This window comes from Juglans regia, chromosome 15 (assembly GCF_001411555.2).
Source record: "Juglans regia cultivar Chandler chromosome 15, Walnut 2.0, whole genome shotgun sequence".
NCBI classification, from domain to species: domain Eukaryota; kingdom Viridiplantae; phylum Streptophyta; class Magnoliopsida; order Fagales; family Juglandaceae; genus Juglans; species Juglans regia.
In genome coordinates this window covers 7,415,895-7,487,983 of record NC_049915.1, presented here as the reverse complement: position 1 = coordinate 7,487,983, position 72,089 = coordinate 7,415,895, and the positions used below count along the sequence as shown (strand labels likewise).

The 72,089-nt window shown below is 34.8% G+C and overlaps 5 protein-coding genes across 12 annotated transcripts in view; all 5 read left to right on the top strand.

Moving 5' to 3' along the window:
• Nucleotides 1–3,702, top strand: part of LOC108991727 — an 11,946-nt gene extending 8,244 nt beyond the window's left edge. For 5 of the 6 annotated variants that reach the window (XM_035685951.1, XM_018966102.2, XM_018966101.2 and 2 more), the window contains 4 exons: nt 273–345; nt 2,267–2,440; nt 2,551–2,673; nt 3,032–3,702. In XM_035685951.1, coding sequence (XP_035541844.1) covers nt 273–345; nt 2,267–2,440; nt 2,551–2,673; nt 3,032–3,193 — 532 coding nt within the window. In that variant the 3' untranslated portion in view covers nt 3,194–3,702. Of the gene's footprint in view, nt 1–272; nt 346–2,266; nt 2,441–2,550; nt 2,674–3,031 lie in introns of those variants that run through there. The other variant, XM_018966103.2, reaches the window with a different exon arrangement.
• Nucleotides 3,703–26,649: 22,947 nt separating this feature from the next.
• On the top strand, nt 26,650–37,799 carry LOC108991708 (probable protein phosphatase 2C 55). Of its 3 annotated transcripts, none has more exons than XM_018966071.2 (5): nt 26,650–26,983; nt 27,466–28,245; nt 34,859–35,180; nt 36,589–36,738; nt 37,348–37,799. In XM_018966071.2, exons 2-5 carry the CDS (start codon nt 27,500–27,502, stop codon nt 37,642–37,644), a joined length of 1,515 nt encoding a protein of 504 aa, XP_018821616.1. In that variant the 5' UTR covers nt 26,650–26,983; nt 27,466–27,499; the 3' UTR covers nt 37,645–37,799. The 3 variants fall into 3 exon arrangements, with proteins under 3 accessions (XP_018821616.1, XP_018821615.1, XP_018821617.1); XM_018966070.2 differs by having other exon boundaries at nt 27,462–28,245; XM_018966072.2 differs by having other exon boundaries at nt 27,346–28,245.
• A 6,316-nt stretch (nt 37,800–44,115) lies between these two features.
• Nucleotides 44,116–45,891, top strand: LOC108991628 (protein FAR1-RELATED SEQUENCE 6-like). The gene is made up of 2 exons (XM_018965959.1): nt 44,116–44,624; nt 45,366–45,891. The coding sequence occupies exons 1-2, from the start codon at nt 44,116–44,118 to the stop codon at nt 45,889–45,891; spliced, it is 1,035 nt and encodes a 344-aa protein (XP_018821504.1).
• An 8,822-nt stretch (nt 45,892–54,713) lies between these two features.
• On the top strand, nt 54,714–57,335 carry LOC108991720 (arabinosyltransferase RRA3-like). The gene is made up of 2 exons (XM_018966091.2): nt 54,714–55,160; nt 55,876–57,335. Exons 1-2 carry the CDS (start codon nt 54,984–54,986, stop codon nt 56,986–56,988), a joined length of 1,290 nt encoding a protein of 429 aa, XP_018821636.1. The 5' UTR covers nt 54,714–54,983; the 3' UTR covers nt 56,989–57,335.
• Nucleotides 57,336–58,524: 1,189 nt separating this feature from the next.
• On the top strand, nt 58,525–63,335 carry LOC108991724 (J domain-containing protein required for chloroplast accumulation response 1-like). Its single transcript, XM_018966097.2, has 9 exons — nt 58,525–59,180; nt 59,666–60,453; nt 60,538–60,893; nt 61,061–61,169; nt 61,936–62,003; nt 62,228–62,293; nt 62,386–62,463; nt 62,679–62,855; nt 63,102–63,335. Exons 1-9 carry the CDS (start codon nt 58,798–58,800, stop codon nt 63,138–63,140), a joined length of 2,064 nt encoding a protein of 687 aa, XP_018821642.1. The 5' UTR covers nt 58,525–58,797; the 3' UTR covers nt 63,141–63,335.
• Nucleotides 63,336–72,089: the final 8,754 nt, after the last annotated feature.

Below are 72,089 nucleotides of genomic sequence, written 5' to 3'. Positions count from 1 at the left end.
CAATCTTTCCTCGGAACTCATCAGTCCAAACTAGATCTTAGGTCTGGTTTTGTGTGGTAGAAGATTAGGAGTTGAATACCTACCTGGCTGTGCTATGTATGTGTTCAGGACTGCAACGTTGAACTTCATTTTGTTGATGACATATTTTTATTGGTGGAGCCTTAGTCGCACGAGAGTATGTGAGCTCTTCTTGTGGAAATCAATATGCTTCAGCTGACAGTTAGTCAAATGTTTTCCAGTGCCTGAAAAGATTAGGACTTCATTTATTGCAGTGAGTGGGTGCTTGGCAACCGAGAAGATTTGGCCAAGGATATTATTGCTGAAATACAACCAGAAAATGGTGAGGTAATTAATAATCAATCAGAGTTATTGACCTTGGCATATACTTTACTTCTCTTGTGAACAAATGTGGAATCTAACTTGTTATGCATAGCATGTTTCCTAAATATTTTCATTCAATAAAACATATTCCAGAAATATCTGGTCCATGTGTCTTAAATTATCTCCTAGGCAGGATATTTGGTGAATTGTCTAGCAAACCTGTGTCTTCTGTGGAGCTTTTTATATATTTGTTGTTTTATTCTTTGAGCTCTGCCTGGCTATTTGATTAAGGCTCAAATTGATATCTGCTTTCGTTTTTCAAACTATCTATCGTTCTTCCCCTTTATTTTCTTATTGCTAATTTGTTGCTTTCAACAGTTTATCTTTGCAGCTTTGCCTTTTTATATACTTTTCTGTGCTTAAGGTTTGAGGCAAGCATCTTTCCTGTTAGTGGATGTCCAAAGATTCAGTTGCATTTATGGACTGATAAGACTGATTACTGCTTGCTTTCATGCTTGCCTTACTGTGCACACACTGATTCTGTTGTTTTGTCGCGATAGGAGCAAACTACCATTTAGATTTTTTTTTTCAAGTTTATTTTTCCCATACTTTCTATTTTCTTTTGGTTGTAGTGTATCATAACACAATATTTATTAGAGTAACTATGAGGGTGGTTTGTCAGGCATGACAACAGATATTTCTGGTCCCTTGTTTTCTAATACAAATGTCTAATAAACATGTGTGTGTTTTGTTTTTTTTTTTTGGGGGGGGGGGGGGGGGGGCTATAGTTTGCAAGGATGCCTAAAGCCTAAGTAGCTGCCTAACCCTTTGGTAATTGGTCACTGACTCACTGCTGTCTGTTCAGGCTTGGCTGTGCCTTTTATTTTCGTAGCATATAAGATGGAATGTGTAGACTGGCAAGTGCCCACTGCTTACTTGGTAAAGTCCTTATGGGGTTGAATAACTGATCCGGGTACCGTTAAAGCTAGCAGTTGAATCTAAGATGATTGGGGTTGAATAACCAATGGCTAGCAGTTGATTCTAAGATTTACCAGTTGAGGTGAGGTGTACAGTTAAAGCTTTGAGGTCTTAGCAACAATCTGTTGCTCTGTTAACTTGGGGTAACAGGTCTGGTGCACAAGCATCCAAGGTAGGGGGTGGGGTGGGGTTCACTTGTCTTCCTACATTACATAGGAGAAATATGATTTGGAGTTTTTGGATATGTATTGAACTATTTTGATAAGTAGATAAACAGTGAAATTAAGTTAAAGGGTACCAGTTGAGTTTGTGAAGTTAACCTGCTGACAGAGAGAGTCTCACGTGGGTACTAGTTTTTCAGTTCTAAATTTAGCCTTGGCAGTTTTAGAGCAACATGAATGATACTACTACATGATGCCAGCCATTCAATTTAATGTGACAAATTTGAAAGAGATTTTGCATAGAGCAAATATGAACGTTAGTACAATCATCTATCAGCCTTAGGCATGATTGATGAGATCTATCACTGATCCTTTACATGAAATCTACATTTTATTTCTTGTTGATAACTTACAATGCATTCTCTCTAATTTGACCGTGAACATCACTGTGGAGCCAATCTCTACATATTGGCTGGACCAGTACTTTTGTAAGCTCTGTGCGAGATTGCCATGGTGCCAATGGTGGCTGTTGGGGCTGGAGTTTGTCGTCTAAAGTGCATGTCATAATGAACGATATACCTTACTGGGCGTGAAGTTTAACTGTGGGCTTTCCAATATCAGTAGCATTTAAGAGATTTTCCTTTTTTTAAAAGAAGATTTATTCCTGAAACAAATGATTAATAATCTCATTTGATTACCTTTTGATTTCCAAGCGAAGATGTATGTTTCGACACAGTGCTTGATTCTATTACATTATGTTATTTACTTGCTGAAGGGAGTTAAACTTTTTTATTTTGTGCATGTAGGAGTGGTGGACATATGTTTGCCTGGGACCATCCGATCCCCATCCCAATTGGCACCTTGGGATGCGAGGTACACAACACCGTGCTGTTTTCTGGCGTGTATGGAAAGAAGGTGGTACGGGATTCTTATATTGGGGTGCCAACTGCTATGAGAAGGCATCAGTTCCCAGTGCTGAGGTAACTTCGTTGTGTGGTCCTTTAATCACTTAATAAAGTTGAATGGCACAGTTTAAAGGCTCCGTTTGCGTTTAAGAGTGTTTGCTTAAATATTATGTATGCCTGAGCAGATTAGATTTCGGCGTGGCCTTCCCCCTGGAGATGGAGTTTTGTTCTACCCTGGTGAGGTTTTTTCATCTTCGCATCAACCAGTTGCTTCAGTCAGACTAGAGCGCATTCTCAGTGGCTTGCAGGTGAGTCGAATTTTTAATTTATTTTCAACTCATACCCATTCAGTTTTTATTATTCATTAATGATAAAGTATTCTTAGCCAATTTTTAGATTCACCATGCCTGCTCTTACTTTCCATGATATTCATTATTCTGTCCAGTATTCTTCAGTATCCTTGTGTAATAATAAATGAATGTTCTTCTATTTATAATTTGTATAACATTTTTGCAAACATTTCCATTAGTCCCTGAATTTGAATTTCTTGAACTTGTCCATGGATAGTGCTGATTTCTCATTTTAATCCATGTCTGCATGTTTTTTCGAGCGGACATTTGGCTTTCCTTCTTTTATTAAAATGTTTTGTTTTGGGTGCTTTATTAGGACATCGAGTACCTGAACCTCTATGCTTCTAGATATGGTAGGAATGAAGCCACTGCTCTTTTGGAGAAGACAGGTATGTACCTTGGTCCCGAGCGTTATACACTTGAGCACATGCCAGTCGACATAATGCGGGGTGAGATCTTCACTGCATGCCGATCGTGAGAGATTACTTTTGCACACTTCAGGAAAGACGAATGGTGTTTCACTTTTTGAAGGCAGGCATGAATTTACTCTTGAGGACAAGTTGTGAGATACTCAAAGTAAACATATAACTATATCAGTTCCTCACTGAGTTCACTGTCAAATTTTTATCAGTTTCATTCTATTCATACCGGTTCTTCTTTTACTTGTAGAAAAAATACAGCTCTTCTTTCCTAAAAGATAAATTAGGCTAACAAACTTGAGAACCTTTGTGCAACAAGGAGGATGATTATCACATAGTTAGTACCACGTGCACATAGACATACATAGGGTTTAGTTGCAGCTGATCTTTCTTTCTTTTGAAGTGTTGCTGCAAATCCTCCTCTGTATGAAAGAATGATGGCATATTCTGAGTTTCATTGCATGCTGCACTTGGCTGTCTGGCATGACGCTGTCTCGTTTTCTCAGTTGTAGGTTAAGTGGTGGTCAATGCTATTAGTGCTCGTTCAAATTTGCTCTGATTGTGTTTATACTTGAATTGTAGCCCTGGTTTAATCATATTTGTTGAATTTAAGAGTTTTTTAAAGCGTAGGAGCGGACTTGCCTATCTTATTGGGCAATGGTATATCCAGTTATATTGTGTTTTAAAAAATGTGCATGTGTTTGATGTTAACTGAATCATGCTCATATAAGTTACATAGAAACAACGGCCAGAAAAACCGTGTCACTCCTTGTGTGTGCCTATGCGAGTGTTGGTGCTGCCAAAAACCCCTATAAGGGATGAGTCCATGGCGTTTTCATGTGGCCAACTCTTTAAAAATCTTTAAGCAGAAGTAGTGCTGCAGGGAGAACACTTGACTGGAGATAACACAGATGGTAGAGAGAGAGAGAGATCTGTATTTAGGATTTAGGGTGGAGAGACTTGAATAGTTTGTTTTCAGAAGCAGTGCCCCTTCGATGATAACACAAGAGAGTGAGAGACTTCAATGACTTTTTTTATAAATAACATTAGGAAATACGTGAAGTTGTGTACTAGCACCGTTGGTTAAAGGGAACAATTCTTTGTTTTCCTCAGCAACATGTTTGGATCAATATCATTGAAGAAAATTACAAGTTGGTAAATCAGTCTAAAGAATCAAATGAACCTTGGGATTGTATCATGGGTATGGAGCCGAAGAGGTATGAAGATGCTGCCCATTTGGCTAGATTGTTGTGCAGTTGGGTTGAATTTTACTGATAAAAAAAAAAAAAAAAGGCAGTTGGGTTGAATTTGAAAGTATTTCCGACCTCGAAGGAAAATTGTTGCTCTGATTCTGACTCTGAACGAAGTTCAACTCTGATCAAAGATCGGAGCTCTGATCCTTTTTCGACTGTACATAGTTTGGTGGGAATGTATGTTCGATCGTCAACTTTACTTTTTTTTTTTTTTCTTTTTGTCAGTGCCAGACCTCTTTCTTCCCCGCACTTATGTCTCTGACACTATCAATTCCTGCGTTGCTCTTAGAGAACTGCTGCTACTGCTGCCATTTCTATCTGTCAAAGCATTGGCATTGGATTGGTTATTTTACTTTTTAAATTTTGATTAATATGTAATTTTTTCACTTTTAACTAATCATTCAAAATTTAAAGTCTATATTAGATTAGTCATCACACCCTTTATAATAATAAAATATTATTATTTTTTATTTTTATAATTAATTTTTATTTTTTAATTAATTTTATTTTCATAATCTCTTATAATCACCTATAATTTCTAACAATCATTTTCATTTTCATTTTCACAATCCAATAAACAAAATCGATATCAATATTTGTTGCTTTCATCCCACCATATAAAGAGAAATGTAAAGCAACGAACATGAGATGATATTTGTTGCTTTTATCCCACCATATTATAATGTGAGGCAATACATCACAACTGCAGGAAAAGGGTCCCGGGAAAGAAGAAGGAAAAGAGTCACTGGAGAGAGGAGCCAAAATATAATAAACAATGGGTTTAAACTTGCTACATGACTTTTCATCTTTGGAAAGAAAAATGAAATTACTGTAACTTATAGTTGAGATGAAAAGTCTTTGGCTAATTCAATGTGGGCCATTTATTGTTAAAATTAGTCAAATATAAAGATGAAAAGGCATTTGACTAATCCAATGCCAATGCTCTTACTTTCAACTTCCAGTCAAAATAAAAGGCTCATGTCTATGGTCATAACTGGTCCAATCCAGTCTAATTTTAGATAAAATTAAAAATCGAATTAGTATGTATCAATTTTATATTTTTAAAAGTTAATTATCCTTCTAAATTGATATTTTCGATTTTATTAATTTCTGATCAAGTTCGATCCGATTTTCTAATTTATATATGTAATAACAAAATTAAATATCGTAATAAAAGTATATATAACAATATAATTATTAATAACTAAACCAAATGTGGAGTTTAATGCAGGCAACCTGTCCAATTATTATATTTTGCTTCATTCAGTGTCAAAGACCAAGTACAACTATTCTTTTAACTATTAACATTCATATGCTATAGTGTGTTTTTATATACTAGAATATATATATATATATATATATTAATATTATAAGCTCCAATTAATTTCTTCACTCGATCCATATATGAAAGTCTCCTATCTGCATGCATATGTTAATTTCAAAGTAATTTCTTGTATGTTATTATTCCTTATTTTATTTTTATTTATTTTTGTTAAGCTTCACAGTTTAAAACAATATGAGATATTGTAATATGCAGATGTAGATGATAAAATCATTTTAGAACATACAAAAGAATAATAGAATTTTTGACTTAGCAGATGAATCGATGATAATGATATGTACATGTAGATGATAAAATCAGTTAAAAACAGATGATATGCAATGGAGCAAAGCCACTTGAAATCTTTCATTCAACTCAGAATCTCAGATGCTTAATCAAACAAAACAAACATAATTTTAGGCTAACATGGTCCTTAGATAAAAAAAACTAGGAAGTCGGCAACCCAAACATATTATTGCAGATTAAACAAACATAGCTTCAGTGCAACAAACAGAGCTTCAGTGCTTCACTATTGAGTATTGACGTTAGACAAAAAAAGATCCTAAAAAAAAATTACCGTCGAAGCAGAGAGACGTGAGAGAGGGGCATTGCCGGCTGCATGAGAGATGAGAGGGCTGCGTGAGACGCTGAGAGAGTGATAAAGAGAGGTGAGGCTGGGAACGTTGGATGGTGAGAGGCCACGAGAGGGCAGAGAGGCCGTGAGAGGGCAGAGAGGCCGTGAGTCGCAGAGAGGCAGAGAGTGAGGAAGAGAGGGGCACCGACGGAGGGACTGGAGGATGCGACGGAGGCTGTTAGCCTGTTACGTGCGGCGCAGTTCCTGGAGGGGGTGGATCTGGGGTTTCTAAGGGAGGAGGTGGGAAACTGAAAGAATCCGAGGGGGGGGGGGTTTGGGGGGAAATAAATATGAGGGTTTTGGGGGGGTGGGAAGGGCACCGTTTCTTATAGTAATTTAATACCATATAGTTATATATATTTTGTTATAGTGATTTAACCTATTTAAAAAAATTGTTATAGACTTATAGTGATTTAATATAGATTAGTATAACTATAACTATAGTCTATATTAGACTATTAGTATAGCTATATATTAATATTAGTTATACTTATATATTAGTGTAGCTATATAATATATTAGACTATAATAATAATATTAATATTAGACTATTAGTATTAGTATATATATTAGTATTAGTTATATATTAGTTATAGCTATATAATAATATTAATATTAGACTTAAAGTATATTACTAATAGTAATATAGTATTAGACTCTATTATTATTATTATAAATATTAGTATTAGACTATTAGTTATAGTGATTAGAATAACTTTGGTCCGAATGGAGTATTAGTCCCCCCTCCGCGTTGACGGGGTTGTTGGGGTTTGGTACACCCTACCCTGCTTAGTCGGGGTATGGGGTTTTGTAATCTCTGTCATGGATAGAGGGGGTATTTTCTCTAAAGATTTAAGTCTTTAGAGATTTACTGTCTAGACTAGACCATGTCAATCACGAAAGTGTACTGGGGAGTTATTAACGATTGTAATTGATTTGTTTTTCAAATCAACTTTGTAAGTCCTCTCTTAATGAAGGTTGACACCTATTTACTCAAAAAAAAAAAGAATAACTATTTGTAATACATTTAATAGACTATAGTGATTTAGTATAACTATATATATATTTGTAATACATTTAATATACTATAGTCAAATATATTATATATTAGACTATATAATATATATATTTGTAATACATTTAATATACTATAGTCTAATAGTATTAATATTAGCCTAGTAGTATAGTTATATATTAGTATTAGTTATAGTGATTTACTATAACTATATTTGTATAACTATAACTATAGTCTATATTAAACTATTAGTATTAGTTAAATAGTTGTAGACTTATATATTAGTATAGCTATATAATATATTAGACTATATCATAGATTAATAGTATTAATATTAGTCTATTAGACTATTAGTATAGTTATATTATATATATTAGTATTAGTTATAGTGATTTAGTATAACTATATTAGTATAACTATAACTATATTCTATATTAAACTATTAGTATTAGACTATTAGTTAAATAGTTATAAACTTGGATATTAGTATAGCTATATAATATATTAGACTATATAATAGTATTAATATTAGCCTATTAGTATAGTTATATATTAGTATTAGTTATAAACTTTTAGTGATTTAGTATAGCTATATTAGTATAAGTATAACTATAGTCTATATTAGACTATTAGTTAAATAGTTATAGACTTATATATTAGTATATCTAAATAATATATTAGACTATATAATAATATTAATATTAGACTATTACTATTAGTATAGTTATATATTAGTATTAGTTATAAACTTTTAGTAAAAACTTTTAGTATTAATTATAAGTATAACTATAGTCTATAGTTATATTAGACTATTAGTATTATTTATAAACTTATATATTAGTATTAACATTTAATGTATAAATTTATAATTATACATTATATATAAAACTTATATATATTAATATTTAATATATATAATATTTTGTATAAAACTTATATATAAAAATATTATTTTTTATTTTTTTAATCAACCGGTCCGGTCTGGTCCAAAAATCCCAAAACTGGAACCGGAACCGGAATCGATCGGTTTTTACATTTTAAAAACCGGTCTCGGACCGGTTCAAAACAGGTAAAACCGGTCAGGTCCGGACCAGTTTTCCAGTTTAAAATTACACCCCTACTCATGTCTTTTCCACCCCCAAATAAAACTCAGAATTCGGAATTAGAATTCGGAGTCCTCCTTCACTCCCAACTTCGACTCCATTTAAATTTTCGGAGCCACTCCAATTTTGATTTCGATTCTGATTTTCGTCCACTCCGATTCTATCGAAGTCCCAATTGGAGCAGAGGTCGGATAGAGTCAGAATTCTTAAAAATTTGCACAATCCTAAGTTTACTACTAATTGTGCGTTACATTGAAACCCAAAAAATAAAAATAAAAAGAGAAAAGTACTACGTGCATATCTTTAATGGAAAACTCTTGAGTCAGGCGATCTCGCCAACCAATTGTGCACCAAACGCTAATGTGGAAAATGAAATAGAACATTTCATTATAGAGAGACTTTTAGGGCTCTCTCTCTCCAAGTCCTCCCCCACTGGCCTGGTCCGTCAATGTCATTCTTCTCGCTCTCTCTCTTTCTCTCTCCTCTAGTTGCTTCCATCACTCATTCTGTGTCCCACACAAGCACTAAGACCAAAGCCATTGAGATCTGAAATCCCCAAACCCCTGTTTCAAAGACGATCTTGGGTAAGCAATTATATGTTGTTTTGGCTTGTGTAAGCATTTTTCTCTACTGAGCTCTCGACCTCTGTTCAGTTCTTTGGTCACAATTTAGCTCTCTCTGTCTCACTATCTACGAAATCTCGCTTTTCAGTGCTATTTGGTTTATGGGTTGTAGTTGTCTTGATCCTGCACATGAGAAATAATTATAACAAACAGGATCCAAAATCCATCATTGGGTTGATAATAATGCCCCTCAGACCATATATAACACTTCTATAATGTAGACCTTTAACAATTCTTTTAGTACTTTCTACTTGACTAATTGACTATTATAAATTGTATGATCCCTATGAAGTCCCAAGTATGGAAAAAAGAATACCCATGTAAAGAATGCACTTTTATTCTAGAGAAACCTAGGTAAAATGATAAAAGCAAAATCTTTATAAGTCAACTTATCATAAAAGGCCAACGCTTTGATGCAAGAGATGACCCTGATAATGAATTCAATTGGGGCTCCTTTGTGGGTGGGCTTGCCATCCTATAAAATGGGCGGCAGTAGAATATATTAAAGATTAAAAAAAAAAAAAAAGGATGCAATCTCAGGAGACCAAACTAGCTTCATTTTGCGTTGTGTTTCTTTGTCAATCGGTACAATTAATTGGTCTCTTTTGACTTTGGTTTTATTGCGGGTTTAAAAGGAGCTGGAGGAGATCACAGCGGTTGCTAGGTTGGCTTCCTCTATGCATGGTGGTGGACGTCAAACGAGGAGTAACGCGACTGCAGTTGCTGCCACGAAGGGATGGCAGTGGCTTCAAGGGATCATGAGGTGGGGCGGGGCTGGGCTAGGCTGGGCTATGACGTTGTCTTCCGCGAATTCGTATTTTTTTGGGTTCTTTTAAAAAAAAAAAAAAAAAAAAAATCCAGTGTTTGATCAGTATACGAGATTGCTTGTACCTAGCAGAATTGATATTTAATTTACCATTTACTAATAATACTTTAGGTTGCTTCTTATGGCCTTTGATTGAGCTAATGTAACATTAGAGATAAGTTACTGTACAAATCTTTTACAAATTCTTTAAAAAAATACGAGACCAACCGTTAAATTTAGGTTTGTATAAATCATTTTGTATTGAAAAAATATTCCTTCAATTTCTTATCTAAAATTGAAGTCCTCTTGCTTTTGTCTGAACTTGAAGACTTCCGGTGGGAGATAGACACTTGAAATAGGTTTTGCCGCATTTATTCATGCTCATGTCAATTTTTCATACATTTGAATGTTGAATTGAGTTTAGTTGAGTTGAGATGATAAAATATTATTAAAATATTATTTTTTAATAATATTATTATTATTTTAAAATTTGAAAAAATTGAATTGTTTATTATATTTTGTGTTAGGATTTAAAAAAAATTATAATAATGAATTGAGATGAGTTTAGATACCAAACAAAGCGTCCTGAATAAATAATGTAGACTTACTTCAAGTGCCAATCTCTCTTAAATACTTTATATTCGGATAAAAATTTGAGGAAATTTTGATTTAGGAGATGTTTGGATTCGAAAATGACTTGAGATGAGCTGAGATGAGTTGAGATGGATTGTGAATAGTAATGAAATGAGTTGTGAATAGTAGTGAGATTTGTGAGTTAAAGTTGCTGAATAGTAATGAATAGTAGTGAGATGAGTTGAGATGAGTTGAGATGAGCTGAGATGACTTGCGAATCCAAACAAGCCCTTAGAATATCATCTACTATTTTTCGATCATTGACATGAAATGATGTCTTTGGATTGTTTTTTTCATATGAAATTGGTTAGATGCAAGGGTTTCAATTAGTGTTTTAAATTTCGTACCGTATCAGCTAAAATACCGACCGTATCGGACTAAATTTCGGCCTGTGTTTTTTTTTTTTCATTTTTTCAAACTACAAACTTATTTTTTAACCCCTAATTCAGACTAAACTATTTATAATTTTTATATATTTATTTATCTATAATTTATTTATTTATAGATTATTATTTTAGAATATAATTTTTATATATATTTATATATATAATTTATTTATATATCGACTATCCCGAAACGGTACCGGCACCGAAATATTTCGTTCAAGTGCCTTGACCGGTACGACGTCCGGTACGGTATTCAAAACATTGGTTTCAAATGTAGTTAAATGCATAGGCATAGTTAGATATAAAAAGTAGGGTCATGCTCGTTGGGGTGTAGTATTATTTTATATGTGTTTTGTTTATGTTATTTTTTATATAGATCTTTTAATATTTTTAAATATTTTTAAAAAATAAAATAAATTTAAAACATCATTAAGAAAATAATTTCTTAATCAGAAAGTAAAAAAAAAAATATTTCTTTAATCACGAAGTAAAATAAAAAATTATAAAAAATACTTTTTTAATATTTTTAAAAAATAAAATAAATTTAAAACATCATTAAGAAAATACTTTCTTAATCAAAAAGTAAAAAATATATATATATTAAAAAATACTTTCTTAATCACAAACGAAGAAATTGCTGTATAATATGCAATAATATCCATCTGGCTAAGCTTCTTTTTAAAAGTTTTGGCTTTCTTGGGACATTTGTTAGCAAAATGTCCAGTCTTGCCACATAAATAACATTTTCCAGAAGAATCATTTTTGGAATTTTTAAAATTTCTTTTCTTTGGAAAGGATTTGGAAAATGGTTTTTTATAAGATTTCTTATAAAATTCATCACGGGGTTTTCTCCTGAAACCACCATGAGGTTTAACAAGTTTGTGCTTTCTTTTAGATGGAGCAATACTAGGAAGACCGAATTGTTCACAGAAGGTGCCCATTTCGTATTTGGCCTTCTTACTATTTCTCATCTGTTCTCGAAGCATTCTTTGATCATGGCACATACTAATACCAAGTTTCTTAACAACACTGAAGATGTCACCATAGGTGTATTCTTCGTAGTTAAGTAATCCATCAGTACCAGTAAGTTCTTCTTTGACTTTGTAGGCAAACAAACGAGGTAATCCATCTATAAATTTCTCCTTCCAGTAAGGCTTTTGACTGTCGTCACGAAGCATTACTCGAGAAATAAAAACATCTTGATACCATCTATAATCTGACATCTGATGACATCTGAGATTATTTAACTGGTCGCTCACACGACTAGTTACGTTAGATGGTGTTCCAATAAAATGTTTTAAAATAGTAAAAATCAAAGTGTTGATGCTATCAGGATGTGCAGTCCCAACAGATTCATCGAAAATAGGTAATCCTTCCTTATTGCATTTTACTGCATGTTGGATGGATTCCCTAGCATCACTGGTTAGATACTTATCCCACCAGTTCCTTAAAACTCCGGTAAAACCTTGAGTTAAAATAATAATGATATCTGGTTGTCTAATGTTATTGTTGATATAAGCATTAGCAACCATTGACATTTTACTCATGGTATTGATGATTTCTTGTTCAGAGAATCCATCAATATTCCATTCGTAAACTTTGTCAGCAGAGTAAGAAGATTGGTTTTGAAAAACTTTTTCTTCAAACTGTAAATCAGGGGGTGTAGGTCTGGAATACCAATTCTTCGTCAGACTCATAGGTTTGGGTCCTTTTGAAGTAAATCTGGCAATCTCCAGGTTTTGAAAATTTTTTTCAATAAGATCAATATCCTTATCTTCGGAGGATTCTTCGTTAGAAGATTCTTCTGAAGTTTCTTCAAGAATAAATCCATCACCATTACTATTAAGAGTACTGGTAGAAGGTTGTTCTTTCTTTAGATCAGTAAGTAATTGATCAATTTTATCCAAAGTTCTGGCCTGAGAATTTTTAAAATCGATTTTTGGCCTTTCTTCGGGTAAACTAATCAAAGGTTTTTCAATCTTTTTCTTTGTCTGATCTTTAGGGAAGACCAAAGGATGATCATTTCTAAAAATAGGAGGAGTGGTAAAAACAGGTTTCTCCATCTTTTCCTCAATCCGGTCCAATTGTTCTCCGATCGTTTGAAGAGCAAGATTCGCGAAATTATTTTGAGAAATAATCTTTTTTGTTTCTTTAAGAATCTTGTCCTTTTCCGGATCCTTTGAAACAATAGTATCAGATAGTTTGAAAGGAGAAGCAATTACTTCCGAACCTTTAAAAGGGATAACAACAGTATCTAAAGGAGGGTGACTGGATTGAATCACAGTTCTGCCTTCTTCTTTGACAAATTCATTTTTAACAACATTCAACGTGTTTTTTGAAACATAAGTATTTTCTGCAAAGTCTAGGAGAGAAATATGCTGTTGAAGCCTATTCATCTCTTCTCTCCATTTGCGTTTGACACGTTGTTTTTCTAAATCTGAAAATTTTGCAACATAGGCTTTTCGCCTTTGTTTGTTTTCAGAAGAAGCGAAATCTTTTAATAAAGCAGGTAAATCAATTTCAAAAGATTTGTTCAAAACATTTAAACTGTGATGAACGGGGAAAACAGGTGCAACAGGGGCTTGCATATCTGAAGCAGTTGGGGACATAGAAGACGTATCTTCTTTGTCGGCTTCTTCATTTATGTTCTGATTTTGTGAAGAATCAATTTCTCCTTTTGCAGAATAAAAAGCAGAAGTAACTTGAGAGGAGGTAGAAACTCCTTTCATTTTTAAAACAGGTTTAGCAGGTTGGGCTGTTCTTACTGAATCCTCAAGAAATTGATGGAAATTAATATCCTTTCTTGGATTGTTCTGAACAGGGCCAACAAAACTAGATCTGGAACCAGCAAAAGAATTCCTTCTTCTACTACTGGAGGTTTCAGATTTATCAAAAGAAATTTTAACATCTCCGTTGAAATATTGCTTGATGATGTCAACATCAGCACCCGTAGCAATATTTTTAGGAGGCATAGGCATTTCTTGTTCCAAAATCCATTCATTAGGAAGAGAAATATCATCTCAATAAATCCTTTTTGGAATTTTAATATCTACATCTGAAGAGCTACTCTGGATCAGGAGAGTATGCTTTCCAGAAGGTTTTGCAATGGCTTTTGGGTCTAAATTCGTTTTTAAAAGACGATAATAAACCCTGAAAATTAAAGCAAGAGGTTTACTTCCTTCAATCATATGATATCCAGAAGTTAAAATATTTAGAATCAGACATTTTAAAATATGTTCATCAGTTAAAGCGAGTGTAATATTTGGAAAACAATCAAAGTGGACTGGTCCTTCTGATAAAGAAGATTGGACCATTCCGAGAATGCTATCCTCAAACCCGAGGAATCTGCCATCTCTTAAACAAAAAAGAACAGAAGCATTGATGCCTAGCCTTGTTAAAGGCTTAGCAGCAATTTGCACAGAACCTATATGGATATACTTAAATCCCTCATTTCTGTATTTTTTAATATCTTCCTTGTTAAGGAGATAACATTTTTCTTGGGACTTAGATATACTATAGGTTTGTTCGACTGTCCGAACATTCAAAGTATTCAAAAAAGTATTTTTAAACCAAGTGGTTTTGTAAATATCAGTGGGTTTAATGTCTGGGATCTTCCATGATCCTAGATCAGGAGATAGCTCTTCTCCAAAAGAGCAATCCTCTTCATTCACAATATCAGGAGGCAAAGTCGTCCTGGAACTAATTGAGGAATTACTCCTCCTCATCCTAACTGATTTTGATCCTAATCTACAGGGAAGGTTGCATCTCAAAGAGGCTGCGAACTATACCTTGGCTGGTTATACACGGTCCACCTAGTATGCCCTAGACGCCTACCACGGCTGGAACGGGTCTTATAAAGGTGCTTGTTATAACACAGACACGACGCTGGACCACCTAGTGCAGAAACTCCCGCACCCGGTAGAAGATGATCAAAACAAGATAGAAAAAAGAAGAATAATATGCAATAATTAGATACCAGATGGCTCTGATACCATAGACAGCGGAAGAAGAAGAGAAGGAAGAAGAATATGTGGAACAATAAAGTAAAGCAAATAAATATGCACAATTAAAGGCAGGCGGTTGAACCGACCATATGCATGGATGCAATGTGAAATAATAGAACAAATAATATAATAAACAAAAGTAAAGCAAATAAATATGCACAATTAAAGGCAGGCGGTTGAACCGACCATATGCATGGATGCAATGTGAAATAATAGAACAAATAATATAATAAACATATTCATAAACTTTAATAAAGATTACAAAGTTTATGGGAATGGGTAGAGTGATCTCTAAAGGATCTTTGCTCTTGAGAAATCGGTGAAAATAAGCAGAGATGGAGATGTTATGACACGAGTTTATTTCACAAAATGGTGGGATAAATTTGCGTATGTCCAAAAAATTGTTGATTTCCTGATCAGAGATTTTCCCCAGTCTGCTCCAAATTTGCAGAATATTACGGAATTTCCACAGATCATGACTGCCCCATCCAAAGGACCTGAATACCCACTATTACTTCAGGCCCCTACTCCTCCACCAAAGTCCGAGGGGGGGAAGGATAAGGACAAGGATAAGGATAGTTCTTCCAGCAAATCCTCCAAGTCCAAGAAGAAAACAGATTCACTCTTCGACAGACTTAATAAAAAGGATTTAATCAACATTTTAAAAGAAGAATTATCAAAGTCTCAAAGCAAGTCTGAAAATGACTCAGACACAGCATCAGAGGCTTCATACAGCAATTTCTTCGGTAATTCCGGATTTGTCGGGATAGACACAGATGAAGAATAAATGCTACCTACTTTCGGCAGAAGGTACCACTTCTGTCAACTACTACTTGAGTTCAAAGAGGACCGGATCCACCAGTCCCCTATATGCTTTATCGTTTTGTGCCAAAAAGCAGCTTCAGCCGCCAGACACAATGATGACACCCGTGGATAAATAAGAATAACACTGTTCACCCACGGATTTACTTTCTGTTTTTATTTTCCCGTGCTTCAACAGTAAAATGACAACTGTGAGTCACGGATCCCATGTAAATAGGAACTCCTTCATCTATAAAAGGAGAACCTTGTTTCATTTCTAGGCAGAGACAATTTAGCGAAAACCCATATTGTAAGCTATCTCTCCATCTCTGCTTATTTTCACCGATTTCTCAAGAGCAAAGATCCTTTAGAGATCACTCTACCCATTCCCATAAACTTTGTAATCTTTATTAAAGTTTATGAATATGTTTATTATATTATTTGTTCTATTATTTCACATTGCATCCATGCATATGGTCGGTTCAACCGCCTGCCTTTAATTGTGCATATTTATTTGCTTTACTTTATTGTTCCACATATTCTTCTTCCTTCTCTTCTTCTTCCGCTGTCTATGGTATCAGAGCCATCTGGTATCTAATTATTGCATATTATTCTTCTTTTTTCTATCTTGTTTTGATCATCTTCTACCGGGTGCGGGAGTTTCTGCACTAGGTGGTCCAGCGTCGTGTCTGTGTTATAACAAGCACCTTTATAAGACCCGTTCCAGCCGTGGTAGGCGTCTAGGGCATACTAGGTGGACCGTGTATAACCAGCCAAGGTATAGTTCGCAGCCTCTTTGAGATGCAACCTTCCCTGTAGATTAGGATCAAAATCAGTTAGGATGAGGAGGAGTAATTCCTCAATTAGTTCCAGGACGACTTTGCCTCCTGATATTGTGAATGAAGAGGATTGCTCTTTTGGAGAAGAGCTATCTCCTGATCTAGGATCATGGAAGATCCCAGACATTAAACCCACTGATATTTACAAAACCACTTGGTTTAAAAATACTTTTTTGAATACTTTGAATGTTCGGACAGTCGAACAAACCTATAGTATATCTAAGTCCCAAGAAAAATGTTATCTCCTTAACAAGGAAGATATTAAAAAATACAGAAATGAGGGATTTAAGTATATCCATATAGGTTCTGTGCAAATTGCTGCTAAGCCTTTAACAAGGCTAGGCATCAATGCTTCTGTTCTTTTTTGTTTAAGAGATGGCAGATTCCTCGGGTTTGAGGATAGCATTCTCGGAATGGTCCAATCTTCTTTATCAGAAGGACCAGTCCACTTTGATTGTTTTCCAAATATTACACTCGCTTTAACTGATGAACATATTTTAAAATGTCTGATTCTAAATATTTTAACTTCTGGATATCATATGATTGAAGGAAGTAAACCTCTTGCTTTAATTTTCAGGGTTTATTATCGTCTTTTAAAAACGAATTTAGACCCAAAAGCCATTGCAAAACCTTCTGGAAAGCATACTCTCCTGATCCAGAGTAGCTCTTCAGATGTAGATATTAAAATTCCAAAAAGGATTTATTGGGATGATATTTCTCTTCCTAATGAATGGATTTTGGAACAAGAAATGCCTATGCCTCCTAAAAATATTGCTACGGGTGCTGATGTTGACATCATCAAGCAATATTTCAACGGAGATGTTAAAATTTCTTTTGATAAATCTGAAACCTCCAGTAGTAGAAGAAGGAATTCTTTTGCTGGTTCCAGATCTAGTTTTGTTGGCCCTGTTCAGAACAATCCAAGAAAGGATATTAATTTCCATCAATTTCTTGAGGATTCAGTAAGAACAGCCCAACCTGCTAAACCTGTTTTAAAAATGAAAGGAGTTTCTACCTCCTCTCAAGTTACTTCTGCTTTTTATTCTGCAAAAGGAGAAATTGATTCTTCACAAAATCAGAACATAAATGAAGAAGCCGACAAAGAAGATACGTCTTCTATGTCCCCAACTGCTTCAGATATGCAAGCCCCTGTTGCACCTGTTTTCCCCGTTCATCACAGTTTAAATGTTTTGAACAAATCTTTTGAAATTGATTTACCTGCTTTATTAAAAGATTTCGCTTCTTCTGAAAACAAACAAAGGCGAAAAGCCTATGTTGCAAAATTTTCAGATTTAGAAAAACAACGTGTCAAACGCAAATGGAGAGAAGAGATGAATAGGCTTCAACAGCATATTTCTCTCCTAGACTTTGCAGAAAATACTTATGTTTCAAAAAACACGTTGAATGTTGTTAAAAATGAATTTGTCAAAGAAGAAGGCAGAACTGTGATTCAATCCAGTCACCCTCCTTTAGATACTGTTGTTATCCCTTTTAAAGGTTCGGAAGTAATTGCTTCTCCTTTCAAACTATCTGATACTATTGTTTCAAAGGATCCGGAAAAGGACAAGATTCTTAAAGAAACAAAAAAGATTATTTCTCAAAATAATTTCGCGAATCTTGCTCTTCAAACGATCGGAGAACAATTGGACCGGATTGAGGAAAAGATGGAGAAACCTGTTTTTACCACTCCTCCTATTTTTAGAAATGATCATCCTTTGGTCTTCCCTAAAGATCAGACAAAGAAAAAGATTGAAAAACCTTTGATTAGTTTACCCGAAGATAGGCCAAAAATCGATTTTAAAAATTCTCAGGCCAGAACTTTGGATAAAATTGATCAATTACTTACTGATCTAAAGAAAGAACAACCTTCTACCAGTACTCTTAATAGTAATGGTGATGGATTTATTCTTGAAGAAACTTCAGAAGAATCTTCTAACGAAGAATCCTCCGAAGATAAGGATATTGATCTTATTGAAAAAAATTTTCAAAACCTGGAGATTGCCAGATTTACTTCAAAAGGACCCAAACCTATGAGTCTGACGAAGAATTGGTATTCCAGACCTACACCCCCTGATTTACAGTTTGAAGAAAAAGTTTTTCAAAACCAATCTTCTTACTCTGCTGACAAAGTTTACGAATGGAATATTGATGGATTCTCTGAACAAGAAATCATCAATACCATGAGTAAAATGTCAATGGTTGCTAATGCTTATATCAACAATAACATTAGACAACCAGATATCATTATTATTTTAACTCAAGGTTTTACCGGAGTTTTAAGGAACTGGTGGGATAAGTATCTAACCAGTGATGCTAGGGAATCCATCCAACATGCAGTAAAATGCAATAAGGAAGGATTACCTATTTTCGATGAATCTGTTGGGACTGCACATCCTGATAGCATCAACACTTTGATTTTTACTATTTTAAAACATTTTATTGGAACACCATCTAACGTAACTAGTCGTGTGAGCGACCAGTTAAATAATCTCAGATGTCATCAGATGTCAGATTATAGATGGTATCAAGATGTTTTTATTTCTCGAGTAATGCTTCGTGACGACAGTCAAAAGCCTTACTGGAAGGAGAAATTTATAGATGGATTACCTCGTTTGTTTGCCTACAAAGTCAAAGAAGAACTTACTGGTACTGATGGATTACTTAACTACGAAGAATACACCTATGGTGACATCTTCAGTGTTGTTAAGAAACTTGGTATTAGTATGTGCCATGATCAAAGAATGCTTCGAGAACAGATGAGAAATAGTAAGAAGGCCAAATACGAAATGGGCACCTTCTGTGAACAATTCGGTCTTCCTAGTATTGCTCCATCTAAAAGAAAGCACAAACTTGTTAAACCTCATGGTGGTTTCAGGAGAAAACCCCGTGATGAATTTTATAAGAAATCTTATAAAAAACCATTTTCCAAATCCTTTCCAAAGAAAAGAAATTTTAAAAATTCCAAAAATGATTCTTCTGGAAAATGTTATTTATGTGGCAAGACTGGACATTTTGCTAACAAATGTCCCAAGAAAGCCAAAGCTTTTAAAAAGAAGCTTAGCCAGATGGATATTAATCCCAATGATAGAGAAGAACTGTTTCGACTCCTAGAAACAGATTCGTCTTCATCATCGGAGATTCTTGAGTACAGCTCTAGTGATTCAGAATATCACTCTGAAGCTAGTACTCCTGATCCCTCTGACTTAAAGCTGGGTTGCAATTGTAATTCTGCTTGTTGTAAGCCCCCTAGTAAGACAATCAATGTCTTAACTAAGGAGGAAGAAGAACAGAACCTTTTGCTAACCTTGATTTCCCAAATTACTGACCCTGAGCTTAAAGAAGAATACCTTCTAAAGCTAAAGAAGTCTATGCTCCGAAAGGATCCTAGACCTTCTATTCAAAGGGTTAATTTTCAAGAAACCTTGGAAAGATTTTCAAAGAAAAAATCCAAGAGTATTTCCATTTCTGATTTACAATTTGAAATAAATTCTGTCAAAAAAGAAATCCAAGATCTCAAGTCTGAAGTAAACAACCTCAAATCTGAGAACGAAGTTTTAAGACAAGAATTTTTATTAATCAAGATTGACAAACAACTTGATCATGATATCCCTTCTGATAATGAGCAAACTGAGGCTGGTTCTAGTCAACAGGGCTCCCCTACTGACAACCAGATTTGTTTAATTCGTCATACTATTCCTCCTAAATGGTTTTCACGAGTTAATATTATTGTTGCTCATGATTTTCAATTCTCTGTTGTTGCTATGATTGATTCCGGATCAGACTTGAATTGCATTCAAGAAGGACTCATTCCTAGTAAGTATTTTGAAAAATCTACTGAAAGATTATTCTCGGCAAATGGTTCAAAGATGACCATTAATTATGAGCTCAATAATGCTCATGTTTGCCAAGATAACATTTGTTTTCGGATTCCCTCTGTTTTAGTCAAAAACATGTCTGACAAAGTAATTTTGGGAATCCCTTTTATCTCTTCTTTATACCCTTTCATGACTGAAAAAGATGGTATCACTACCGACCCTTTTGGTCAGAAAGTAAAGTTTCACTTTGCTTCCCGTTTTGAAATTGATTCGGATAAAAGTAAGAAATCTTTGTTCTTAGCAAAACAAAAACATCTGAATTTCCTCCAGCAGGAAATTAGGTACAAAAAGATTTCTGAACAGCTATCCAATTCTATTTTAATTTCAAAAATTGATGCTTTCAACAAACGTTTAATTACAGATGTTTGTTCTGATTTGCCCAATGCTTTCTGGTATAGGAAGAAACACATAGTTTCTCTCCCATACATTAAAGGGTTTAATGAAGCCAATATTCCAACAAAAGCCAATTCTATTCAGATGAATAGCAAAACGCTGGAATACTGCCAAAAGGAGATAAATGATCTTCGTAATAAAGGCATTATCAGGAATAGCAAGTCACCTTGGTCATGTCCTGCTTTTTATGTCCAGAAAAATGCCGAACTAGAAAGAGGTACCCCTCGTCTGGTTATTAATTACAAACCCTTGAACAAAGTCTTAGAGTGGATTAGATACCCTATTCCCAATAAACAAGACTTAATTCATAGGTTGAGCGATGCTGTAGTCTTCTCCAAATTTGACCTTAAGTCCGGTTTTTGGCAAATCCAAATAGCCGAGTCAGATAGGTATAAGACTGCTTTTGTTACCCCTTTCGGTCATTTCGAATGGAACGTCATGCCTTTTGGTTTAAAAAACGCTCCTTCTGAATTCCAAAATATTATGAATGATATTTTCAATTCATTCTCTACTTTCACCATTGTCTATATTGACGATGTTCTTGTTTTTTCCAAATCTATTGATGAACACTGGAAACATTTGCAAGCGTTTCTTGATATCATTAGATTCAATGGTCTTGTTGTCTCGGCAACAAAAATTAAATTGTTTCAGACCAAGATTAGATTCCTTGGTTATGACATCTCTGAAGGCAAAATCAGGCCAATCCAAAGAGCTATCGAATTTGCTGACAAATTCCCTGATGTCATCCTTGATAAAAATCAATTGCAGAGATTCTTAGGATCTCTCAATTATGTTGCTGATTTCTACAAGGATATGAGGAAACAATGTCGTCCTTTGTTCAAACGACTCCTTTCCAATCCTCCTCCTTGGACAGAAATTCATACTAATTTAGTAAGGAAAATTAAGGCACATGTCAAAACTCTTCCGTGCCTTGGTATCCCTACTTCCGATTCTTTCAAAATTGTGCAAACCGATGCCTCCGACATTGGTTATGGGGGCATTCTGAAACAATGTGTTTCACCAGGTTCATCTGAACAAATTGTTCGCTTCCATTCTGGAACCTGGAATCCTGCACAAGAAAATTATAGTACTATTAAAAAAGAAATTTTGGCTATAGTACTATGCATTTCCAAATTCCAATCTGACCTTTTAAATCAAAAGTTTCTGGTCAGAATTGACTGCATATCTGCAAAATCTGTTTTAGAAAAAGATGTTAAAAACATTGCATCAAAACATATTTTTGCACGATGGCAAGGTATTTTAAGTATTTTTGATTTTGATATTGAATATATCAAAGGCACAAAAATTTTTATCCCTGACTTTCTCACCCGTGAATTTTTGCAGAAACCTCACCATGGCCAGCAAAAAGAAACCCCGAGAGAGAGAAAAAAAGGTGAATCCACCACCACCAATGCCCAGTATAAACCTCATCAAGAATGAGGCTGGATCTGCTTCCACCAGTGCTGCCTCCACAGCACTTGATATTGCCAACAGATTCCAACCACTTGGCAAACCAATTCAACCACAGACCTTTTCGTCTGCGGTAATTACTTCTTTTGACCCATATGCGAAAGCAATTGAGTCAAAACCTATTCCTATTACTCCTCAATTTTTCCTCCCAAAAGGAAAAGCTGAGTTCTTGAAAAAGAATTTTGTTTCTTATCTGTTTCATATCGAGCCCAACAGCACGATATTTACAGATCCCTTCAAAATTTCCTCTTCATATTTTCCTCCTCTTTTTCACTGGATCCCTGAAGATTTCTCAAAAAATCTCCAGTTTTATTCCAGTATTTTAATACAAACAAATTCGTTGGTTATCAAACCCATTCCTGACAAGTTTGATCCCAACAAATTAATTTACCACAGTGCCTATATTCACAAAGTCATCACTCAGGCAGAATGGGGATCTTCCCCCTATTCTACCAAAAAACTTGACTTAATAGACACTGCTTTCTCTTATTTTGACTACATTGATGCTTGGAAGCATTTTTTATAATTTTTTATTTTACTTTTTGATTAAGAAAGTATTTTTTAATAATATTATGATTTTTTTTATTTTTTAAAAATATTTAAAATTATTAAAAAAATTTATATAAAAAAAATTAAAAAAATACATAAAAATAAAATGCTAGATCTCCCGCTAGGGTGCGTATCAAATATGTATTTCAAATATGCACATCAGGATAAATAAATTTTTTAAATATCCTTAAGCATTAAAAAAATAAAAATAAAAATAAAAATAAAAATAAAAATAAAAATTTATTAATAATTACTTTCTTAATCATTAAAAAAAATTAAAATACATGAGTAGACACATATAATAAGTACATTTGAGAATTATAGTATCATTTTCTTAAAAAGTATGGCCCGCAGAACTATTTGCTAAAATTTGAAAGGAGACGGATGATGATGCTCCGAAGTTAGCTAGTGAGCAGCACGCAGCATACCTTCCAACTTAATGAATGGGATGGAACCAAATTTTAGATAGAAAAGCACGTGGACTGAACATTCCAACCTCGAGGTCCTCTTAGAGCCATAGTGACCAAACTACCCCAACCTCCCCTTCCAACGGTCAAAAACTATGTGACAGTGTTGATAATTTATAAATTTAGAAGCTGCAGATGAGATAAATTAAAATTAAAATTAAAATTTAAATAAAATATTGTTAGAATATATATTTTTAATATTATTTTTATTTAGAAATTTGAAAATGTTGAATTGTTTATTTTATTTTATATAAAAATTAAAAAAAAATTGTAATGATTAGATGAGATGAGTTGATAAGAGTTGTGAAAACAAACGAGAACATTTCGACAATTTGATTATTGGAGCAAAATGATAAAGTTGCAAACAACTCATTTCTACAATTCATAGAGGACATTTTTATATATTTTTTTTTAAAAATAAGGATATGATTCTCAATTTTATTGATAATTCTCATTTATTACGGACAAAAACCTTATTTAAAAAAAAAATCAAGGTGCAAAAATCCCAAAATCAGACTTCTAAAATGTAGTAAGATCCTACATGGACAAAATAAAATTTCTATAACTATGCAGAGAACTACAAGTACTAGTTAAAGCAATCAATTCAACCAAAAATAACCAGCAAAGCAAAATGTATCAATAAATCAATTTTACAACTCAGTGCCTAAACCGATGGTCAAACCCATATTTTTTCGGAAAATGATTTACGCACAATATTTTTTACAACATATTCCATAACATTACAACAATGCGTTAAATGAGGAGTAATTTTATAAATTTTTTTTTATAAAAGTAATATTATTTTATAAAAATATCATCGTCCTATAATATTGTTGTGAAATCCATTGTGAAATATATTTTGTATATGTATCATTACCTTGCTAAACAAGCATGGAGAGTGTTGACAAGCCTAGATTCATAATTATCAGCACGCAAAGATTTTTCAAGCCACGTATTTTTCCAATGCATCCAGCTTTTTGCAGTCTAACCAAGGCTATAGAGCTTCTGTTGCTTGGAGGAGCCTCAGATCAGCGGTTGATTTACTAAAGAAAGGTCTTATCTAGGCAAAAATCAAGATATGGAAGGTAAAAATGGATACCAAGGGCGAGCACATGCAAAATACAATCAACAATTAAGTTACTTCATAAAGATGCAATGGTAGCAGATCTTATAGATAAAGAGAAATGATTGTGAAATACTCAAATGATCATGAATGTCTTTGAAGAGGACGATGCACGAGTCATTTATATTTTACTAGTTAGTATAGAAAATTGTGAAGATAAGCTTGTATGGAAACGTACACATGCAAGGAAATTCAGAGTTAAAAGTGCATATCACGTACCTACAACAACACATTAAGGCCTCGTTTGGAATTTGAATTGAACTAAGTCTAATATCTAAATATCCAACTCTTAAATTACTAAATTCATCTTAATTCAAAATTTCTTTATACGTGGGATCCACAATATTTTTTAATTCAATACCTCTTTATATGTAGGGCCCACAACCTTTTTTAATTTCACATAAATACATCTAAACTCATCTTAACATGATCCAAACACATCTAAACTCGTTTTAGGTGGGTCTTACAAAACTCGTTCCACCATCTCAACTCACTATTATTCATAAAAAACTCAACTCAACATCCAAACGCGGCCTAAGACTTGGCATCATTGTGAGCCCTATTGGTAGACTTTTATGGAACTTTATAGAAGAAGATTTGGTCCTTCAAAATACCAAATGTAGTTAAAATGTTCCTATAGCCTACACGAATTCTCTCCTAACTAAAGAAATGTGGTTAAAGATCATCTTTGTCCAATGCTTGTAGGGAGGGTAATTAAGAAAACTTCAATTTGTGAAGATGATTTGGGTGCTATTATTGAACAACTGCTAACAAAGGTTACTCGAGAAGAACTAGAAGACGTAGCAATTACTGCTCGGTCAATGTGGCACAGAAGAAATAAACGGATTCATGAAGGTATCTTTCTACATCTTCGAAGACTCTTAGGGCAGGTTTGGGGGGTGGGATGAGATACAAAATTCTCATCTCATCTCATCTCATCATTACACCTTTTTCAAATCCACATACAAAATATAATAAACAATTTAACTTTTTCAAATCCCAATTCAACTTTTTCAAATTCCAACACAATAATAATACTAAAACATAATGTTTTAAACATTAAAATAAAACACAAAATTCTCATCTCACCCCTCAAACCTACCCTTAGACCATGCTCAGTTAGCTTATGAAGACTATAAAAGGGCAAATGAACATCAAACTTGAAGCAAGAGCACAGTTCAAGAGATTGTGGCAAGATGGGACCCTCCTGTGAATGATTGTGTTTAGGGTAAATTGGGATGTGAGTATTCACAAAGAATCTGATAAGATTGATATTGGCATGGTAACTCAAGATTGTAAAGGGAAAGTGCATGCAACTCAAAGGAAACCTGTAACTTACGCGCAGGGTATGGTTGAAGCCATTTGAAGTAATGATTTGAGGTGCAACATCTCATATTAGGAGGAGATATGACAGCTCTACAGGCTAGAGGATCCGATGCTAATTATAACTTTCTTGGAAGCCTAATTGAAGATGCTAAGAAGCTTATGCAATAAGATGTGGTGTGAAGTAAAGCAGGTTAAGAATGAAACCAATATGGTAGCCCACCGTTTAGGTTCGGTTTGGATATAAAAATTCTCTTAATTTATTTTAATACCTCTTATTTAATTAATATAATTTTTTTAAATTTTAACATAAAATATAATAAATAATAAAATATTTTCAAGTTTTAAAATAATAATAATATTAAAAAATAATATTATAATAATATTTATTTCAATTTTGATCTTAACTCATTTTATCTAAACTTTAATTGTTGATTTGAAATGAGATGAGATGAGTTGAGATTAAAATTAAAAGTTGAATAAAATATTGTTAGAATATTTTTTTAATATTATTTTTGTTTTAAAATTTGAAAAAATTAAATTATTTTATTTTGTATAAAAATTTTAAAAAAATTATAATAATTAAATCAAATGAAATGAGATTAAATGAGTTGTCAAAACAATATAACTACACTTAAGAAGAAAGCATTTTCCATATGAACGTTACTACATCCGATTCTATCTCTACCGATCACTTAAATTTATTTTTTTTACTTTTTTTTTCACTATTTTTTTAAAGTATTTAAATATTTTTTAAAACTAAAAAAAAAAAATCATATATTCATTCAAATTACTTACTTAATTACTAAAAACAAAATTAAAAAAAATTTCGGTAGAAATCCTCTGTGGGCATAGTATTTTCCTCTTCCATATAATGTTCGTGCCATAGCCGAATCTATAACATATATGATATAAGAGACGAAATTGCGTTCGGGTGGATTTCTCGGCTGCCGCCAAAGAAATCTATCGGAGTTCTGTCCTTTCTGCTTTGTTTTTCTAGCGATCGTGGAGTCGGAAAGCGAGAGAGAGCGAGAAGGTTAGCATTTGAGGGATAGAGAGGCTCGTGTCTCCCCAGTTCCTCCACCTAACTCCCTCAGCTCAAGATTCGACTCACCAACCCCACCCCCCGGGTTATTATACAAAGGGGCTTCGCTTCTAAAGATTTGCACCGTTTGAGCAGCTCTGATTTCCTGCTTCGAATGTTTGAATATTGCTCCAATCTTTCAGGAACTGTGAGATTTCGTTACCTATCAATTTTTGGGTTTCTTAATTTTTTATTCTTTTAGATTGTTGTGAGGAATTGCATGTGTGCTCTGTATTTCCTTTTCTTGGGGTATTTCTGAGCTGTTTTTACTATATCAGCGATCATAGTGACAATGTTAATCGATGATAATTACTCGGTTGTCCTTGAAATGGTTATATTTAATGCAGATAAATCACTTTCCCTAATATCAATATTTTTTTCCACCCTATTTGTTTTTTTCGTTAATAAGGAGAGATTATCTATCTTTGCCGTAACTTGCAAATTATTGAAATTCTTTGAATATCGGCGTGTTCTTAGTTTCGTTTTCTTAATCGGGGTTTCGCTCTTCAGGTTTCCTAATCAGGGAAATAAGGTTCATTGTTAGAAGTACTTAAAAACGTTGATGTACTGAGAGTTATGAGATTTTCTTTTGTATATAGAGGTAAACGTATCACTCTCTGCCATAGACAGGTTGAAGTGCAAGTGTTTTGTTTAAGAGGCTAAAATGCCATCTACTTATTTCTCGAGACTAAGAACCGCTGTCCGGAGATCGATTGTAGGGCAAGAAACTGGGCTCCGGGGCTCACTCGATCTGGTAATTGGGGACGGGAGTTTGTTGTTTCGCGGTTCGAGGGCCTTCCATTCTTTATCATCCTCAACTCCTACGGATCTGCATGTATTACGACCTGGAACTGTATTTGCTGCAACATCAGAGTTAGCTAGCCGAAGAAGGAATATCTCTGTTGTTGGAGCACTTTCACGCACGCTGCCTACTCCATCTGTTTCTGGGCCTTCCTTTCAAATCTGTGCTTATCCTATAGGTTGCACACTGGCCGAACCTGGGCACTTAATGATCAGCAGCAAGTTTCAGAATACGCCCATGGCTTCTTGTGGTTCCAGAGCTGTATTTACTGGATCTTCCTTAGATATTTTAACTTCCAGGCAAAAGCACCGTTTGTCATGGACAAGTAACGCCAGTATCTTCTATAGCAACAGAAGTTTTGAGAGTTGCAGCAAAGCTAGCATGAGTTTGAAAAACTATGACAAACCGGACAAGAATGTGATTTATGGATATTTCATGTATAATGTGGCAAAGAGGTGGTGCAATTCTCAATCATTCAAAGAGCCAAATCAAAGAGATTTTCATGGCACATCATCCACACGTTTCTCTGCTGGGACTGCCTCTAATGTGTCCTTTGATAATTCTGCTTGTGAGGAACAGCTTGATAATTCTACAGACTCATCTGAACAGTATGTTCTCTGACCCAATTTCCATTACTCTCTTATTAATTTATCTATGAGACCTTTTTCATATTCTTTATGATATATTTATTATCGTTGTGTGAAAACCCCTAGGGGTTGGCTCAAGTGGTAAAGGCTTGGTCTTGGTGGTATGCTCCCTCCAAAGTCTAAGGTTTGAATCTTCTTGAGTGTACACAATCTCTAGGGGCCATCGGACTGAGGGATTTCCCCCTTGAATTACCCGAGGTGCATATGCGAGAAACTCCTTGCTGCCTACGCACCCCTGGAATTAGTCGGGGTGTTCTTGGACACTAGGTGCCAATAAATAAAAAAAAAATATTATTGTTGTGTGAAGTAGGTGTCATCTAAAATGTATTTACAGGCATATGTAGAGACAACCTACTTGCCTCCATACAACCTGGTCATAATTTTATGTCAGTCTGCTTTCTCCTCACCTGCTTTCAATATCTATTAAAATATTCCTTTCTAGGATAGTTATCTTCATTGACTTATGACCTGGAGGGTTCTAGTTCAGGTATAGTGGGAGCTTCTCCTATTAGGACGTTTTAAGCTGGTTACCTATGTTGGAATATAAAGGTTGCTTGAAGGGTTGAATCTTCCCAATCATACAGCTTCTCATATGTGTATTAGTTTCACCATTTTCATTGCTTGGATGCCCGAGATGCTCTGTACCTTTGACCTATAAATTACAGTTTCACCATTACAGTCGGGATGCTGTTCTTGGTCACCCAGTGCCAATAAAAAAAAAATTATTGTTGTGTGAAGTAGGTGTCATCTAAAATGTATTTACAGGCATATGTAGAGACAACCTACTTGCCTCCATACAACCTGGTCACAATTTTATGTCAGTCTGCTTTCTCCTCACCCTGCTTTCAATATCTATTAAACTATTCTTTTCTAGGATAGTGATCTTCATTGACTTATGACCTGGAGGGTTCTAGTTCAGGTATAGTGGGAGCTTCTCCTATTAGGACGTTTTAACCTGGTTACCTATGTTGGAATATGAAGGTTGCTTGAAGGGTTGAATCTTCCCAATCATACAGCTTCTCATATGTGTATTAGTTTCACCATTTTCATTGCTTGGATCCGAGATGCTCTGTACCTTTGACCTATAAATTACAGTTTCTGTGTCATCATTTCACTTATAATAATAAAAAAAAAATTCTGTGTCATCATTTCTGGTTGTAATATTTACCGTTCATTATTTTTGCATAGATACCAGGCATGACTGAAAAGGCCCCTTCATAGTTTTTAATCTTCTCCAAAATTCATCACCTTTTATAGCAAGGACTAGTTCAAAGCTACTTTCTTATTGCTTGTTTATTACAATGAATTTTATTTTTTCTCCTACGCTGCTGTCACTTCTATTTTATTAATTATTTTATTTCTGTTATTGAGATTTTTTATGTACTCAAGTGTGAACCCACTTTGGTCTCTATTTATAAATTTTTTTTTTTTGATAAGTAAAATAAGTATTATTAATCCAAGAATGGGCAACAACTGCCAATTACAAAGTAAGTATGTCCTATCTACGTAGGCACATTAGAAATTAAGAAATCATGAAGGTCCATGCCATTAAACTCCACAGCAATGGCCCAAGTACAAAGCGTTCTCTCTATTTATAAATATCAACATCATGTGATAACTTCATGTTACAATTTACTTTCTCGACCATTATTGGCTTTTCAAGTTAGTAGTATGTCCCTCACTTTTTATGGCTCACTGAACTGCACCTCATATGCTTTGTTCATGCTGCTTTTACTTTTTATACTTCGCAGATTTTATTTGTATACCTCTCCCTCTCTCTTACTTGATGAGTTATATACCACACTGTTTTTTGTTCTTACAAAATGTATTAGAAGCTAGTAACCTTATGTTTTCCCCATTTAAAAGACTTATTCTGAGCCTCTATTTCTGTAATTACTAGTCTTTAACCAATAGAATGTACTTGAAAGAATAAAGACCCATATAGAATGAACTTAATGGTCCAAAATGTTGTTAATACTTGCTTGTGGTACTCTCATCTCATGAAGTAGCTTGTTTGTAGCCATTCCTGTTAGTGTAGAACTTTCAAGTCTAGCCTAGGACTCAAGATTTTGAAAATAAGGAACGCTCTCCGGATAGTTTTAGGGCCTTTCCAGAATTTCCAGAATTTCAATGGGTAGTGAGTTCCAAAATTTCCAGAACAATAAAATGGGGAATCCCATCCCATTAAATTACTACTTTCCAGATCAAGTTTCAGATTGGGTAATTCATAAAGCAAAATAAATTCAACATGTTGTGGGAATTGATTGTGATGGGTATGAAGAGCAGTTCATAGCGTTGCTAACTGCTATGGAAGCTGGACATCACCAAAAAAAGAAGGGAGTCTCAAAGAAAAGTCGGGAATTAAAAAGATTAATGTGGTCGATGAACTCAGAGGGTAGCTCTAGCAGGAATAGGGCAAAAGGGAAGGGGCTGATTGTTCCCCAATGAAACCCAAGATTATATCTTGGAATGTACGAGATTTAAACGAGATAACGAAGCGTCTTCGGATTCGGAATCTACTTCGGGAATGGAAAGCGGACATTGTATGTTTGCAAGAGACGAAACTGAAGATGATCAGTAGGAAGACTATTCGGAGTTTATGGAGTAGTATTTATGTAGACTGGGTATACTTGGCATCTTCAGGGGCATCGGGAGGAGTTGTGGTGATGTGGGATAAACGGGTGGTGGAGAAAGTGGAGGATTATATAGGGAGGTTTATGGTCGCATGTTCTTTTAAAAGTGTGTCAGATGGTTTTGTGTGGGCATTTGCAGGCGTATATGGGCCTAACTTAGATGCCGAAAGAAGTTTATTGTAGAATGAGCTTGCAGGGGTACATAGTTGGTGGGAGCTCCCTTGGTGTATTAGGGGGGATTTCAATGTGGTTCGTTTCCAGAGTGAAAGCTTTGGAAGTAGAAGACTGAGGCCAGCAAGTTTGGAGTTCTCAGAGTGTATCTTTGACTTGAACTTGATAGACCTTCCGCTTGTGGGGGGTCCAGCCACTTGGTCCAATAATCAGACTTGGTCCCGTTTGGATCGTTTCTTAATTTCCCCTGAGTGGGAAAGTCATTTTCCGGATGTATGGCAAAAGCGTTTGGGACATAGCCTCAGATCATTGGCCTATTTTGCTGGATTGTGGAGGTCTTCGTAGTGGTAAAAGTTATTTTAAGTTCGAGAACATGTGGTTGAAGTCAGAAGGTTTTGTGGAAAGAGTTAAACAATGGTGGATTTCGTATCACTTCGAATGAACACCCAGTTTCATTTTTGCGAATAAACTAAAAGTCTTAAAAAGAGACTTAAAGGAGTGGAATTTACAGTCTTTTGGCAATGTAGAGGAGAACAAAAACATTAAGTGGATGGAGATTCAGGATTTAGAAAGACTACAAGTAGGGAGGCCGCTTACTGAGGAAGAACAAGCACAGAAATCTTTACTGGTCGCAGATCTTGAGAGGATAATACTGCAGGAAGAAATATCATGGCGCCAAAAATCAAGAGCTCTTTGGTTAAAGGAAGGGGATCGGAGCACGAGATTCTTTCATAGAATTGCAAACTCTCATAGAAGAAATAATAACATTGAAATGCTGAAAATTGAGGGGGTCGAGTGCAGAAAAGAAGAGGCTATTCAAGACCATGTGATCGAGTTCTTTGAAAAGCTTCTCTCCGAGCAGGTGGAGTGGAGGCCTACTGTGGATGGACTGATTTTTGACACTATTGAGCCAGGGGACGGTGTTAGAATGGAGAGGGCTTTTGAAGAGGAAGAGGTCTATGATGTAGTAAGAAGGATGGCAAAAGATAAGGCTCCCGGTCCGGATGGTTTTTCTATGGGATTTTTCCAAGAATGTTGGGTGGTGATTAAAGAAGATCTATTGAAGGTATTCCAGGAGTTCTTCATGGTAGGAAAATTTGAAAAAAGTCTCAACACCACTTTTCTTGCATTAATCCCTAAGAAAGTAGGGGCCTCTGAGATCTCAGATTTTAGGCCCATAAGTTTAGTGAATGGTGTGTACAAGATCATTGCAAAAGTGCTTGCCAATCGACTAAGTGGGGTATTGGGGAAGATCGTTACTAAGCCTCAAAACCCTTTTATTAAGGGTAGACAGATCCTTGATGCGGCTTTAATTGCCAATGAATGCCTGGACAGTAGACTGAAGGCTGGCAACCCAGGGATTATGTGTAAGCTAGATATGGAAAAAGCGTATGATCATGTTAATTGGGATTTTCTTCTATATTTGCTGGGTAGGTGTGGCTTTGGAGAAAGGTGGAGGTCTTGGATCACTTGGTGTATTTCCACGGTACGTTTCTCGGTGTTGATCAATGGCAGTCCAAAGGGTTTCTTTTCGAGTTCTCGTGGTTTGAGACAAGGGGATCCGTTATCTCCTTTACTTTTCGTAATTGTCATGGAGGCTCTAAGCAAAATGACATCGGCTTTAGTGACTAATGGGTTCGTTAGTGGTTTCCAGATCGGTTTGCCGAATAGGGATATTACTACTATTTCTCATTTGCTGTTTGCAGACGATACGCTTATTTTGTGCGAGCCTGAGCAAGGCCAATTGAGGGCTGTGAAGGCATTGTTGCTATGTTTTAAAGCAATGTCTGGTTTAAAAGTAAATTATGATAAATCCGAGTTGTTGCCAATAGGAGAAGTTCAGAATATAAGGGAGTTGGCTAGCATACTGGGTTGTAAGATAGCGTCTCTTCCTATGACTTATTTGGGATTACCACTGGGCATAGCACCCAGGACACGCTCGATTTGGGATCCTGTAATTGAAAAAGTAGAAAAGAGATTGGCAGGGTGGAAGAGAATGTACTTGTCGAAAGGGGGCCGGATTACGTTAATCAAAAGTACACTTTCTAATCTACCCACCTACTTTTTATCGTTATTTCCTTTACCGGCAAGTGTGGCGGGTCGACTTGAGAAGCTTCAGAGGGATTTTCTGTGGGGGGGGCTAGGAGATGAATTTAAATTCCATTTAGTCAAGTGGGAGATGGTATGCCGTCCTATCTCTAATGGTGGTTTGGGGATTAGAAACTTGAGATTATTCAATAGGGCGTTACTTGGCAAATGGTTGTGGAGATATACAAAGGAACCAGATGCTTTATGGAAGATTGTGATCGAGAACAAATATGGTGATTTAGGAGAGGGTTGGTGTACTAGAGAAGTTAGAGGGGCTCATGGAATGGGGCTATGGAAACATATTAGAAGAGGATGGGGGGTTTTCCAACGACACACTAGATTGCAATTGGGGACAGGTTCCAGGATCAGATTTTGGAAGGATGCTTGGTGTAGCAACGTTGTGCTACAAGATCTATTTCCTACTCTTTTCTTGATTGCAAGTGCCAAAGAGGCCACAGTGGCGGAAGTTATGGAAGTTTCAGGTAGGAGCTTTTACTGGAACATCAACTTCAACCGAGCGGCACAGGATTGGGAGATGGGGAGTTTGGTAGATTTCTATCGTCTCTTGTACTCTTGTCACACTAATATCCAACATGAAGATGATTTGTGGTGGAGTCCGGAAAGGATACAGTTTCCATGGAAAAAGCTATGGTGTCATAAGGCTCCTCCCAAAGCTTCTTTCTTTGTGTGGACAGCGTGTTTGGGCAAGATTCTCACCACGGATAATCTGAGAAAAAGGAGGATAATTATTGCCGATTGGTGTTGTATGTGTAAAAGTAGGGGTGAGTCAGTGAATCATTTACTTCTACACTGCGAGGTAGCCAAGAATCTTTGGGATGTGGTGTTTAAAAGAATGGACATAGCATGGGTTATGCCGGAAATTGTTTTGGATGTATTGGCTTGCTGGACTTCAATTAGAGGTGTTAGACAGATTAAAGCGGTTTGGAAGATGATCCCCATCTGTATTATGTGGTGTTTATGGCAAGAGCGCAATGGGAGGACTTTTGAAGACACAGAGAGATCCTTGGCAGAGCTAAAACTGTTATTTTTTAGGACTCTTTGTACTTGGGCCATTGTTGTGGATTTTAATGGCATGGACCTTCATGACTTCTTAGTTTCTAATGTCCCTTCTTAATTGGGGCTTTTCTATCTTTGTAATTGACATTTGGTGATTTAATAAATTTTATTTTACTTATCAAAAAAAAAAGTTTTAGGGCCTTTTTTTATCACACTTTGTTGCTTTGGGCTTCTTCTATTGTATTGAATGGGAGGAATTTTAATGACTTTTACGCTACTTTCCGTAGCGCGTAGTTTGTAATTAGGTTTTTCTTGTACACTTCCCGTGTACTTGGGCATTGCCTTTTTACGTAGATTAATATAACTTCTTACTTATCAAAAAAATAAAAGATGTTGAAACTTTTTTTGCCACTTCAATGTTTACAAAATTGTTTTGTTCCTTTTGTATATGTCTAGTGTACTTGGGCTATGCCTTTTATGTTTTTTTAATAAAATCTTCGATTACTTACAAAGAAATGTTTAGAACATTTTATATATATTTCAAGTCTAAAGCAGGAAAGATTATGAAAGATTGTTGTGATAATATATCATGTCATGATTTATTAATTGAACATGGCTCGGTGTTGAAATGAAGTACTAGCATTATTGCTTGGATTTGACTGCAGGAAGACATCAATGGACAAAACCCTGAAACTATTTTCAGGATCATGCTGTCTGCCTCATCCTGATAAAGAAGGAACTGGTGGGGAGGATGCACACTTTATTTTTGATGAGCAAGCAATAGGGGTGGCAGATGGTGTTGGTGGCTGGGCAGATCTTGGTGTTGATTCTGGACTGTATTCGCGGGAACTCATGTCATATTCAGTAACTGCTGTTAAAGAGGAGCCAAAGGATTCAATTGATCCTGCGAGGGTCTTGGAAAAAGCTCACTCAAGAACAAAAGCCAAGGGTTCTTCAACAGCATGCATCATAGCACTCACAGATGCGGTACGCTTCTTCCATTCTGGGAATACCTTTATGCTTCTCTTTAGTTTCGTGCCATTTGCCTGAGAAGCACTAATTTCGAAATTATTATTTTATGGAATCTGTAATTGTAGCCTTGTTCAAGATATTCGAAACTCCATTCTTTCTTATTATTTTAATCTGAAGATCAACTTATACTAACCTCATTGTGATGCCTTTCCCTTTGGGGTTTCGATGCTGATTCAAATCCCAACGCATGAGCAGTATCATCTTAGTTCATGAAATGATTGCAGGTTTTGTATTGATTGTTATTTTCAGAATGAAAAAAAAAAAAAAAAAAATCTGAGACCCATCAAAAAGAATGAAAAAAAATATGAGGGGTTTTCTTATGTGTTAAGTAACTATAATATATGACACATATCCTCTTGGGCGCTGGCATTGGTAGAGTTGACTTGAGGTGGCTCAGTGGGATTGAACACCGAAATTCAAGTCTCATTATTTTGATTTATTTGGAGAGCTGGCTTCACTCCAAAAATGATATAGGATAGATCTCCTAACCTGGCTACTATTCCTTGTAAACTGCACTAGGGTTAGGCGAAATTATTGTTACTGTGTTTATGTATGACGGATAGTGTATGGATACTTAAGATACTCTAGACTCTATTGTTCCAAGAGTAATGCTAGGTACAAACCCCAAATGTACGAGCCTTTTGTAAAAATGTGGGCCCCATCAAGAAAAAGTGAGTTCTTCACATTTTCCATGGTGGAGTCCACTTTTGTATAAAGGGCTTGCACGTTTGTGCATTTGGGGCTTGTATATATCATTTCTCTTGTTGTTCCAATGTGATTTTAAATGATGAATTAATTTAAACTTTTGATTGCCAACTACAAGCAGCAGCCATCAATTACCAAAATTACCCAAACTTTGTGACTTATTGCGTTAAGAAAAGTTCATTATAGTCCTAAACCGACTACATATGAGAAAATTACTCTTTACCCCCTAAACTACCACTTCTTTTGCAATATATAACCTCCAAAATACCAGAATTGGAACTGAATCCCTTAATTTAAACATTTGTGGAATGTGCATTCTCATTAAGATTAGATGGTTAATGTGGATAAAAATAGATGACGTCGTATGATCTTAATGGTTAGATCTGACAGAGGGAATAAACATAACTTAATCTTGTGGAAGACGTAGTTTGTTTTTAGGAGAGGGAGAGGTAAAGCGTAGTTTCCCCTATTTTTAAGCTTGAGGTTCAAATAATTACATCGGCTCCCTTGGTTACGAGAAAGCGGATCTTATCTTTTGTTACTTGAGGAAGTGACTCAACTGAGTCCATCTCTGGGTGTTTACCTTTGGGAGTTTTCTTTTTTCATTATCGTAACTGGCAGGGAAACATGAATTTAATTGCTCGGCTTTAAATTGCAGGGCATTCACGCAATTAATTTAGGGGACAGTGGCTTTATGGTAGTTCGAGATGGGTGCACTGTCTTTCGATCTCCTGTGCAGCAGCACGATTTTAATTTCACCTATCAACTGGAAAGTGGAATTAACGGTGATTTACCTAGCTCTGGTCAGGTTTGTGATTCTTAATCTTTCTTCTCCTTTTGCAAACTCCTTTTTGAGAGGAACCTTATTATCGTTTGATATTAAAATAATATATTCTGTTTTCTTGATATATTTTCGAAGGAATGATGTCCATATGTTTTCTGGGAGGGTTATCAGAAAATATATGCTGGGAGGGCTAAACCTGTGTCTCAGGGAACAAATTTGTTTCTTTATCAGTATTAACTGATGTGTTTTAGCTTGGCACCCATACATTACCTGATAGTATCATTGCCCTGTATTTTCCTGAATAAATCGCATATCTTTATTATTATTTAGTGATGATCTTGGCCGAGAGTAATGCAATTAATTACTCTGTTTATTTTTACATCGTCCTCTTTTTGAATTGCCCTCTAATTATCAAGAAATAATTTTGTTAATGGTTTCCAATATGCTGAAGTAAATAATTTATCTTAGGCATTCAAAATACATCTCTTTAATTATCAGGTTTGGTCCTAGAGCTCTAATTCAAAGACAGGCGCAAAACAAAGAATAAATCTGAATTCATCAGTTTGAAATTAAAGATTGAAACCAATTTGATTCTGAAATTTGTTAATGAGAGTAGGCTTATGTTCAATTCAGGTTTTTACAATACCTGTTGCTCCGGGCGATGCTATAATTGCTGGCACCGATGGACTGTTTGACAATTTGTACAATAATGAGATTACTGCAGTTGTGGTTCATGCCATGAGAGCTGGCTTGGGGCCTCAGGTGACAGCTCAAAAGATAGCAGCATTGGCTCGCCAAAGAGCGCAGGATAAAGACCGGCAGACACCTTTTGCCACTGCTGCTCAAGATGCTGGATTCCGCTATTACGGTGGCAAGCTTGATGATATCACTGTTGTTGTTTCGTATATCAAGAGTTCTATCTCTGAATGACTCTCTCTCTCTCTCTCTCTCTCTCTCTGTGAGCACGTTGTATATTCTCTTCTTTATTTCATTTCAATTGCTGTTCAAGCCAGGTTTTTTGTAGAGTCAAAAATTCTATTGCGGTTATATAGGTGTAAACAGAATATCAATTTTTGATTTGAGCTGATCTGCCTCACTCCGCCAATCATCGGAGCTTTGTCGCACCACCACCACCTAGAGCTTCGGTACTTCGGGCCGACTCTTTATAACTATCAAAATAGTAGAAATTCTCATGCGCATTCGATGAAACTCTCTCCTTACTCCCTTGTTCTTTCATGTTATTTGGTTTGGCACTAACATAATAATAATATGCATTGATTCCTTCACTAGAGAAGTTAATGCACTGAGTGAGAGATGAGAGAAAGAACTGTAAGGAGTGTGGCTTTATTCAAAACAAAAAAGCTATCAGGAAGATGCTGTTTACAAATTACACGTCAAGACGATTGGTGCTATTATAAAAAATAAAAAATAAAACGAAAATGAAACAGTTAATTTTTTGGCAGCATTCGATTAACTCCGTAGGCCTTTTTTAAGATTTTTTTTTTTTTTATTTTTTATAAAATGATATTTCTTTAATTAAAATATGGATGGGAAAATAATAACCAAGAAAGGAAGATTTAGGTAATTTAAACATCTTCCAAATTATTAGGAGAGGGAAGCTGCCTTCTTCAATAGCAGTTTTCCTACAGTTTGATTGATTGGGCTATGCTTGCAAACATTAAATAGCATCCCCTCATAAATTAAAAGGGAATATTTTGAGAGTGAACAAAGCAAGTCTTCTAAATTTACGTTGTAAAAGATATAATTATATAGGTGTTTTGTTTTTACGATGCCTTGATGTTTGGGTTGCTTCAATATTTTGTTAGGCCAAGGCATCAAATGATACATTGTTACCGTATCTTTATTTTTGGATGAAAAAAATTATTTATCATTTTCACACATTACATTTTTTTTTTTTATATATTTTATATTTTTTTTCTTATTAAATGTGTGGTATAAGAATGATGAGTCAAAGAATTAAATTAATTTAATAAGAATTTAAAAAAAAAAAGTGTGGTATAAGCCTGTGCATATAAAGGTCGATTACATCATTCCTCTCTCTCTACAATGATTTAGCCGTATATATATTACAAAATTTCACATTCTTATTGGGTTTATTTTGCATTAATTAATTTGTTAATATTCTCTTATTTATATTTCAAGTGACAACTTTAATAATTTAGTAGTCATATTGCGGAAAACTAGTGATGGCTTGGTAGAGTAAAGTATATATGCCTTTTTTCCTCCCATCAATCATTTATTTTTAAGGCATACATGCTGTAATCATTTATTTATTAGATCACTAGTTTATATATATTATAGGAAAATGTTAATTTCTTTTGATGGACTCATGAGAAGAATATCTTAATTAGAAAAATTCTTTTAGCATCATTATTATCTTGATTTTTGTATGTTATATTATATGTCATTTTATATATGGATTGTTTTAAAAGTGACACTCATAAAAATTTAAGAGATAATGAGACTGCTATTCCTTTGAAAAATCGATCACAAATGGCTTCAAATATTAATTTGTCTAGTGACACAAGTCTCCATCCTCGTAAAAGGAGGGCAAATAAGGAACCCTCAGCAGTGTGGGACCATTTCACTAAAATAGATGGATGCCCTTTAAATGACCCAAAAATGAAGTGTAATTATTGTCACAAGATTTACTTTTGTCATCCCAAAAGACATGGTACATCAAGTATGCTGCAGCATCTTGGTACTTGTAAGCAACATCCTCATAGAATCAAACTTATGGATCAACAGATTATGAGTCATGAGGGGGCTCTTGAGGGAATTGGAGATACTGATGTAAATAACTCGACAAATGCACATAAGTTTGATTTAGAAAATGTACGAATGGCAATTGCTGAAATGATAATTTGTGATGAGCTTCCATTTAAGATAGTAGAAGCTCAGAGATTTAGGAAGGTATGTAGATCACTTGAACTAAGGTTACAAGTGCCATCTTGAACCACTGCAGCAAAAGATTGTATTAAACTATTTAAAATGGATAAAGAGAAGTTAAGGTAAATATTTAAGACGGTTGGGTGGGTTAGTTTAACCATTGACACATGGACATCGATTCAAAACTTAAATTATATGTGTCTTACTGTACACTTTATCGACTGTGAATGGAAACTACACAAAAGAATTCTAAACTTTTGTATGATTCCTAATCACAAAGGAGAAACTATTGGAAAGTGTGTGGATTCATGTCTACAAGATTGGGGTATTGATAAGATCTTTATTGTTACAGTTGACAATGCTTCCTCAAATGATGTTGCCATCGAGTATTTGAGGAAGTTCGTAGAATATTCACATCAGGTGTTGTGCCCATATTATGAACCTCATTGTAAATGATGGGCTAAAAGATTGTGATGATTCAATCACAAGGGTGCGCAATGCGATTAGGTATGTTAGATCATCTTTCACAAGAATGGATAAATTCAAAAAGTTTATAGAGAATGAGAAAATTGGTTGTATAAAATTGATATGCCTTGATGTTTCCATAAGATGGAATTCGACTTATCTAATGCTAGAAGTTGCAGAAACATTTAAAGAATCATTTTTGCAATTGGAGATGGATGATGACTCTTTTTTTTATTATTGTCGTAATGTGAACTTGAGCCCCCCAAACTCTAGTGATTAGAAGAGAGTATTAATAAAGTTTTTTAAGATTTTTTATAATGCTATTGTGAGACTTTTTGGCTCTTTGTATGTCACATCTAATGCATATTTTCAGGAATTTTGTGGCATCCAATCACATTTATAAAAAATGAGTCGAAGTAATGATGCAGTGTTGAAATGTATGGCGGCGAATATGAAGATTAAGTATGACAAATATTGGGATCAATCGAAAAGACTAACTTGATGATAATTATTGATGTTGTTCTTGATCCAAAATGCAAATTTAGTCCTTTACATTTTTAGTTTAACAAAATATATGGTGGTAATTTAGTCGAAGAAATTATTGCAAAAGTGAAATAATTGATAATTGACATTTACGGAGATTATAGTGTTGTGTATGAGAGTTTAAGTGGAGTTTCCCATTCTAAGCCTTATTCCTCAATTGGTCATAATATGATTTATTCTGATTTTCAACATGGTTTTTGGGTTGAGTATGAGCAAGAAATTATTGAATCTAATTTGATAAACAAATCGGAGATCGATCAGTACTTGAAACATGGTTGTGAGGCACGAGCTCCAAATTTTGATATTTTAGATTGGTGGAAGATCAATGAAGTAAAATATCCTATTTTGGCAAGAGTTGTACGGGATGTGATGGCCATTTCCGTTTCTATTGTTTCTTCTAAGTTAGCTTTCATTTCCGTTTCTATTGTTTCTTCTAAGTTAGCTTTCAGTGTAGGGGGTCGTGTGCTTGACCCATTTTGTAGTTCACTATCTCTAAGAACAGTCGAAGCACTTGTTTGTACACAAAATTGGTTGAGGGATCCAATATCCATTGATTTTCGTGCCTCCTTGGATAATATTGAAAGCTTTGAAGCAGAATTGGGTAATGAACTTATTTCTTATTTATATATTTATTAAATTTTTTCATGATGTTTATTTTTATATCATTTAATAATCATCATGTGTTTTTTTAGAGTTTGACCCAGAATCAAGCTTTACTTATGTTGATGATGAGTAACTCAAGGCTTATGGTCTGCATGATGGTATGATTTTCATTTTCCAATCCGGTTTTTCAATTTCTTGTCATTGTTCATGCTTATAATTTTGTCTTCAATATCAACCAGCTTCGTTCCAAATCTATCAAAGATTTCCAATGGCTGGGCGTCCAATGTCCATTTAGGAGTATCTCTTTGCATTCAGTAGAATGCCTTGAGAGAAGTTCTATGAGGGCAACACCAATAGGAGTCCGGAGCTGGGCAGTAATTGTTTTCAAGAAAGCTTTATCATGGTCTGACTTGAGTTCCTCGTACTCAGGAGTGCCTTCACTGAATGCAACAAAAGGGGAACATGCCATTTGAGATATATAACATTATTACGATAGTTTTTAGATAGCTTTTGTACATTTTTTAAAATTAGTTTTTGTACATATTTAACTTGTATTATGTTGAAAAGACGACCAATAACAATTATCTTTTCCACTATGGAATGTGGTTGTAGTAGTAATAATAATAATAATAATAATAATAATAATAATAACAACCAACCAGATAATAATAATAATAATAATAATAATAATAATAATAATAATAATAATAATAATAATAATAATAATAACCGACCTGACCCGGCCTAAGTCCTACACGTTGGGTCGAGTCGATTTGGCACCTTGTTGGGTCTGGGTCGGCCCGGGTCCAAAATCGATTAGATCTCATCAAGTTGCAGGTCTAGTATGGTGTGTGAGGATGATGAGTAGCAACTTTAGTATTTTGGAATAGTCGAGAGAGAGATCCATTTCCTATTTCTCAATATCTATCGTTGAAGAAAACAATAACATTGTTGTATACTTTGGTATTGCATGTTGTTAGAGGACATTTGAAGACACAATGACGATGAAGTTTACATATGTATGTGGCATTGCTTGAGCCTCACACGCCACTCAGTTTGTGGCAGTTATCTGTAACCTTTAAAACTATCAATAATTCTATGGGCAACTGGGGTGCGTCCTCGCCTTGGCCCCATGACGCCTTATTTTAATTAAAAAAAATAAGGCAGAAACCACAAAATCACAAAAGCGGGAAATGAAAAAGCGTCCTCTTGAAACAAGCGTCATCTTCTCTCGGTTTCGTTTTCGACTTGCAGAATTCTGATTTTTCTTCTCCTTGTCCCCCCTCGTTTTGGCCCGCAAATTGTCTCGTTCTTGCTTCATCAACAACGAAAATGAGACTATCCCCGAGCTTCGTCTTCTCCTCTCATCTTGGGCCGAAGTCTCGAGCTTCATCTTCTCCCGAGAGAACAACGGTAACCCACATCAACCAATAGACCTAATAAATTAAATTCTCACTGTCTTTTTGCATGCGTCCAGCTCTATTTGGGAGTGGGTGGGAGTGAAACCAGAGTGGGAGCGAAACAAAGTGTGGGAGTGAAAGCATTCCGTCATTGTCGCCGTCATTAGTATCATTCTGTCGCGGTCATCGTCATGGGTGAGAGACGAGTCTACATTGGCGTTGGATGGGGTTGATGTGATTCGGTTCTTCAAAACCCAGTCGAGATATTTTTGGTGCATTCTTGCCTAATTTATTCACAATTCCCCAAGATTTATTCAGATTTCATTTTTGCAAATTTTCTGGTTAGGGTTTGTATTATGTCTTGTACATGTTTGTAATTGAAACCCATTCTTGCATTCACATCAAATAATATCTTAAAGATCTATTAATTCTCCTATTTAGTAGATCATTTCAACATGCTCGAAAATTTTAGAATTTAGATCTCGTATGTATGAATTATTGTTGTTGAAAGACAGAAAAATCAATCGTAGATTAAGTAAGAGTTCTCTTGTTTAGACAACTATTTGGCTGTAAATTAATTAAACAAATGCATAATATCTATAACCTGTATAAAGGAATTATATTAATTAAACAAGTGCTAATAAACTGCCAATTATTGAGTTTATCCCAATCACATTCTATACTTGTATAGAGGAATTCTATATAGACTATATATCTGAGCTCCCTTATTTGCATTTTTACTCTTTAGATCCAGTATTTGCTTTTGCCTCCCTCTCAGTATGGGAAACGATAAAGAACACACATCTATGCCAACACCATCTAGCTCAAATTCTCCATTCACGATATGTTATATAATTTAATATATCAATAACATTGAAATGTATTGACTTGATATTTATTTTCAAAATACATCAATAACGCAAATCCAATAACATGTTAGGACATACCATCAACTTGTCCAAACATTCCAAATCATATGCACGGTTACTATGGAGAAGTGCCTACGTAGTCACCGGGATTTCTGCCATATCCAGATGGACACAAATATCCAATCAACATACAAATGGTGATTATATGTTATTATTTATTTTTAATAAGTTCGTTGTTCCAATTCAAGAGTTTAATTGTAGATTTATTTGTGTCTTTTGCAGAATGCTAGTTACCCATTTCCACATGCCATATGTCTTTTGACTCCTCTCATCAATACAAGCTCTGCTACGAATAGAATAGTTGATTCAGAGGATAATAGACCCGAGGGTGCGAAAATTGAAGCATCATGTACATCTGCTAGAGTTGAGGAAAGTAATGAGGATAGACCAGTTCCACAGGAAACAGAGGATGATAGTGCGGGGACATCTCAGAATGTTGAAATGGATGGTTATGATATGATTGAGGAGCCAAAGTCGGGAATGGAGTTTAATTCCTTTGAAGATTTAATGAGTTATTATAACAATATGCTAAGAAATGCGAGTTTGGAGTGATGACAAAAAGGACTGAGAGGGGAGAAGATGAGACGGTTATGTATGTTACCCTTGCTTGTACTCATGGTGGGAAGGCCCGTAATAGGACTTTCAATGTCACCAACCCATGCCCGACAGGAAAGACAAAACATAAGGTAAAAATTAATGCCTTAAAATCTGATGGAAATCTTCGGTTGACTACAGTTCATAATATTCATAACTACAGCATCAGTCCAAAGAAATCTCCTTTTTTTCGATGTAATAGAGAAGTGAGTGACTCCGTAAAAAGAGTCTCAGATACAAATGATTTGGCTGGCATCCGAATGAATAACAGTTTTGGATCTCTTGTTGTTGGCGCAGGCGAATTCGAAAACCTCCCATTTTTTGAAAATGATTGTCGTAATTACATCAACAAGGCAAGACATCTACAACTTGGCATTGGTGGTGCTAGTGTGCTTCGAGAGTATTTTTGTAGGATGCAGTACAAAAATCTTGAATTCTTTGCATTGATGGATTTAGATGATGAGAGGTTAAAAAATATCTTTTGGGCAGACACCCGTAGTAGAGCAGCATATCAATATTTCGGTGATGTGGTCACATTCGACACCACATACCTGAAGAATATATATGGGATGCCGTTTGCACCATTTGTTGGTGTAAACCATCATGAACAGTCAATTTTGTTGGGAGCGGGCTTGTTTTCCAGTGAGAATACAGAAGCCTTTGTGTGGTTATTCAAGACCTGGTTGCAATATATGGATGTCATAACTCCAAAATCTATTATCACTGATCAAAATAAAGTGATAAAAAATGTAACTGCTATTGTTTTCCCAGAGACTCGATATAGATTTTGCATGTGGTAAATCTTGAAGAAAGTCCCTGAAAAGCTTGGCTCCTATGGTTCCTATAAAACTGGGAGGAAAAATGCGTTAATGAAGTGTGTGTATAACACCAAAAGTATTGAAGAGTTTGAGAGGTGTTGGAATCAGTTAATTGCCAAGTACAATTTGCATGAGAATGAGTGGTTGTAAAGTTTATATGCTGAGCGTGAGCATTGGGTTCCGGCATTCTTGAAAGAATACTTTTGGGCTGGAATGAGTACAATGCAACGAAGTGAGAGCATGACTGCCTTTTTTTTACGGGTATGTCCATGCTAAGACAAATCTAAAAGAGTTTGTTGACCAGTTTGAAAATGCGTTGAAAAAAAAATTGAGAACGAAAATACCGTGAACTTCCACTCGTTTAGTGTCACGATTTTCTGCATATCTAGATCTCCAATTGAGAAGAGGTTCCAAGATTTGTACATATATGCTAAATTTAAGGAAGTTCAGCTTCAAATTACAGGTATCATTGATAAGAATCCAAAGTTACATAAGATTGATGGTGCGGTAAAGACCTATCTGGTAGATGATGAAGTTCATTTGGAAGAGTTCACTAAACTGGTTACACATTCTGTGGACTCTAGTAAGGGGGATACCGCTGCAAAGTGTTCTTGTGGATTATTCCAGATGATGAGGATATTGTGTCGGCACATTTTGGCTGTGTTCAAATGTAACAAGATAAAAATTTTGCCAGATAGGTACATTTTAAATCGATGGAGGAAGGATATCAAAAGGCGATATACATTAATCCACAATAGCTATGATGCAGGAGAACAACAGGCATATTCTAATAGATATTCAAAGTTGTTGAATATCTGTTATCAAATGATTACTAATGCAGCGAATTCGAAAGAACATACTGAGTATGCGAAAACTAAGTTGTATGCAATGATTGAGTTATATCGTGCCAACTAACAACATCCATTGATGACCCAAACAGATTCCAATGTTGGTTGTGCGGTAAATGTCACAACTACAGTTGGTACTTCTAAGAAAGTACTCAGTTCACATGTTATGTGAGGGAAAGACAGACCCCCATTGCTAAGGAGTGCATCCAAGATGAAGAAAGACATGCAAAAAGTCAAAGCACAAAAAGTATCACGAAAACGTAAGGAGGTGCATATATTTAATATATGACATTTTTATTTTTATTTTATATAATGCAAATATGATAACTTTGTGTTATAATTTGTTGCTTCATTATTAGCGGGATGGAGGAGATACACCATGCGTGGATACACGGAGACCTTTATTTTTTCATTTAGAGATGGATGCATCCAATGTTGGACAACATGTATATTAATAAGTACATATTTATATTTAAATTCTAATGTTTGGCTGTATTTTTACGAGTATTTCTCACTAGGCTGTTCCAGAAAGCACAACCTTCGACATTAGTGGAACCCAAATATGAGGAACAATGATTTCAAGTCAAGAAAGTGTAAGTGTATCTCAAGAGTTTTTTAATATTTTAATGCTAATATCGACATGAAAATACTATTTGAGTTTAATTTTTTCCATATGCAAATTGGATTGGATGGATCACAACCGGTGGACTTGGGGTTGGATGGATCACAAACACTATAATGATATGATTCAAATGATGTATTGTGTTTTATTTATGTTTTATGTATTTAATGTATTTTTTGTTTTGAATGGATGTATTTCGAGGATTTTTTGTAGATTTAATATATCTTTTATGGGATATTCAAGGACTTTTGTGGATTTAATATATTTTTTATGGGATTAAGTTATATTCAAGGACTTTTGTAGATTTAATTTGTTTTTTATGGATTTAATGTATTGTTTTGTGGGATGAGTGTAATCCAGGGACTTATTTGTGTATACTTTGTTGGAATAGAATTATTGTTTGTGGAATGAATGTATTCCAGGGACTTGCTTGTGGAATGGATTAATTTCAATGACTTATTTGTGTAGCTTTTGTGTTTTTTGTGGGACTAAGTTATATTTAAGGAGTTTTGTAGATTTAATGTATTTTTTATGAAATAGATGTATTCCAATGATTTATTTGTGTAGCCTTTGTGCTTTTTGTGGGATGAGTGTATTTCAAGGAGTTTTGTAGATTTAATATGTTTTTTGTTGCCCAAGAAGTTTTTAAAAAATAAAGCAGGTATATTGCTATTATTTTTTTATGTAACAAGTATATTGTTCCTGGATATCTCATGGTATCCTCTTTTAGAAGCAGATATATTGTTCCTGGATAAGTTTGCTATATCTCATTTAGAAACATGTATCTCATGCCATAAGTTTGATGTATTATACATTGCCAATATATGTTGAATGGAGTTCTACATGTTTCAAGGGAATTCTAGAATGATAACAGTGGGCAACATATTGGAATTGTTGGAAAGATAATTTACTTTCTATGCTATATGTTATTTGGTGTAATTTGGGCTAGTGTTTTTGGTACCATACCATACCGGTCGGTACTGCCAGTATATGCCGTATCGGCCGCTCGGCCAGTACCGGAAATATATATGTTCCGTTTCGCTCAAAGTATCGGGTGTATTGGTTGGTATTTGATGTTTCGGCCGGTACGAAATTCTGCACAATAGTATTTTCGAAATTCTAATAAACTTTCAGGGGCAATTTTAGACTTTCACGTATTATGGTTTTGACTTTTCTCTCTTCTCTTTTTCTGTTTCACGCAAATGCCAAATTTTTTTTTTTTCATTCTTCACTTTCAGCCTCAGCCGACCAGCCCTCAAGCTCTCAAACAAATCTTCATTTTCTTTCAGCTAGCGTTAGCAGCAACAGAAGTGCATCTCGCAGTCGCACCGTCCGTCAGCTCTCAGTCGCCGTCTGCCATCGTCTCTGTCGGTCTGCCCTCTAGTCATTTTCAAAATTAATTTAATTTTTTTGTTAGTTTTTTTTTAAATAAATCATAATTGTATTTTTAAATTTTATAGATGTTTTAAATTATATTTTTTTAGTGTTTGTTTGTTTTTAGATTCTACATTGTATCTATGATTCTATAACTTTGGGTGATTGTCTATTCTACTCGAAACTTCATGTTTTATACTTTTATTATCTCCAATTGCAATTCGGTATTAGCTTTAGTGTTATTATCTCCAGTTGCAATTCGGTATTAACTTGGTGATTGTCTATTGCCTATGCAGATGCTTTATTATATATATGAGGTATTTTGATTTTTGTGACTTATAAGTAAAATCTGTGATAAAAAATATATATATATCCTTACTCAAGTATTAGCTAAAATTCAGTGGGTGTTTGCATTGTTTGGTACTTTTTTTTGATTAATCTGGTGTTTTTTTAAAGCTAATCATGTTTGGATTTTATATTTTGATGAATTTCTTCTTTTTTTAATTTTGCTTACTTATAAGTGTTAATTTTTTATACTTTAATAGTTAAAAATGTCTAGTTGTCAATCAATCGGTAGTATGATTTCAACTCCAACACTTGCTCCTGTAAGATCAGAAGATTCAGCATGGGCCCATGCACGTGCTGTGCCAGGGGCAAGAAATAATATTGAATGTTTATATTGTAATAAAGTAATTAGAGGTGGCGGGATCACTCGGTTGAAGCATCATCTAGCTGGAATTTCAGGCGATGTATAAGCATCTAAAAATGTGTCTGAAGATGTAAAATGGTAAATGAAAGAGTTGTTTGATAAAATGAAAAAAAGCAAAGAGAAGAAAATGAGAATAAGATCAGAGATTGGAGGCGATATAGATTGAACATCTGATGATATCGATAATCGTAATAGTATGGAGGGACAGTCTCAACTTTCAAAAGGTAAGAGGAAGTTGAAAGAATCTGAAACTGGAGAGTCAGTGGGGGGATTGAGTAGATTTTTTGCTTCAAGAATAACTCATGGGGCCCAACCTTCAATTAAGAGTTTTATGTGTTCAAATGAGATGATTGTAAAAGCAAAGATGGTTGTAGCACGGTGGTGGTATGATGCTAATCTGCCTTTCAATGCTGCTCAATCTAAGTTTTATCAACCAGCTATCAATACCATGACTGCCATCAGGCCAGGATTCAAGGGCCCATCTTTATATGAGTTGAGAGAAAATTTATTAAAGATGGTTGTGAAAGAGGTTCAAGATGATTTATAACAAATTAAGATGGTTTGGAATGAGACCGGTTGTTCACTAATGGCAAATAGTTGGACAAACCAGAAGCAACAATCAATAATCAACTTTCTAGTTTATTATCCGAAAGGTACAATGTTTTTGAAGTCTATTGATACATCTAGCCTTAGAAAAGATGCTGAAATATTGTTTAATATCTTTGATGAGGTTGTTCAAGAAATTGGAGCTGAGAATCTTGTGTAGTTCATAAAGGACAATGATGCAAGTTATAAAGCTGCAGGAAAAAAGTTACAACAAAATTATGGCTCTTTCTACTGGTCCCCATGTGCAGCTCATTGCATAGACTTAATGTTAAAGAATTTTTCTAATCCAAGATATTTTCTTCTTATTGATGATACCATAAAAAAGGCAAAAAAGATAACAAAGTTCATCTATAACCATGGTTGGGTTTTGGCATTGATGAAAAAAAACTTTACCAAAGGTCATGATTTGTGTCGTCCTGCAATTACAAGGTTTGCGACAAATTTTTTAAGTATCCAATGCTTACTCTTGTTTAAGAAAGAACTCAGACAAATGTTTACTTGTGATAAATGGATTGTATCAAGTCATTCTAAGAGCAGCTTAGGGAAAGAGATAGCTGAGATCGTTTTAGAAGATAAAGAGTTTTAGGCTCAATGTCAATTTATTGTTAAAGTTAGTGAACCTTTGGTTCGTGTTCTACGACTTGTTGACGGGGATGAGAAGCCTGCAATGAGATACTTGTATGATGCAATGGAAAGAGCCAAAGAGAACATAAAAGTAAGATGCAATAACAAAGTAAGTTTATTCAGTCCATTCACCAGGATCATTGATTCTAGATGGGATAGGCAGCTTCACAGTCCATTACATGCGACGGATTATTTTCTTAACCTTGGAATTTACTATAACCCCAATTTTAAAAATAAAAATGATGTTATAAGAGGCTTCAACAGCTATATTATGAAAATGGAACTTGATCCCGATAATCAAGACAAGATCATTGCAGAACTTGACTTGTATAAGAATGCAGTAGGTGAGTTTGGACATTCTTTAGCAATCCGCCAGCGTGATAAGATTAATCCAGGTATTATCATTTATAAATGTCATTTGTTAAATAGTATGACCTTGTATTTTAAATTTTATCTTATTTTATTTTTACTTGTATTTAATTAATAATTTATAATTACATTATTGTTATAGTTGCATGGTGGACCCAATTTGGTTGCGAGGTTCCAACGCTTCAAAAGTTTGCTATTCGAGTACTAAGTCAATATTGTAGTACAACTGGAAGTGAGAGAAACTGGAGCACATTTGATTTTATTCATTTGAAGAAGAGAAATAGATTAGTGCATAAACGTTTGAATGACTTAGTATTTGTTCGTTATAACTTGAAACTGAGAGAGAGGTAAATTTTTTTAATACTAATGTTTTCACTGTTGAAAAATATATAACATTTTCACTTATGTTTGATTTTATTTTGACAGGAGCATAAAAAAGGGAAGGAATGCTTTAGATCCAATCAATCTTGAAAACATTGATTTGATGGAAGAATGGGTAAGTGAAGAATCTGAGCTTCTTGATGGAAAAGATTTGGATTGGGCAAGTATTGAGGAAGACAATGATAATGTTGGAGTTGATGTTGATGATGGTGATGACGTTGATGAAAATATTTTGATTAACATGTCGAATCCTGATCCTTATTGTCTTTTTGATGAGGATGAGTATCTTTGATGACGTAGTGAAGTTAATAATTTTATCAAGATAATATTGGTGTTTATAACTTTATGTTAGTTGTAACTTAAAACTTAAGACTTGTATTGAGAATATTGAGTTTAACTTATTTTGTTGTTATTTTGGAATACAGTTAATGCTTGTATATATATATAATTTATCCAGGTTTAAATTATTCTAAAACGATATACAAAACGGTACCGGTAACGAAACAGTATCGTGACCGAAATATTATTCTGAAACGGTACACGAAACAGTACCGGTACCGAAATATTTCGTTCCAGTGCCTTGACTGGTACGACTTTCGGTACAGTATTCAAAACTTTGATTTGGGCACCAAAATGCCAAGTGCCAACCTGCTCTGGTCGTAAACGTAGTTTAGAAGTCCAGAAAGAACCATCTATTTATTGCTAATTTAATTCATTCACAAAAAACACATGCAAATATAAAAGGATACACTAAATACAAGCAGTAAGTAAATTTTACAAGTTAATATATACATACAGTCGGTGAATTTTACAAGTTACAAGTTAGCACCAAGTTTGGGCATAATCTAAGAACTACCTAAATACATCAAATGCAAAGTCCAATACTTAAATACAAACACTAGGCAGCAATTACTTACATACTACCAACCAACACATAACTACAAATGAAAAAGCCCAATACACCCGAATTATTGTGTGTGAATGCCTTATTTCAGTTTCGCGCTTCAAGAGCACCATCTCTCTATTAGATATCACGATCTCTCTCTTCTCGATTTCATCTGCTCTCTTACGGAGCTCAGTCTTCTTCTTTTCAACATCATCGAGTATCTGCTCAAACTCTTTCTCCTTCCTTAACAATTCATTATTTTTTTCTCGAAGTTGGGCCTTAAATTCTTAATTGCTATCTGCCCACATGAAAAACTTACAATATGGTAATCCCTGTAATTATACCCATAAAAAAAGAATTAGATGTACAACATATTAATTACTATAATTTAAAAATGTTAGATGTAAAAATGATGTAGTCACCTCTGAGTTGTATTTTGGACACCCTAAGAAGGGTCGTCCTGGAATTCTTGTCGTATTTGAATATCTCAAGGTAGCTTCGACCTTACAGAAGCATAATAGTTGTCTCAAAGTACATTTTCCAAACGATGTAGAATACATTTATGATGATGACATTTTAACATGATGTTTTATATTTTGTTACATGTGAAATCCGAAAACCAACAAGGATTATTTAGATAATATTAATACTACAAACTCTGTAAATTTGTGTATCTCTTCTTGAGTTGTAAAAATGATTTGCACTTCTCTCTCTTCAGCCTATAGGTGTGGGCAGTATGGTACTAATGATTTTAGGAAACCAGTAATCTATCTTATTGTATTGAATGACACATGATAATAGCAAAACAAAAAAAGCCAAAAAGGAACTCCCCAAAAAATTACTTCCGTGCAACCATGTCAACCCCAAGACAACTCTAGTTCTAAGAAAAATTTTGAAACAAATCAGCAATAACTCTTCAACCTATTAAACATATGATAGCTCCTAATTTCAGTGGCAAATACCAAATCAAGTCTAAAAATACGAAAGGAATCAAGATCAAAACCATCCATACATATACAAGAATCAAAGGCTACAAGCTAATCCAGAATCAAGATCAAAACCATACATATACTAGCATTGCAGGTCACATGCAAACTTACAACAAGTAATAAAGAAAACCAGTCTAGAATCTACAAGCATGTATGTGTTTGTCTTTGTTACAAGTTAGCACCAACAAACTGAAAAGCTTACATGTTTTGTGGACCACCATTTCTTCTTTTGGACAGCTTACGCTATACTTTTGTGAAGATCATACAAAAAATATTCATAATAAACAAAATATTATATGTTGATTTGTTACTTTGGATTGGAATGTCTTTCTTTATTTTCCTTCTCTATTATTCTCAATGACATGGATCTATTTAATTGAAAATTTCTTCTTTTTAGTATTTAAATCCAATGATTTTTTGTAAATGTTTTCACTATAAAATGATTAGATTTCGTATACTTAGCCCTCATCATCTTTTAAACCAACAAACTGAAAAGCTTACAAACTAATCAAAGTACACATGTTCTATGACTCATTCTAAAATCATGGTTGAAATAAAATGAATTATAGCATGTCTGAACTGATCATCAATAGGGGCTCTCGATCATCTTTTAACATAAGAAATTCTATATAGCCAACATAAGAAACTTTAACATTATATATCAAGCATTTGACAGCTCCTAATCCAAATTATCCAAATTCTACAAAACACATACCAGAATCAAGATCAAAACCATGCATATGCTAGCAGTGCAGGTCACATGCAAAGTTAGCACAAATAATAAAACAATTGAAACAACCTGAAATAGTTAGGTTACCTTGCACCAACAGAATACGAAGATGAAGGAGGATTTCAGATCTGGGTGGAGAATCTGGAGGGGATTTGGTGGAGAAGATGAATGGGCTTCGTGGGTTCGTGGAGAAAACGAAGGGGCTTCGTGGGTGTTGTGGGTTCGTAGAGAAGACGAACGGACTTCATGGGCTGGAACCAATACTGCTATGTGTGTTCGTGGGTTCTTGGAGAAGGCGAAGGGGCTTCGTGGAGAAGACGAAGAGACTTCGGGAGTTGACTTTAGTGAAGAAGACGAAGATGATGGCAAAAGACAAAGACGCTTGGGGGTTTTGATGGGGAGAAGACGTAGACGCTAAGATGGGGGTTTCAATGGGGATAAGACGAAGATGCCGGATTTCGATGGGGAGAAGACGAAGACGCCGAGATGGGGGTTTCGATGGGGAGAAGACGACAGGGCCTCACGGAGGGAAGACGACGGCTTCTGTTTTTGTGGGGATGGGGTTTCCCTGGGTCTACTTCGTGGGTCAACTCGAAGATGAAGCTCGGGAGGGGTGACGAAAACTCGAAGATGAAGCTCGAGAGGGGTGAAGAAAACTGGAAGATAAAGCTCGGGAGAAAGAAGAAAAGGGGCTTTGATCTCTGAAATCGAGAGGAGAAGACGATGCTATTTTTTTTTTAATTAAAATAAGGCATGGGCCACTTCAGATGCGGGGTCGTGACACGGGGACGCACCCCAGTTGCCTAAAACTATACACATCGGCTGATCACCCTCGATTGATAAACTCACTCTTTACTTTATTGTGTTTCTTTCATTGTGTTTCTTTGCTTCTTACTAGACATCTCTTGGTGGGATTTAAAAACCATGAAAGAACGACGGAGGTGAGATGACTCCTTTTGTGATCCACCTCCATGATACTCTAGGCCGAGCCATCACAAAGTATGGCCTCAACCACTCGTCCTTGTGCAATAAGGGATTTTTGTATCTTGAATATAATTTTGTTAAGCGCTGCTACATCCATAATGTACTTTGCTTTTTTATTTACTTTTTTTTAAAAAAAAAATTTAAGTTTTTTTAAACATTTTTTTATAAAAAAATCATAAACTCATTAAAAACTATTTGTTTAATCATTAAATAAAAGAAAATACAATCTCGGTGGCTTTATCATTTTCTAATTTTATTATTTATTTATTACTTCTTTTTAGTACTTCTATTTATTTTTCTCTGTGTCTAGGTAGACCTCTCCTAGGTGAGCGGCACCCTCCAGAGGCCTTTTGTTTTATTTTTTATTTTTTGAAGTCTTTATGTTCTAACGAAGTATTTATGTGTCATAATTTTGATTTAAAAAATATATTTTATATTTTATATATTTTAAATCGATATAAAATTATATGCTCTATACAGAATTTGAAAATAGAATAAATATCAATTATTATTATTATTTTTTTTTTGTAGATCAATTATTATTAAAATGATAAAAATATAAGCAATATTACATAATTTTAGATTAAGAGGGGAATAACCGAATAATGAATGATTAATATGACAGCGAAATATTCCCTACCGAGGGACAAAAGACCAAAAACAAAAACACAGGAGGAAACAAAGCTTCCCGCAGAGACCACGACTGTTATTGTGTGTGTTGAATAATTATTAGAAAAATCTTGGAAAGATGTACCTCTAGGGTTTGAAAATTCTGCAAGTCCCAATATTTGAAGATCCAGCAAAGTGACGAATTTATTCATGCAATAGAGAAAAGAAGAAGAGGTCTTTCACTGGGTCCTGTAGACGCAGAGAAAGGCTAGGGCCATGGCGGGTCGGGCGTTGATGAGGGACAAGGGCCAATCACTTCGTAGATCTCGAATTGCCGCAGCCATTTTGACTGGAGTTCTTATCGGGTGCGTCTTTGCCTTCGTTTTACCTCATGGACTCTTCAGCTCCGATCAGCCAATCCAAAACCGCCGAATCGGCAAATCGGGTCTCCAGGTTCTGATCTTCGTGCTTTAATATCACAGTTAGAGCATAATTCATGTTTTTATTTTTAAGTGGTTCTCATGTGGCTATTATTTGTCCAGTTTTTCTTTCTTCCTTTTCCAGTTAAATTCTCTGAGTTGGAGGAGTTGGCCTTATTTCGTACCATGGGGTTTGTTAAAATGTGGGTTTGATTTTTCATGGTATGAAAAATCTCATGCATAAGGACAGGATTTTCCTGGCTGCTACAATTGGGATTACCTAAAGTATTAAAATTGAATGAACAGATCAAGCTTATCAAAAGAAAGAAGTGAGTTTTAGGTTGACTTCTGTTTGCGTGTCTGGATCGAACCAGTTTGGCTTGCAAATTGCCACCAGGCAAGACGCCCATGGTGGGATCACAAGAATTTCTTTCGTTTTAATTAACGATCCATTTTTGCTGGCCCAAACTTTGTTTGAGATAGTCCCTTCGTTGTGCACACGATCAGCCTCGGTGTAAACTAGCCATGAATGTGTTGTGACATGCCAGAGGCTGGGATAATCCTGGGAAGACAATGTGATAAGTTTAGTTAATTTAATTTATTGATTTCACGGGGTTCTATACAAACTAAAAAAAATATTTTAAAATCATATTGAAAGATGTCTGAAGATGCCTTTTCTTGTTTTTCCATCATGTTTGTTTGACATAATTTTGTTTGTTTCTCATTTTTCCTGACTTTTTGTTTGTTAGGCTTTTTCATCCTCATGTGAATTGCCAGAGCGGATTAACATGATTAAGTCAGATATTGCATCACTGTCAGATAAAAATGCGGAGTTGAATAAGCAAGTCAAGGATCTGACTGAAAGGCTACGGTTTGCTGAACAAGGAAAAGATCATGCACAGATGCAGTTTTTGGATATGGGTGAAAAGCACAAGGCTGGCCCTTTTGGTACTGTCAAGGGTTTGAGAACAAATCCAACTGTCATTCCTGATGAATTAGTGAATCCAAGATTGGCAAAGATCTTGGAGGAAGTTGCTATTCGGAAAGAACTTATTGTTGCACTTGCAAACTCAAATGTCCAAGCCATGTTGGAGGTCTGGTTTACCAGCATCAAGAAGGTGGGTATTAGTAATTATCTAGTTGTAGCACTAGATGACCATATTGAACATTTCTGCAAATCGAATGGTGTTCCAGTTTACAAGAGAGATCCAGATGAGGGTATAGATTCTGTTGCGAAGACGGGAGGTAACCATGCTGTCTCTGGACTGAAATTTCGTATTTTGAGAGAGTTTTTACAACTCGGTTACAGTGTTCTTCTCTCAGACGTAGATATAGTATACTTGCAGAACCCGTTTGATTATATTTATAGGGATTCAGATGTTGAGTCTATGAGTGATGGTCACAATAATATGACTGCATATGGATTTAATGATGTCTTTGATGAACCTGCCATGGGTTGGGCTCGATATGCTCATACTATGAGGATATGGGTTTACAACTCTGGTTTCTTTTATATAAGGCCTACTAAGCCGTCAATCGAGCTGTTGGATCGCGTGGCTGATCGGCTTTCTCGAGACAAATTATGGGACCAAGCAGTCTTTAATGAGGAGCTCTTTTACCCCTCACATCCTGGATATGATGGGCTTCATGCTGCCAAGAGAACTATGGATATGTATCTGTTTATGAACAGTAAGGTCCTTTTTAAGACTGTGCGGAAAGATGCAAAACTAAAAAAGCTGAAGCCAGTTATTGTTCATGTAAATTACCACCCAGATAAACTTTCAAGAATGAAAGCAGTTGTAGAGTTCTACGTTAACGGCAAGCAGGATGCACTAGCACATTTCCCAGATGGTTCTCAGTGAAACAAGCAAGATGCACAAGAACATTTCCCAGATGGTTCTCAGGGGTCCAGACAGTGTGACAGAATGTCCTATTCTCACCATTTAATGGGTGAAGCAGTTCAGTTTTGGGATACACACTAGATACCAATATATTAACTCGATTCCGAGAGCAAAGAGAATGTATTCTTTGAAATGTTCCCCTTCATCTTAGTCTTGTTTTTGAATGTTGGAATAACTAAAGCTTTGTTTCACTTTAAGACCATAGTGGCCGTTGCCACTGTTTTATATCATCATGTATACGAAGAACTCTTATTCTGAAGTCAGTCGTACACTGTACCATTTTAAGTCTGAATTTTTTTGAAGATCTTGATTTCTGTAGGCTGTACTTTTCTCAAGTAATTGGTTTACTTGGTCAGGGTTTATGCCTTTCATTGAGATGATGAAGACGAGAAAATGATAATTGAAGTGTTGAGTTTTTGTAATTTTGTTTTTCATGTTAGTCTCTCTTTGTAATGTTAATCAGTAGGGTATAAAAACATCAGAAACTATCTGCTCTCTGCCTCTATCATGTCTGGGGCAACATGAGCTCTATACTGCCCCGAAGTGTGTCCGAGCTCTCTCTGTTTCCTTACCCCCCACAAGCGGTCTAAAGGGAAGGGAGAGTTAGCTGATGCTTAGTCCCCAGACACCGCGAGCAACATTCAAGTTTAATTAGCAATGTTTGTTAGAATCAATGAGCTCAGTTTATGCTATGTTTGAATTACCCTGAGGGTGTCTGTCTCAAGTTAATTCTGCAGACACTCCATTGAGCTTTTGAAAGTGTATTTCCAGTACAGATAATTCCAATCTATGTTATGTTCTCATTTCAATTTGCAAGGACCAATTTAGCCGGTGGACCTGTCCTGCAAATGGAAGGCAAGCATCTGGACAAAGATCTCAAACGTGGTAGGGACACCATAGTACTCCACCCCCATGTTTTTTGTGTTGTCCAAATCCATCAATCCTTCGTTCCCAACCACTAAAAACAGAAAATACAACCAACCCTCCAATTTTTTCGTTATTATTTCACAAAAAAATGACCTACTCTTTAGTGTCGGCTAAGCCCTCACCCCGCTGGGTATGTATATCTAGACATCGAAATTCGAATGGTTGTTATCACATAAATTCCTAGTAACTTTAGCCTAGGGAATAATATCTTTAAAAAATTAGAGAAGTGTTATAATTATAAAGAGATTTTACAAAAATAAATTCACAAATTTATGTAATTTGATTATGTGGTACGTTAGATCTACTTTACAATAAAAGTAACTTTACAATCTAACATATCACGTTAAATCGTATTAGTTTGTGAATTTACTTTTATAAAATTTCTTTGTAATTGAAGTATTTCTCTTAAAAAAAAATTATTACACAAGTATTACAAAAAGAAAAGAAAAAGAAAGGTCGTTGCATGCATGCCACATGCAAAATATAGTTCGTTCGATCGGTACGTAATATTATCATCTTTTGTCGTTTCATTTGGAATTTTCTTTCTTATCCACAAACACAAAGATAGATCTTCTCCGACTCTTGTATGGCTTCAAATTCCACTTACCCTCCTTTCTTCGTCTTCTTCCGCAACGTATATTTTTTTCCTCTGCTCGTCACTTTCATGAGAGAAAAACTTCCGAAACTTGTGGCTGAAGACCTCAATTAATCTCTAGTCTGTTATTGTTCACAGCCCAACATAGCAGCTCAGAGGTTTCCTCCAGCCAAATGATTTTTTTTTTCCTGCGAATTAATATGCTTGTTTCTATCGATTGTTGGTCCGGTTGATTGCTGTCTGCGAAAATGGAGAGAGTTTCACAGAGAGAGACTGTTCTTTTAAAGTATAGTAGTCTTCGGCGATCTTTCACGAACTCCAGCTCTTCGCCGAAGGCTCCCTGCAGAGAACTGGATTTAGATTTCCACGATGTGTTCGGCGGACCACCGAGGCGGTCGTCAGTTCAAGAAAATCGGTTCAGTTTCAACGAAGCCGCGGATTTCCATGGACGTAGAGGGGAGGAGGATGAAGCACTTTCATGTCCTGTTATTGGCGGTAAGCCTGTGTTTGGGGATGAGAATGAGATCAATCGAAGGCGGTGCCTGAGCAATGATTTCTTTGATGACATATTCCGAGGCGATGAATCTGTGAGCCCTGCCCAAGCCCTGCCACCCAAAGCTGACCCATTCAGGTTTTGACTTTACTCTGATGATCCTTTAGTTTCAGCTATCTGCAGAATCTGAGGAAAAGAGATGATTAGAAACAACAATCTCTTTGTTCTTTAGTTGATATGTTAGAGGCTATATACATGTTTGGATTGAGAAAGATTTTGAAAAATGTTTTCCTTGGGATTTGAAAAATTAGTGGAACCCCTTGAAAATATGTGGAAAAAAAAAATTGTTAGAGGTCTTTCTGTACTTTTGTGAAAAAAGTTGTTTGTTACGAAAATCAAGGTAAGATGTTTTGATGAAAATTATTTTTGAGATTTTTTTAATATGTGTGTGTGTGTGTGTGTGGATAGAGAGTGAGAAAATTTTCAAAATCTGTCCTGAGATTCATCAGCAATATTGCGTTTCCTTCTTTGAAATTATGTGATATGAGGTAAATTATCATGTTGAACATTCTGATTGTTGTGCATGTTTCCCTGTATCTTGTCTACTGTGTTTGATTCCCTAGCTTACCTGCCAAATTGACCAAGGGGATGGACTCGCCGGTATTTGGTTCCACCCTTCATAGTTCGTCTAAATACAAGGATGGTGCATCCAATGGAATTAGCCTTTCTAATTCTTCAACTTCAACCCCTTCGGGATTCTCAAGCCAAGCAATTCAATGCCAAGAGGAGTTGGGGAATGATGTTCAGTCATCTTATCGCCAAAGCCCTTCATCTCCGAAGATCTCTCGTGTCAGCTTGGAGTCGTCAGACTTGAATAACTCTGATAAAAGAGACAGAGAAGGCAACGGGAAAAAGGATTCAAGTAGTTTGGAGGTCCCAAGGGAAAGTGGTCAGTTTCACTTTTCTATATACAGATGGGCTAGCAAAGGAGTGCCATTGGCGACACTTTTTAGAGGGAATAGATCTGCCAAGTTTGAGAGATGCTCAAGCTCAAATGGATGGCTGGAAAGTGGAAGAATGGTGAGGGAATCATCTACAAAGTCCTCTAAGATGGAATGCAACCAACAGGAAAATGACTCTATTCTTGATACAAGAGTTCAAGATATGGTAGAACCATGTCAAAGTGTTTCAGAATTAAGCCTTCCCACACCAGAATCAGAAACCCTGAGCTGCCATCAAAATGCTGTTGATGATGTTCCTGGTAATGCCATCTTGCACGAAAAAAGAGAAGAAATAAAACCTCAATCTCTGTCCGTGATAGAATTGGGTGATAATGCCAAGCAAGTTCACAAGCCTGCAGTGAAAGTCAAACCCTCACATTCTCTGTTCCTTGATAACAAATATGAACGAGGTAAGTGTGTTCCAGATCAAGTGCATTGGTTCAAAACTTCAAATATATCATCTCTAAAACCACACCCATTTTGTTCTATTGCAGGCAATGATGGAATAGGTGAAAAAGGTGACGGTAAAGAAAGGACAGTTATAAGCACAAAAGAGCCATTAGTACTTGTTGATGCAAGTAAAAATGTAAAGAAACAAGATGGAAAAAGAACTACTTTTCAGGATTCAACCATGTACTCAGCTGACAAGCTTGGGAGGAACAGAGTTAAGGGAAGGGTCAAAGACTTTGTTAAAATTTTCAACCAAGGAGCTTCTCAAAAACCCAAAGACAATATTGATATTGACTGTGGAATTCAAAGCTCTAAAGGGAAGAAGAGAGACACTTACAGAGTAGTGAATGAAGTAAGCATTGGCACACTTGGATCAGATGAGAATACTCCAAGGGCCAAAGTAAGCACCAAAGCCCCAAACATTTCGATCACGGTAGAGTTAGTTTGAGTTCGCTCAACCAGATATTAACAACTTCAAGCAATCTCTTCAAAAGTGCAAAAACTCAATTTGTTCCAGAAAGCTTTTAGCGAATCTGAAAATTCTAATATTTCTTATCATGTTCTCAGGCAGATGAATATCTGAAACAGTCAGAGAAAGAAGATTCTGCCTTCAAGACCACCAACTATATATTCAGTGATACTTTGTCGGCACAAAAGGATTACTCACCATCAAACGGTTAGTTTTTGTAATCTTTAGTCGAAGTGGTAGTGAGGCTTAGCTTAATATTTGGGAGCAGGTCCAAGTTGAGAAATTTTGAATCATGATATAATTCCCCATGGTTTATTATGGTAATGTGGTCATTTGGAAATTTCATAGCCGCATATTTAAGATGAAATGTCATCTTCTTGTGTATGGTTGTTTTGGTTGTGTTAGTATGACTTCCAAGTTACTCTGTTAGTCACATTAGTCCCAATTTGCTGTAACATCAGTGCTATATCTGGAAAACAGAACACCCCAGGGGTCCTCAATTGACCCAAATTGGTTTGCATTTATACACCTTGATTATGGAAGGCATCTGCATTTTCCTAAAGAAACTCCAACATCTAAAAAGATGGTTCTGACTCGAAACAAATAAGAACTTTGATTTGTCATCTGGTTTTAGGTTTGAGACAGAAACTACTTTCCTATTTAACAGACCACCACAAGCCATCCATTTTTTGAGAAATCCTTCCATACATGCTTCCCCACATAGGTGTCTGGTAAAAATGTGGGCAGAACTGGAAGTAAGCGATGCAAATGAACTTCATGTAATGTGTTCTCCAATCAGTATAAACTTGATGCCATTTGTGGTTCAGATCCAATTGAGTACTTTATGGAAATTAAAAACAGTTACAATATATTCTACTCTATCTACATTGATCTAATTTGGGGCGTGGCATTGATTTATATGGGGACTGAGTGCTTTATGGAAAGATATAACACATCCATGTATTTTTGTCAGCATCAATTCTTAATGGCTCGAAGGCTATAATTGAAGACGCGGATGAGTCCTTCCGAGGGAACTACATTGTATGTGATTTTTCCATCAAAAATTGATTCATGTTTTCTTAATTGCACAATGTCATCTGATTAAAATTATGTGTCTACATATGCATCTTATGAACCTAAAATATTAATGTTGAACAATGCAAATCTCAGTAAACAGATGCATAGGATCTTATTATCTATTTGCACAAACTTATATATTTTTTTAACATATCCTGAGGAGCTATTTCACTTGGGTTTCTTGACAGATAAAAGAATTACCCCAAGGCCACAATGAACTGCCTCAAAGTGTTGACAAAGATGAAGAAATCAATGTAATGGAGAATGCAAAACAGGCTCAACTTTAATGTTGCTTTAAAATATCTATGATGGCAGGGCAATAATTGTACATTTTCACATAATGCAGGTTATCGATGCAAAAATAAGACACTGGTCCAATGGAAAGGCAGGAAATATAAGATCATTGCTCTCGACTTTACAATATGTGAGTATGGATGGTGCTGTCATCCTTGCTGAAAAACACCCCCACCCCCACCCCTCCTCTTGCTTTCTCTTTTCAAACCCCCTCCAATTTTCAAGCACTGAAAGAAATGTCCTATATATTGTCCTTTTATCCTTGACTATTACTAAAGATATTGCTTTTTGATATGTTTAGATACATCTTTTGCCTCTGAAAAGTAATGTTCATCATACTCACAGGTTCTTTGGCCAGAGAGTGGGTGGAAGCCTGTAGCTCTTGTTGATATAATTGAAGGAACTTCAGTGAAAAGAGCTTATCAGAAAGCTTTACTCTGCCTACATCCAGATAAGCTACAGCAGAAGGGTGCTGCTTCGGATAAAAAATACATTGCAGAAAAAGTTTTTGATATTTTGCAGGTATAGATTTTATATCCCACTGAACTCTTATTTTCACCTTATGCAATATAGCGTAGCTATATATATTTCATTCAGGTATTAGCTCATCAACTTTACTTTCATGTCCATACAGAACTGAAACTTCAATATGAATTTTTTCTTTTTCTTTTTCTTTTTTTTTTTTTTTTTTTTTTTTTTTTTTTTTTTTTTTTTTTTTTTTTTTTTTTTTTTTTTTTTTTTTTTTTTTTTTTTTATTATTATTATCAGGAGGAATGGACTCATTTCAACTCGCTTGGCGCATTGTGACTTCAGTCTTTTATGGCAATGTTCCGTCAGTGGACAAGAACACAGATGAGTTGCTCGGAAACAAAACGTCCACACAATTAAGGAAGGATCTGTTTGGGATTGTCAGTGGATAATAGAAATTTTTACGGTAGAAATTGTCTGTGGAGTTGTGCCAAAAATTTATGTTATTGAAAAGTTCTTTTTACGGTGTGATAATTGTAGTACTCCGAAAGGTGCTGCCCGCACCAAATAGTGTGGGGGCACCCCCTCCCCGCATGGGACGGGGGTGAGGTTTTCCACCACGGGGGCAGGGTACCCCCGTTCCCCCCCTCCCAAAAAAAAAAAAGAATTAGGTCATTTTGGGCTCAACAGTAAAAAATATATATATAATTTTTTAAATAGTAATAAATTGAATTTACAATTAAAGAAGTACTACTAATACTCCTAAGTCCCAACTCCTAAGCTATTACAATTTACAATAATATAATTTATAATAAAACTATAATAACTAAACTATTGCAATAATATAAATTAAAAGAAAACAATTACAAAATTACAAACATAAAAGGGACATTATGATTGTATCAACATTACAAATAACTGAATATGTAAAATCTAAAAACAATTGAACATAAATGATAAAAGTGACAATGAGGAACTTTGAACTTTGACTTTGACATTTGGGACAGGTGGCCAAGGGTGAAAATAGAATTTAGTGCTATCTGCTGTGAGTTGTAAGATCATAAAATCTAAAACATTAACAATTGAACAGGAAGATAAATTATAATTATAAATAAGAAACAAATGAAAAAACTACAAATTAAATTCTGACTAACAAAGATGAGATCAGGATCAAGATGTGATATTGAGAATATTTCATTTCAATTTCGGCTTGGAATTAGGATTGAGGCTTGAGGTGTGCATATGAATGTATGACAGAAAGATTATAAAAACAATTAGATACCAAAAATTATATAAATACAAAAAAAAATTAAGAGACAATACAAATTGTAGTATGTACAAACCTATGGCAAATGACAATGGTGGGTCGGGGTCCAATATGGTGAAGTCATACTGCAGTGGAGATGGACGTCATATCATGTATGGTTACAACAATTAAATTTGAAATTAATACCGATGAAATGAATGTAAATAAAATAAATCAAAATAATAAAATGAAATCAACAATTATTAGATCCAGGCTGATCACCACCATCCTCCTCGTCGGCCTCATTAAAGTCAAGAACATCATGAACATGAATTTGAGTCCCTTTAATCCAATTCAATGTGCAAATCAATGCCTCCACAATGGTAGAGGACAAAGAACACTGGGATGGATCCAATATGCGCCCTCCGGTACTAAAGGCCGACTCTAAGACTACGATGCTAATAGGGATGGCCAAAATACTACGAGCTATCTCTCCAAAAAGGGGATACTTCATGGCATTGATCTTCCACCAAACTAATATATCAAACCCTTCCATATATGAGAGAAGATCCCTTACCAAATATCGATCTACCTTTGACTTCGCATCTGTAGATTGACAGACTAGTTAGGGGTTCTGTGAGAGGCTTTGTGCCCACACCAACTTACGTTTTTTTCCTGACTCTTCTTCCGGAGGAGGAGCTAGGGTAGTGTAGGTGCGCTACCACCCCTGATCACGATAAACTCATTAAGTAATCTACCGAAAATGTCTCTAGCCATGCCTCCAATAAGCTCTGCCTATGTGGCTCCGTGCACAAGTCTCAAACCATATATCAACCATCAATCTTGAGCTGGGGTTCAAGAACAACAACCAAATATAACAAAATATTTTGCCTACTCAAATCTCCCCAATACTTGTCATATTTAACCCTCATCATCAATGGCATCTCCCACATCCTAGTATGATCACTCATACACATCTCATCCAATTCTTTTTTCACCCTACATATTTGTTGAGTGAACTCATTAGATGTAGGGTACAAAGAACCAGATGTTTTCAATGTCACCTCGTAGAAAAGCCTTAAGAAATCTACAAATATAACAATCACCTCCCAATCATCATCAATAGGTTTTCCTAATCCCTATGCTCATCAAAATATCTGACATATTGGATGTCTTCATCACTCAATAATTCAAAAACTACCTAATATTCTTAGGCCGCCTCCAACATCAAGAAGGCTGAGTTCTATCTTGTAGGAACTTCAGTACAAAGGCTCTTCTTAGATGTTATGCTCGCACACCTTGGAGCAACTTTGAATTTCTCCAATCTAACAGGAGAATATCTCACAAATCTCACAACCATTCTGACTAGTGTAACCAAGTCATCAACATCTTTCAAGCCATCATACACAATTAAATTCTAAATATGTGCAGCACATCTAACATGCAAATAATCACCATCCAAGATTGTCTTATTCGTCTCTATAAGATAGATCTTAAGATATCTCAATGCAACATTGTTAGACGAAGTATTATCAACTGTAACCGTTGAAACTCATGTCAACACCCACTCTTTTATTGCGGCTTCCAAGGCCTTCCCAATCGTCTCACCCTTGTGATCGAAAATTATACAGCAGTTCACAATTTTCTTATGTAGTGTCCAATCACAATCAATGAAATGCACAGTTAAAGACATGTAATTAAGATTTTGGACGGACATCCAAGTATCGGTAGTGAGGCAAACAACTTGACCTTCCAAATGGCCCCTCAACAAATCCTTCTCCTTTTGGTAATGTTTTTTAATATCATTTGCTACAGTGTGATGAGAATGAATATTAAACCTAACTTTCAAGCAATTAGAATATTCTTGAAACCCTCTCCCCAAGGTAGCTCGTCCATGATAACCATACAAGCTAACTTTCTTCTACACTCATTGGGGTCATACTTAGTATACCCCTTCAACGTAGAACCCTCACTACTCTCATCCGCCATTTTTTCAGTCCAATCTCTAGTCTAGATTGACTCTTCTTTTGTAAGAATTTCAATATTGTACTCTTCTTGCATTGTTCTTCTAAGTGCACATTTAACTGTGATGTACTATGTTTCCTATACTGACATCCATAGAGTTTACCACAGTAGTTATACTTTGCTATGGGGTTATTGGGGTCACCATCATCTAGTTTGGTAAAGTAAGACCAAACTATATAAACAAATTTCTTGCTTTGTGTGGACTTGGGGGCAGGGAAAGGTTCTGTGGGGTTAGCACTGGGTGTAGGGTTAGGTGTTAGGGTAGGCCCGGTAGGGGTGAGACAGCTATCACTAAAATCTGAGAGAGTAGAGGAAGACATTCTCCAAAACAATCAACAAATCTGAAATTAAAACAAAAAAATGTTACTAATATCAACAATCAACACATAGGGATCAACAATCGAAACATGTCACTAACCTTTTCATTATTATAATTTATTTTATAAAATAAGCATGCACAATCAAAGATTCAAAATAGACATCATATTATTAAACTCGTTAGTAATTACTAATTGATTATTTATGCATCTAGTGAATTAATTAGATTAATGCTTGCTTATAAATGCAAAGAGCCTTCAAAATAACATATAAAGTTGAATATGTGCACGCTGTTTTACAAGTATTACATATTCAGCAAAAGAAAAAAAAAAGTTATACGGGTATTATATGCCCTCTGTGTGTGTGTTTTGTTTTTTTATGGAACAACTAGCGCTTGTGCAGAATCCTTGAGCGGCATTTCTAAGAGCATTTCTAAGAGAACTCAGGGCGTTATGTCTATTTTTTTATTTTTTTTTTCTTTCTATCTTCTCTTTTTCCAATCTCTATATTGTGTCAATTTAATAATAAAAACTTAAGCTGGTGGGATATATAAATTTAACCATCTATATTTAATCATGTCATGTGGTTGAATGTCCATAACTTTCTTATCTTTTATTGTCCTTCATCAGCTCAATGTGCATGTGGATTTAAGAAAATCCTATGAGTGTGTACTTGTACGTTTATGTTTCCTCTTTGCATATAATTCTAATGAAATAAGCATTGGTTGACTGTGAGTTCTCTTGTTTACATTGGGAAGCAGCATATTAGGGGATCATTATTTCTGGAGTGGACTAGGGACCATGCATCAAAAATAGGATGTCACAAACAATGATCAATCAAAACAGTCTGCTTTCAACCTTGGTAGTGTGGTATTTACCATTGGGCATGATCCCATTTCTGCAGATTTATTGGGAGAAAACACAGCAAGTTTATCTCCATCCAAAATCCCTAAATTAATCTAGGGTTTTCAATCCGAAACCCATGCACAAAATCACAAATTCACAACAATTCACAGTAACAAATCACATGCACTATCAAATCTCGATTCTTCACAACACACAGTTCACAAATCTCATCCTCCATCTCCATTTAATCTCAACCTTTCTACAATCTCCATAACACAAAAAAACATATATATAAAATACTAAGACTAAAATGTTCGGATTTGGGGTTTACCTTCAGCGACGGCAAAAAACATAGAAAGTGACAGAGATGAGCAAACGCCAGACACAATGAAGAGACGAGCGACAGAGAGAGAACTAAGAGAGAGTGATTTGATTTCGAGAAGGGGAGGAGGGGGGAGGGGAGGTCGCAGGAGGGGGAGTAAATTAACTCAGACCAAACGGCGTCGTTTCGTCTAGGGTGTTTTTACCAAAAAAAAACTCATAGGCATGTCATTTTGTCCATGGGGTTTTTTTAATATCTAATATATAAATATATATATATATATCTATATATCTCCTATATCTTAAAAGCGACTATCCGCATATGAACAGTAATAAATAGTATTGTTTTTTATACTTTTTATTTCGCATATACCCCTATATAACTAACTATTATTACAATTGTGTCCTTTTAGGTCTTCAATTTTACAAAAAAGTACATAAATAGCTTACTATAATTTCAAAAATTGCCATTAAAAATCATTTGCCGTGTAGTATTTTCCAAGAGTAATTCTACATACAGCCGTGAAGTGTATAAATGTCGTATAATCGCTTTAAAAAAAAGTGTAGTCCACTATTAAAAAATCAAATTTTTCATGTGAATCCTATGTTTTATTCATTTTTTTCAGAACGATTACACGACGGTTGCACAATTCACAGTTACAAATATATTTTCTCATCTTGTAAAGGTTTTGAACTCTTTTAGTGTATTGACAAAAAATGACCCTGACTTTTTTAGATGGTTTGGTGTGCGTGCAGTATGACATAGTCACATAAGCTCATACGCATATATATAGTAGGCAAGCACAATTGTTTTTGGAAAATTTCAGTCTTCCTGTTGCCTTCCTCTGGAATTTTTTTTTTATATTTATTTTTATTTGGTAATTAAAAAAATATTTTTTAACGATGTTGTCTATTTTTAAAAAAATATATATATTGAAAAATATTAAAAAAATGCAAGTGAAAAAAAGCAAAAAAAAAAAATCACATGAAATACACTAGCGGGAGCCCTCAACAAAGCAGCAGTGGCTGTTGAGCCACTCTTTTTTTTTTTTTTTGAAAATTGCAGCCAGTGAAAAAGCAAAAAAACAAAAACAAAATATACATGAAATACACTAGCAGGAGCCCTCAACAAAGCAGCGGTGGCTGTAGAGCCACTCTTTTTTTTTTCTGAAAATTGCAGCCAGTGAATAGTATGTCTTGTTAGGAATAATGCTAGCTATGTTATATGTCATGCATATATTTATGAAAAAGAGTCCAAATTAAATTAGAAAAAGCTAGCTAGCTAGCATATAATTATGTATATCATGTGGTGACGACTCACTAATCTTATTTCTATCCGGCTCTTTTATTGAACAAATAAATTTGGATTTGTCGACTTTTAGTTACTACATACCGTTCGACATTATACGCATGTTGTCATGCATATATTGGACAATTATATTTAATTGTAATTTCAACATGCATTATTATTATTATTATGTTGCTTATAAACTTAATAATATTTATGTAAGAAATTGTGTTTATAAACTTAGTGATTTTAAATATGCAACTCTCATGAACTTGTCAATTGAATGGTGATTTTAAATGTTGGCCCATTTATATAAATAATGGTGTTTCTAATTAGGTGTTGTTCAGAATCTGCTTTTAAAAAGCTTTTATTTAATTAATGAATTGTTACTATTGTATGCTTTTGCAAAGAGATTTTATTTTTGTATAGATTTTTTTTCCTTCCAACCGGACGCTACGTACAATGGGCATACATGCCTTGCACGTAGCCTCCTTACTAGTGTGTGTGTGTGTATATATATATATATATATATATATATATATATATATATCGGGGTAGAGGAAACCCAAAGCGAGGCTGGGCCCCCTCCATCCCCTTCCTCCGCTTGGGGCAGCAGATGCAAGCGGGGCTACCCGCCCCCGCATTTGCGGTGCGGATCCCCAGCCCTCCTTGGGAGGGGGCATGGTGAATGGGGCGGGACCCCGCTGCCCACCCTTAATACTCTGTTCTAATTTGTAAGGATTGGTAATGTATAGGATCCCACATTGTTTGAGAATAAGAATTTTTTACTCTTTATAATAATTCTAATGGAACTCTACTTACATTATTGATTAATATTTTTAGAGTATAAGCCATGTGATTAATATTTTTAGAGTATAAGCCATGTATGTAATTTGGGCCATTTATTATAGCATTGTAAATACATCTATGTCACTTATATGATAAGAGTAGATTTAAAGTTTTTTTAATTTTTGTTAATTGTATGAGTAAGATATCACTTTTTTTTTTTGTCAAATTTATTTTTATAAAAATCTATTTATAACTGTAACATTTCTCAAATTGAAAATTATGGTAGCTTGAGAGTGTAAAATGTAATTGTATTCGAAATTGTTTCTTTCATATGCTGTCTTTCAAATAGAAGAATCCCATCCGATCTGTCATTGTTAGAGGCATGTATCTTTTCCTTTATCAAATGCTTCATCATTATCCAAGATCGAACCTTTGTCTTTCGTTGTTGTCGTTTTCTTGGGATTAAATATTCTGAATTTCTTCCATTCAATTTATGTCATCACAATCCCTTCTTCTTTACTCGCTAATAATAGTCACCTTGATAGGATATTAAATGAAGAATTTCATTCGATTATTATTTAATTTAAAAAAAATTATTTTTTATGATTGTAAAAATATTATTTTATCAAAATATTTACCTACTCTAATTTAAGTTATGTTTGGATAGTGAAATATTTTCAAGTATTTTGTGAAAAATAGTAAAAAAATAATGATAAAATATTAAATAGTAATAAAAAATAGATAGAAAGTAATAATAAAATAATAAATAGTAGTGATGTATTATAAGAATATAGTACCCAAACTAAGCCTAAATTAATTTTAAATAGAAACCAGCCCCTCCATGTTTCTCTCTCCCATTTTCCTCCTTTAATCAAAGTTATTTCAAATTTGTATTGCCCAATCTCTAAAGGCTAAGATATGAATATGGCCATATATCCAAACTTGATAATTGTTTATGCTTTAAATCTTTGAGATCTAAAATAGATCTTTTAATTCTGCCATTATTTATCTATAAATATGATAAGTGTCTATTAAACATATGACAAGTATATATTTTTTTAAAAGTTCATCTTAAAAAGTTGATGTGTCCCTTCATTAAAAAAAAAATATATGTACTTGTCACATGTTCATCAAGAGACACATATCAATTTCTTAAATAGGTTTTGATCTCCAATTCAATTTGGAAGAAAACTCCGTAAAAAAAACACTATTTAATGCACAACGATAAGTTCCAAAGTCATTGATTAATCTCGCATAAGCAATGGTTATATGATTAAGATCCCTTACAAGTTTTTCTTAATCTTTTATGCACTTTTAAAAAGATATATAAGCTGATTGGAATGTAATTTGTAGATTATGTGAGTTTCGGTATTAAATATTGTAAGATTCATTTATTAAATACGTTTATCTTTCTTCGAATTGAAAAATTGTATAAAATCTTGATCCAATGCCTAGCACAAGATCTGGACTCTTTTTAATCTTAATAATAATAATTTTTAATAAAAAAGTCTCACTCTCATACCCAAAAAGAGTATGTATGTTCGGATCTCAAATTCATCTCAATTTATTTTATCTAATCATTACAACTTTCTCAAATTCTAATACAAAATATAATAAATAATTTAATTTTTTTTAAATCTCAAAATAATAATAATATTAAAAATAATATTTTATTTAATTTTTAACTTTCATCTCAACTCAGTTCAATATCCAAACGTTGAATGAAACTCATCCCTCCAATGTGAGGAAAATTTTATCTTGCTTTCAAACACTCCCTAATAATAAGGTGTTAAAAGCAAGCGATGGTGTGGATAGCTCTTTTTATTTATGATTTTTTTTAAATACATTCTTCCAATTCTATTCTATTCTGTTGTCTAGATTTTATTCTTTCTATTCTACTTACTCAAGAAAAAAAATATATTAAAATTATAAAGTGATTTCATAAAAACTAAATTTATAAATTGACGTAATTTTTTATGGTACGTTAAATTTATTTTATAATAAAAGTAATTTTATTAAGATATATCATATTAAAACACATCATCTTGTAATTTTAAAAAAAGTCTCACTCTCTTACCCAAAAAGAACACAAAAAATTTAATGAATAAAACTCATAAGTGGTTTTAAATTTACGAACCGACGTAATTTCTTATAGTACATTATATCTATTTTACGATAAAAGTAATTTTATTATGATATATCATATTAAAACACATGATCTTGTAAGTTTTTTTTTTTTTTTTTTTTGTGAAATATATTTATCACTAAAGTTTTTTTTTTTTTTTTAAATGCTAAAATCTTAAAACAAGTAAAATCTATCACATTCACTGAAACTTATTTGGGGTAGAGTGGTGATTCAGTGTAGATGAGGACAGTGCATTCTGCAGAAAATGCACGTGGGAAATAAATTCCAACATAAATTCCAAATCACTTTGATCAGGTCGTCTTTCCAATAC

Coding starts and splice junctions, on each gene's coding strand:
- LOC108991708 (XM_018966071.2), top strand. CDS start 27,500: ATGCCATCTACTTATTTCTCGAGACTAAGAACCGCTGTCCGGAGATCG. Junction 35,181..36,588: donor TCATAGCACTCACAGATGCG/GTACGCTTCTTC, acceptor TTTAAATTGCAG/GGCATTCACGCAATTAATTT. Junction 36,739..37,347: donor ATTTACCTAGCTCTGGTCAG/GTTTGTGATTCT, acceptor TGTTCAATTCAG/GTTTTTACAATACCTGTTGC.
- LOC108991628 (XM_018965959.1), top strand. CDS start 44,116: ATGACAAAAAGGACTGAGAGGGGAGAAGATGAGACGGTTATGTATGTT. Junction 44,625..45,365: donor ATGGATTTAGATGATGAGAG/GTTAAAAAATAT, acceptor CTGCATATCTAG/ATCTCCAATTGAGAAGAGGT.
- LOC108991720 (XM_018966091.2), top strand. CDS start 54,984: ATGGCGGGTCGGGCGTTGATGAGGGACAAGGGCCAATCACTTCGTAGA. Junction 55,161..55,875: donor TCGGCAAATCGGGTCTCCAG/GTTCTGATCTTC, acceptor TTTGTTTGTTAG/GCTTTTTCATCCTCATGTGA.
- LOC108991724 (XM_018966097.2), top strand. CDS start 58,798: ATGGAGAGAGTTTCACAGAGAGAGACTGTTCTTTTAAAGTATAGTAGT. Junction 60,454..60,537: donor TGATAACAAATATGAACGAG/GTAAGTGTGTTC, acceptor GTTCTATTGCAG/GCAATGATGGAATAGGTGAA. Junction 62,464..62,678: donor TGCTCTCGACTTTACAATAT/GTGAGTATGGAT, acceptor TCATACTCACAG/GTTCTTTGGCCAGAGAGTGG.